This window comes from Diceros bicornis, chromosome 30, assembly GCF_020826845.1.
Source record: "Diceros bicornis minor isolate mBicDic1 chromosome 30, mDicBic1.mat.cur, whole genome shotgun sequence".
Classification (NCBI taxonomy): Eukaryota; Metazoa; Chordata; class Mammalia; order Perissodactyla; family Rhinocerotidae; genus Diceros; species Diceros bicornis.
In genome coordinates, this window is record NC_080769.1 from 11,580,196 (window position 1) to 11,652,284 (window position 72,089).

At 35.9% G+C, this 72,089-nt stretch overlaps 2 protein-coding genes and 1 pseudogene across 2 annotated transcripts; all 3 read right to left on the reverse strand.

The window, feature by feature from the left end:
• Positions 1-25,339: 25,339 nt before the first annotated feature.
• LOC131394220 (olfactory receptor 7G1-like) lies at positions 25,340-26,303 on the reverse strand (annotated as a pseudogene).
• Positions 26,304-32,097: 5,794 nt separating this feature from the next.
• LOC131394221 (olfactory receptor 7G2-like) lies at positions 32,098-36,604 on the reverse strand. Its single transcript, XM_058525440.1, has 5 exons — positions 36,560-36,604; positions 36,224-36,439; positions 35,748-35,811; positions 33,444-33,462; positions 32,098-33,043 (listed from the first exon to the last, which is right to left on the reverse strand). Exons 1-5 carry the CDS (start codon positions 36,602-36,604, stop codon positions 32,098-32,100), a joined length of 1,290 nt encoding a protein of 429 aa, XP_058381423.1.
• Positions 36,605-54,601: 17,997 nt separating this feature from the next.
• LOC131394463 (olfactory receptor 7G3-like) lies at positions 54,602-55,099 on the reverse strand. Its single transcript, XM_058525836.1, has one exon. It carries the CDS (start codon positions 55,097-55,099, stop codon positions 54,602-54,604), a length of 498 nt encoding a protein of 165 aa, XP_058381819.1.
• Between the last annotated feature and the right edge of the window lie 16,990 nt (positions 55,100-72,089).

The following is a 72,089-nucleotide window of genomic DNA, read 5'->3' on the forward strand; positions in this document are numbered from 1 at the left end:
TTTTGTATAACAAAAAGTCTACGGAAGGAGAAAATTTGAAGTATTTTTTGATCCTACATTGATATGTGTATTTTTATTATGAATTATTCAAGTGAAATAAAAGTACAGAGATAAGAATGAAGTGCTTGGTATCCATCAGTCAAATTTATCAAGTTCATACATTTCACTATTCTCATTGTAAGTGTCTTTGTTGCAATAAAATTTATAGCTATATGTGAAGTGCCCACGTCATGTATTTGCACAACCTTGATTCTTCTCCTTCCCCAGGAACATCGTATATGTTATTCTGCTACAACTCTCACTATAATTAGTATTATTGTTCCATAAACAAATGCATTAGTTTGCATTATGAACGCTTTCTATAAACCAAAACATACTGCACATGTCACTTACAATTGGCATCCTTATGTATTTTATTTTTTTATTAATGTTGATGTATTTAGTCTTACTTCATTGATCTTAATTAGCAGGAAGTATTCCACTACATTGTTAACGTCACGATTTAACTCTCCATTCCCAAACTGATAGGTGTTATGGTTAATGCCTTTCATCCTATAGATGTGTATGAATACACACATAATATAAAGCCATGCATGGGGGATACCGTCACGTTCTACATAATGCTGTCGCTAGGACAGGTAGAACAAGAAGTGAGGAGGACACAAAAAGATTCCTTCTGTATGCATATTAATTGGTTACTTTATAAAAAAGACCTGAAGCTGATATTGAAGAATGTCAGGGTTTGTTAATTCTGGAATGAGTTGAAGGATGGTCATATGGTTTTCATTTAGTATACTATCTCTGCTGTTCTTATATAAAATGTATGGTAATTGTATAAAGAGAAACAGGTGCACTAGGAAAGCAAGCAGCTATGTCTCTCTGTGTCTCCCCTTTCTCCACAGCATCCTCACAGCCCAGCTACAGGGAAAATACAAAATATATCTGTACAACAGTGTATCAAGAACCAGGAACAGAAATTAAAGGAATAGCTGACCAAATCCCTTCTCTATCACCACACAAGAATTCAAGTAAATGCCACAAACATTTATAACAATCATCCTGTTTGAGAAGCTGCATATTTCTGTTCAGGAGGAAAACAGGTTCTGTCATTTTTCACAGAAATTAGGAGACCAGCATATTGAGAGCTGGCTGAATATTAGAACATATGTACATGGGAACTTGGCAACAAGAAGACAGTTAGGCTGCAGTCCCATGGACTCTTGGTTCTGAACTTTCATGCCTGTGCTCTCGTCATTTCTTCCCAAAGATGAATTTGTAGTAACACAACTGCCTGTACTAGTAAAACGTTAACTAAGGGACTTTAAGTTACCTGACTGGCATCACTGTGGAATGATGCTTCACATGTCATCAGAATGTTGAAGACAGATTTGTTTTCAGAAAGTGCAGAAACACCAAGTGATGCAATGGGCTTCTGGACAAGAAAGATCATCCCTGGGTGAACCCTCAAGTGTACTTCTTCCTTAGCAACAAAGGCTGTTGAATGAGGTTGTCACAGGCTGACTCCTTACAGTCTCTATATCCCTGAGGATTTAATGTCCAAAGCCCCTCATTAAACAAGTATTTTTTGTGTCATTCTGATCCCTGGGCACTGCAAATCCTTAAAGACCCAAGACTGTAGAAGAGAGAAGTTCTGATGGCTAATCCCTGACCTTGTTAGGCCTGGTGTACATCATCCAATTCTCTCCATCTATTCAGGTTCACCTCAATTTCACATACCGTGTGAATATATACACACAGTCCTTTGCTAATAAGTTCCAGACTTCTCTTTTTGAAGTTACGAACAAAAGCATCTCTATGTAATTAATGATATCTTGGAGCCTGATTCCAATTTTTAGTGTGAAAATATAGTTCATGTAATGGATATAAAAATATATTACTGAATATAACTAAAATATAGTAAAGTTCAAACAATTAGAGAAATTTCATTTTTAGAGTCACTGAATGTTTCCTGTACCACAATTTCTGTTCTCTATATTTTACACAGACGATCCTGAAATATCTCTGTGATGAATTGTGCTTATGATCAGCATAGACAGACTGCATACTCCTCTTTTAGACTTTCATAACCACTTCTCCCTATTCACACAGTAGATGCAATGTGCATTTTTCTTCACATTGGCAGACTTTGGGTTGCATTATGATTCTTCACTTTGTGTTATGATAAAATACAAAGTCACTAAGGGGCATATTGTGCAATTTTGTCTATTATCCAGTAGATCACTTGAGATTTCGTCCATAATTGAATGTGGGTGATGATGTTCCATGTTAATATTCACTTAAACTCATTTTTCTTTAAGGTCTTCAGTTTTTTCATTTGTACATGAATTTATTTTACATTTTTAATTTTTCCATATGAACTTTCTTGATCTATATTTTCCAGGGATATAGTTTAAAAGAAATCTTATGACAGGATGCCATAGTAATGTCACTGTTCACAATTTTAAAATCATTAACTTCAAACACATGAGAAATAAGTAAAATACACAAAGTCATAGCTGAGATAAAAAAAGGATAACGTTTTTCACACACCATGAAAGACCTGAAACATGAAGTGGTAGGTGGACTGGAGCCAAGGGGCTCTATGGATTTATGTCCATAGGTGAGAAGATAGTGATTCTTTCAGTTAATGAGGATTGAATGTCCTATAAAAAGTTAGGTGCTTGAAGCCAAGGGCAAAGGTGGAACTTCTTTAGTTGAGAAAAGTTGGTTAATGTTGAGTTATGGACATGATGGGGTCCATGGCTGTGGACATAGAATACTCAAAATTAAAAATCACCAAAGGGCCGGCCCCGTGGCTTGGTGGTTAAGTGCGTACGCTCCGCTGCTGGTGGCCCGGGTTCGGATCCCGGGCGCGCACGGACGCACTGCTTCTCCGGCCATGCTCGGGCCGTGTCCCACATACAGCGACTAGAAGGTTGTGCAACTATGACATACAACTATCTACTGGGGCTTTGGGGGAAAAATAAATAAATATAAAAAAAAAATAATAAACTAACCGCATGCAAAAAAAAAAAAAAATCACCAAAGAAGAACTGAACTAATCCGTCAGTTGACTTTATAACTGGTTTTGTGATATTCTCTATGTCACTGAGAAGAATGAGTCAGTAAACTGAATTCAGGTCTAGAGAACTGGTGATTGGTGAGCATAGTTATGAAATTGGTTCACAAGGAAGAGTGAGCACATTAGTAGAGAGAGATGGAAAAACTTTCTCATTCAAATAAAATCTGCAAAACAAAATATAACAGGTAACACTAAAATAATCCTGAAAAAGAAAAATAACTAAATGAATTATCAGAGCATAAGGAGAACCACAGCACTGAAACAGATAAGAGATGGGAAAAATATTAAAGATGATCTCAAAGAGGTTATGTCAGACAGATTATATCAACATCCTCCTAACTACAAGGACAGACATAGGGTAGCCCTAGGAAAGTGACTTTTGAATAATACTAAATTTCCAGTGGCTTTAATCAGGTGGTAAATATAGGAATGATAAGATTTGGATGGATTATAGATATATTTTGATGGCGCAGACAACAAGGTGTTCTGGAAGACTAGACACAGGTTATAGGAGAAAGAAGGTAATCATGGTAGAACTTAGTGAGAGAAAACTGCTCAGCACTGGAAAAATTAGACTTGCCATCAATGATAGGAAAAGTTGTGTGCTTATCTTATTTGTGGATTAATATCAGGATTTTGTTTTTCAAAATGTTGAGTTTCAGTTGCACATTAGGCATTTACAAGGGAATGTCATGTAGGTGGTTGAACATACACTTTTAAAATTCAAGGGAGAGTATCTCTACGGAAACATAAATTTGGGAGTACTGAGGGTGTTGATGGTCTGTCAATCATGAGTCTGGATACTATTACAAAGGAGTGATGGTAGATAGAGACGAGGACTGAGTAGGGATCCAAGAGGCCTTCCAGTGTTGCAAGTTGGGGAGATGTGGAAGATAATCATAGGAGAGACAGAAATAGTTGTTAGTGAGGTGGGAGTAAATCTACAATAAATATGATGCTGAAAGTTGATAAAATAAAGTATTTCAGTAAGTAATGAATGGATTAATGATGCTGATAAGTCAATTAATGGAAGGATGGAGAATTAAACAATGTATTTAAGGTACAGAACCTTGATGAGTTTTTAAGAATAGATAATGTGAGCATCTAGGAGCAAGGGTTTCACTGAATTGACCTCAAAAAACAATGGTAGGGAAATTGCGTAGAGTACAGAAAGCTCTTTTGGGTACAGAAAGCTCTTTTGAGAAGTTTTCCTGTAAAGGGAGCAGAAAATTGAAGATGTAGCAAGACCAGGGGTCCAGAGAGATTTTGTTCTTGTTGTTGTTGTTTAAAGAAACGCAAACATACTGGAAACGATTAGACATGAAATAATCAAAGTGGAGTATTGATGATGCAGGAGATTGACAGGAATTGTCAGAGCTATGTCCTAGGGTAGGCAAGAAATTTTTAGTTCTGTGCAGAAGTTGAAATGTTGGTCTGGATTAGGTAAAGATAAATTAAACTTTAGACCAATTAGACCTAACACACATATACAGAATGCTCCGACCATCAACAACAGAAAATACATTCTTCCCGTGAGAACAGACCACATGTTAAGCAACAAAACAAGCCTTAACAAATTCAAGAATATGGAAATCAGATGAGGTATCTTTTCCAATCACATTGGAATGAAACTAAAAATCAATAGCAGATGGAAAACTGGAAAATTCACAGATATGTGGACATTAAAAATACACTCTTTGATAACAGATGAGTCAAAGAATAAACTCACAATTGAAGTCAGAAAATACTCTGAGAGCAATGAAAACAAAAACATAACATACCAAAACTTATGGTGGACAGTGAAAGCAGTGCTAAGAAGGAAGTGTATAGCACCCGTTGAGTACATTAAAAAAGAAGAAAAATCTTAAAAGAAGAATCCAACTTTATGCCTCAAAAAACTCTAAAGGAAAGAACAAACTAAATCCAAAATTATCATAAAGAAAGAAATAACAAAGATTAAAGATGAGATAAACAAAATAGAGATTAGGAAAATATAGATTAAATCAAGAAAACCAAGAGTTGGTTTATTGAAAACATTAACGAAATTGAGTAACGCCTAGCAAGATTAACTAAGAAAAAAGGAGAGAAGGCTTAAATAACTAATATCAGAATTGAAATAAATAGGAGACATTACAACTGATGCCACAGAAATAAAACGGATTATAACAAAATCCTATGATCAACTATACACCCCCCCAAAAAAATTAGACAAGGTAGAAGAAATGGATAAACTCCTAGAAATATACAAAATACCAAGACTGAATCATGAAGAAATAGAAAATCCCAAAAGACTAATAACTAGGAAAGAGATTGAATCAGTAATTTAAAACATCCCAATAAGGAAAATCTCAGATGGCTTCACTGCAGAATTCTACCATAATTTAAAGGAGAACTAACAACAAACCCCAAGAAACTCTTCCAAAAAATTAAAAATTTGTACATGCCTAGCACACTTCCTGAGCAGAGAGTGACCCAGATCATCAATACTCTGCAGAAAGGGCTGGGTGCGAGTTCAAGTCAGTGAGTCAATTAAGCCTCTTCATTGCCAATGAGTTTGTAAGACCTGTTCTTTAAATTCCTGTTTTCATTTCAATGTCCCATCATTTGTGTTCCTATCGCAAAATTCTTCCTCTGAATTTTCTAAGTAATAGTAGTAGTAGTAGTAGGAATGATATCACTACAATAATCATTATAATAAACTTCTGCCACCACCACTAATGGATCTCTGTCCCTAGGCATGTATCTCAGCATTATATTTATATTGCCTTATTTCATTCTCTCAACAGATGTATGAGTTGAGTACTTTTATCGTTCCCCAAAATAAGTGATGTAGCTTAGATAACTAAGTTTAAGTTATGGATACATGGAATCATGAAACTCCTATGAAGTGGTGAAGGGATTGAAATCTGGTTGCCAGACTTTGGAGTTGACCTCACACCACCATGTGATATGATCTCTGAGTAGTAAAGGATTAGGTGTCCTGAAGGGTCAATCAGATTCCATCATTTGCCTTTTGAAAACTTACAACTGAAGAAAGTCTCAAATGGTTTCTCTGATTTTTGAGATCTCATCTATGACCACATAGATATTGAGATATTTAGCTGATAGCATCCAACAGGATTCACACTCAAGACTTGAGGTCAAGCTTAGAATATGTTGCCTGAACCTCCAAGCTGTTATGACTACGGTCATTAACATATGAAGACTATATATATGACTAAGCTGATGAGACTCTTTTCCCAAAAGAAACTTGAAGATAAAAATATTTTTTCCCAGAGGGTGATAAGTAGCACAGCTTTTTTCTCTCCAAAACACTGCAATTGGAGAGGGGTTACATGAATGGAGTTTTGGAAAATAAACATGAACAAAAACAGCAACAATTTATTAGTGTGCTCTAAGCAGAATCTTAAAATGAGAAAAACTCAATCTGCAAACCTAAATGCCCAGGCTACTTGAAAAGAAAATTGTTTCAGTACTAGGAGAAGAAAGAAGATTGTCAAGTCAGTCTTAGGAAGAAAAAAAGAAATTAAGAAAGTATACCTGGACACTTTAAATGCTATCTTGGTTGTGGAGTTTTTTTAAATTTAACCCATACTCATTGTTTAGCAGGAACCCTAGCACCTAGTTAATGTGAATTATTTGTTATTTTAGATGATTCTGACAACAGATGAGAAAGTAAGACCTTATTTTAGAATTTTTTTGCCTTCTCTATAACATACACAGCAGTGTATGAAATAGACACATGCACACTCTCTTTTGTTTAACTGCCAGGCAGGTTTTTACATGGAAGCGAATAGGAAAAGACATCATACTATTTTAAATTTTAAAGTAATTGGAGTCATAATTAATCTGCAATAGTAGGTTTTACTTCTAGATCTATTTTTCCTTTTCTTTATTTCCTTCCTAGGTAGCCCACTGGGACCCACCCCATTCTTTATTTCTAAGTTTGTATGGCATATTATAGAAATAATTAATCCCCTGAGACTCAATAGCTTGATCCATTCCTTATTACGTCTATGTTTTGACACATCTGTCTCGGTAGTATTATTAGTAGATAATGACAGAAAAATAAATATTTCCAACATGATGTTCAGGTCCTCTTCCATCTTTTTCTGTGGCATCCTGTCAAATGCTGGGTGCCTTGGGAACTGGCTCCTACAGGAATCCCTCGTTGATAAGCCAGGATCAACTCAATGACACTTCTACTTCCTGTGTTACTATAAGATACCTGAGAATATGGTCACGATTGCCCAAAACGGTCAAGAGTTGACTGGCTGAGTTCTGGGTGCATCAATTCATTTGCCCATTATTCTGGGGAACCAATGGTTTAGAAAGACTCCAGAGGTGTGAACAGCTCAGTAGTATGCTAATGTTCAGATCCGAATGGCCCTTCAGCAGTGATAAATTCTGTGCCCTGATGTTGGAGTCATCACAACAATATCAATCATTTGAGGTAAGATTTAGACTCAGACACATCTGAGTTGAATCCAGGCTCCAGCACTTGTTTTATGAACAAGTAGATTGTAATGACTATGCAAGAAGCCTTATACTACACTGATTTGTGTAATAGGAACTATCTTAAATCCTTATGGGAATGCTGCAAGGATGAGAAATTAATAAACAAAATTACCAAGCACAGTGCCTGACATCTGAGACACTCTCAATGCTTCCTGCAGTTATTTTTTTCCATGGACAGGACAGGACCACCTGGCATGATTCACCCTAGGAAAGAAAGCGTTGGGTGCCCCAAGGTGAAGCAAGAGAAGAGAGAGGGAGAAATCTTTCCTATAACAACTGTAAATTTAAAGGAAGATGGATGTGCTGACATGCCTGCTGGGAGTCTTGCTTTTGTAGAGAAGCTGAGTAAAGGAACCACACAAATAAATATCAATGATATGAACAGTCATTTGGTATGAAAATATGATAAAATACTAGTAATTAAAATACATAACCTAAATGCATCAACACAGATAATGAAAGCTCAGAAAAGTAATTTGGCCAACAAGGTGTCTATAGTATGATCAATTTAATTAAGCTTTTTAATTACAGAGATAAGATAAACTTTCTTTTTTTATTTGAAACATTAAAATATATCAGAAATTGCACTAAAAACAATAAAGTCCTGAGTATCTACCACTCAGTGCCATCTAGTTAAAGTATATTGTCATCTTACCTTGTTTTTAAGAAGACATAAAATAATACATGTATACTTGAAGTTCTTCCTTCCTCCTTACTTTACTTTCTACTTTATTGATCATTTTTCATTCACCAGATCAAACCACTGCACTAAACTTGATATATATTATTTCCCTGTGTTTTCAATACATTTAGTGTGATACTGATGGGGTTCAAGACACACTACCCCTAAATATGCTACCACAGTACATTGAACGTTTTATGCTGAGGGAGTTAGAGAAAACAGCAGAAGAAAGAAAATCTCTTGGGCTCCCTCCCCCATTTTTCCACTGAAACAGATCATAAAAAGTTCCTGGGAGCTCTCCTCACACACAGAGGAAAGGGGCATCCTTATCTCTCAAAACAAAAGGACACTAAGAAGAATGCTAACAAATAAGCGTTGCTCAGTTTCCTCCAGTGTATACTACATTTACCTCATACTCTCTGACCTATCATATTTTTCCACAATACTGCCTACTCTTCAGATAACCTAGCATAAAAATACTCACATCTAACTGTTTCTTCAGGTTTTCATTTTTTTATGAAGTCTCTGTGTCCCATAAAACTAATTTATATAAATGAGTATGCTTTTCACCTCTGTCCTAGTCAGTTTAATTTTCTCACCAAGCCAGGGAACCAAAGAAGGTCAAGGAAAATTTTTCCATCTCTAAAGTACTATTCATGAACAATGTTATTTTTCTGCATTTTAATTCATTATATACTATAAACATCTTTTTGAAACTAGTGATTAAAAACAATATAGTTCATGATTTGCAACTCCTGGGTGATTTCACCCTGGTTCATTAATTATGTTAGATATTACACTGTCTTATGAAATAACAACTAATTTTATCTTCTCAATTTTATGGGCATTTTGATTGTGGTATATGTAAGTACGTATGTGCATATGGATATTCATATAATATATACATATATACACACATAAGTGTGGAAACAGTTTAAAACAATACATAGAAACTGACCATATTCAAGATTCCTTGCTGGGAATCAAAGGAGAGAAATGAGATCAAATATTTGTGTACATCATCTTTATGTATGCTATTTTTACTTTAACTAGATAATTCTAATGGTAATAAGTCCACATTTCTGATTTCTGGAATCTGTCCTATTATTCTATACTATTTTGCCTTTTAAAATATTTCATACACAAGTAGAGACACCAGTAGACTCCAGATGTAGCCTGTAGAATTGACTTGGTTCTTCTCATTCTCCTTGCCTCCTCATTCTCTGGTAACAGGTAAAGAACAGAGATATCCCCTACCTAGTTATAGCAGGAAAAAATGGAAAAATACAGAAAAAAATGACAAGTCTAACTTTCACTGGTAGACAAAGACCTCTCTGTATTGGAAAAAGTAAACAAGGGGACTTCAGATACCTGAATGCCAACACTGAGGACTAACATTCATTTTTCCTCTGGATATTGAGGAATAAAAATCAAACTTTGTACTCAGGGACACAGAAAGATAGAAAGAACCATTAGTTCTGTGTGCAAAAGTAATTCTTCCTGGGATGTGGCTCAGTTGTGCTGCCTACTGACCACACATAAATTAACAGTTTGTTTATTGCAGAAGCAAGATTACAGTGACTGAATGGACTATTTACAAAAAGGTGAAGGATCATAAAAATAATTTTGATTCCTGCCTCTCATCAAAGGAAAATCTAAATTCCAGGTGGGGTCATACTTCTAATATAAAAACCAAAACTACAAGTTCTTCAGATCCAATTAACTGAACGTTTCATAAACAAGACCCGTTGAGCACAAGGCTTTATGGAAACTATTGATTAATTCAACTATGTTAAAACCAAGCACTTGCGCTCATTCATGAAACACTGCAAAGAACACACAAAAGCAAGCCACACACAGAAAGAACAAATAAGCTATCACTGTCACTGACAAGGATTAATATACTGGTTATATAAAGAACTCATAGGAATTATAAACTAAAAATAAACAGCTCAATAGAAAAATCATAAACAGTTATTTAACAGAGAGTAAAATTAAATGGCACATAAAAATGTGAAATGACACTCAATTTCATTAATCATCAGGAAAATGCCAAATAATAACTTTTATGTTCACTAGCTTGATGGTATGAATGAAAATGTGATAATATGGATCACCAGGAAATTCTAGTGTGTGCAAAGTGGTTCAACGCTTAGGAAAAGTCTTTGGAAAACAACAAAGAACAAGTACTCCTGTATACCCCATAATTTTATCCCAAAAGTATTCTTCTTCACACCAGGAAACATGTCTGACAATATTTAAACAGACTTATTTGTTCATAAATGCACAAAAGGACCAACCAAAATATCTTCCAACTTGACAAGGATACATATCTTATAATGCCACCATACATAATATAAGAATAGAGAGCATTGAAAATTAATAAATTACTGTTAAAATCAAAATAATTTTTTTGTGTGAGGAAATTTAGCCCCAAGCTAACAGCCTATGCTAATTCTCCTCTTTTTGCTGTGGAAGGTTAGTCCTGGGCTAACTTCCATGCCCATCTTCCTTTACTTTATATGGAATGCCACCACAGCATGGCGTGACAAGCAGTGCATCAGTGCACATCCAGGATCTGAACCCGTGAACCCTGGGCTGCCAAAGCTGAGCACACGCACTTAACCACTACACCACTGGGCCGGCACCAAAATCAACAATGCTTTTGAACCTCAAAGTCACAAAGTTGGAAAAACAAGCAAGACACGAAATATGTAATTAGAATTTAACTTGTTCATAAAAGACAATTTACAAATTGGAGTGAGATACATTTGGGGTGAGGAAACAATAAAATTGAATCTTATTGCCCATTTTGGAAGGCAAATAGGATCAAATATTGGAAATTTAATAGGAAGCAACACTATAAAAGAACATCAAAAAAATTATAAATTCAGAATTCACTATAGCATTTGCCATTGGGGAGAGAGAAGATGATACGACTGGAACACACTTTGAGTGGATTCTCTGGTAATGCCATTGCTTTATTTCTTCCTCCAGGTAATAGGTATAAATGCTTAATTATGTTACTGGTCTTTAAGATCTATAGATACATTTTATACACTGTTTTGTATATAATTTAACAAGAAAATTTAGGATAAGTCCTTCATGTTACGAATTCTAAACGTATTTTCCCTTATGCCTCTAATAGTTAAGTTATGCATTTCAAACTTCAAAGTACAGCAGAATCTCCTAAAGTGTTTATTGAAAGTGTGAATCCCTTGATGTCTCTGCAGAGATTCACAGTCTGTACTTCTTGTGTGAGGTCCAGGAACCTTCCCAGTGTACAAAAGCCTCAGTTGACTCAGTTTGCAAGTGTTCTGTGGAAGTCAATGCAGGAGTCTCTGCACTATAAGACACGGTGACACCAGTCAAGGAGTTGTCCTCAAATGTGGTGTTGAAAATAATGCTTATTTCTCCCTTCCATTAGGAACACTACAGAAAGCTCTCTGGGCACTTTCTTGATTCTCCTGGAGACTACCACTGTTTTCACCCACCAACCCACAGAAATAATCTTGACTAATGACTCTGCACTTTCTGTTTTTTGGGAAGCAGTGGAATTAGGTGAACAGACCCCTACCCCTCCCTGGAGGAGGTGATCCAGGTCTTAGATCCTCACCCTTAGCCTGCATGAATGTGAGTGGAGCTACGTGCAGCCTGGAGCACATAGGAATGTCTTCAGAGTGGCAGTCCATACTGTGGGAGTACCCACCTACAAACACAGTCCCTTCTATGGAAATCCTGCCCCCTTGAATGACAGCAGCTAAGCTCACACAAAGTCGCCCCACTTCACAACCAAGGGCAACATCTAGGCCAACCAGCTGGTGAGTGCAGCGCTAGCCCCTATGAAATTGTCCTTCATGTCTAGTGAATCAGCTCAGCTGGACTCACCCGTCCAGAGCGGTGGCCCCACCCACCATGCACAGAGGCCCCTCCCATGTGAGTGCAACCACCAAGCAGCTTCATGTGGACTTGAAGAACATGACACAGAGATGCCCGACTGGAACAAATCCAAGCAGAGAGAATGGGAACAGAAAACACAACACTCTCTCCCCCAGCAGTGGTAAGTGAAATCTGCATCCTGATACTACCATAAATGTGCTGGCAGGAGATCAATGCCTCAAACATCATGAAGAACTTCAGTACCACTGCAGAACAAAAGGAAAATGACAAATCTCCAGAAACCAATCCTAAAGTCACAGAAGATTACACTCTAAATGACAGGGAATTCAAAATAGTTGTCATAAAGAAACTCAACGAGTTACAGGAAAACAAGGAAAGACAGTTCAGTTAGTTCAGGAATAAAATTAATGACCAGAAGGAATAATTCACCAAAAAGATAGAAGTCCCCCCCCCAAAAAAAAAACTACACTTAAATTCTGAACATGAAGAACACAATTAATGAGATAAAAACTAATGCAGAAACCATAAAAAATAGAGCAGACGTTATGGAGGACTGAATTGGTGAATTAGAAGATAGAAATATGGAAATGTTTCAGGTAAAGGAGAGAGAAGTCATATTTTAAAAAAATGAAGAAAATCTTTGAGAAATATCTGATTCAACTAGGAAAAGTAACATAAGATTATAGGTATCCCAGAGGGAGAAGGGAGGGAGAAAGGAGCAGATAGATTGTTCAAAGAAATAGTAGATTAGAACTTCCCCAAACTGGGGAAGTAACTGGACTTACAAATACATGAAGCCAATAGAACTCCTAATTACAGCAGCAACAACAACAACAAAAAAGAATTTCTCCAAGGCATATAATATTAAAACTGTCAGAAATCAATGACAAAGAAAAAATATTAAGGGCAGTAAGCCAGAAGAAAATAACCTACAAAAGAAGCCCATCAGACTTTCTATGAATTTCTATAGGCTAGGAGAGAATGGAATGATCCATTCAAAATTTCAAAGATAAAAACTTTCAGGCAAGAATACTCTACCCAGCAAATTAGTCCTTCACATATGATGGACAAATAAAAGTTTTCCCAGATAAATAAATATGAGGAGGGTCATTGACACTACAACTGCCTTACGAGAAATAATGAAGGAAGCCTTCCTACTTGATTCTGAAAGGCAAAGGTTTACAAAGCTTTGAGCATGGAGATAAATAGACAGACAACATCAGAAAATTGAAGATGTCGATCAGAACAGGTTAGAAAACACTTAACTATAACATTAAAGATAAAGGGACAGAAAGCATCAAATATAACCTTAAACACTTCAATTCAGTCACAAAATCACAACAAAAAAAGAATAATTTGTGACAGCAATAACTCAGAAGGGAAAAAGGAAAAGAATGAAACTTGCTTAGGCTAATGGAGATAGAGGCTCTTAGAAAAAGGAGTATCTCATCTATGAGATTTTGTATGTAAATCTCAAGGTAACCCCTAAACAAAAAATCACAGAAGAGTCCCAAGTCATAAATAAAGAGAAAACTGAGAAAATCATCACAGAAAACCACCAAACTGAAATGGCAGTCAAAAGACAAGGGAAAAGAAACAATGGAAATATGGAGTAACTGAATAGCAAAAGATAAAATGGCAATATTGAGCACTTATATATGGATAATCACTCTAAATATAAATGGATTGAGTTCACCAATCAAAAGACACAGAATGGCTGGGTGCATTAAAAAGCTAGACCCATCAATATGCTGCCTCCAGGAAACACATCACCACTAAAGACAAACATAGGCTCAAAGAGAAGGGATGGAAGATGAAGCTCCAAGAACATGGAAAGCAAAAAAAAAGCAGGTGTCATCATCGTTATATAAGACAAGGCAGACTTCAAGATAAAAAAAGACTATGAGAGACAAAGAGGTGCAGTATGTAATGATGAAAGGGACATTCCACCAAGAGGACACACACTTAAATATATATGTACCTAACACAGGAGCACCAAAGTATACACAGCAACTATTAACAGAAGTAAAGGAGAAATTGACAGCAATACAATAATATTAGGCTACCTCAACACCCCACATACATCTAGGGATAGATCATCCAGACATAATATCAGCAGGGAAACAATGACCTTAATTGAAACACTAGACCAATTGGACTTAATGAATATATCTAGAACATTCCATCCTAAACAGTAGAATACACATTCTTCTCAAGTGCACATGGAACATTCTCAAAGATAGACCATATGTTGGGAAATGAGGCAAGCCTCAATAAATTTAAGATTGAAAAGATATCAAGCATTTTTCTGACCACAAGTGTAGGAAATTGGAAATAAACTACAACAAAAAAGCTGGGAAAGTCACAAACATGTGGACACTATACAACATGCTACTGAACAACTATTGGATCTACGAGGATTCAAAGGAGAAATAAAAAAAAATATCTTGAGACAAATGAAAATAAAAACACAGCTTACCAACTCTTGTGGGATGCAGTCAAAGCAGTTCTAAAAGGGGAGGTTATAGAAATACAGACCTACTTCAAAAAACAAGAAAAATCTCAAATAAGTAATATTAAACTACATATATGAGCATTATAAAACGAAGAACAAATGAAGCTGAAAGTCACCACCAGGAGGGAAATAAAAACAATTAGAGCATAAATAAATGAAATAGAGACTTAAAAAACAATAGAAAGTATCAATGAAACTAAGAGCTGCTGCTTTGAGAAGATAAAGAAAACTGACAAACCCTTGGCCACACTAAGAACAAAGGAGAAAATGGTCAAATAAATAAAGCTAAAAATGAAGGAGTAGCAATTACAACAAATACCACAGAATTATAAAGGATTATAAGACCATACTATGAAAAACTATATGCCAAAAAATGAACAACCTAGAAGTAATGGATAAATTTTTAGAATCATACAACCTCCAAAAACTGAATCAACAAGAAATAGAAAATTGAATAAAACAATAACAAGTAAAGAAATTGAAACAGTAATCAAAAAACTCCCAAAAAACAAAACTCTGGGACCACATGGCTTATCTAGAGAATTCTACCAAACATTCAAAGAAGATTTAATACCTATCATTCTCAAACTATTCCAAAAAATAGAAGAGGATGGTGTGCTTCCTAACTCATTCTATGAGGCCAACATTACCCTCATATCGAAACTAGAGAAAGACAATACAAAAAAGGAAAATTACATACCAATATTGCTGATGAATATACAGGCCAATATCCTCAAGAAAACATTGGCAAATCGAATACAGCGATACATTAAAAGAATTGTACACCATGATCAAGTGGGGTTTATACCAGGGATGTAGGGATGTTTTGACATCTGTAAATCAATCAATGTGATACACCACATTAACAAAATGAGGAATAAAATTCTCATGATGATCTCGATACATTCAGATAAAGAATTTGACAACATCCAACATTGATTTATGATGAAAACTCTCAATAAAATGGATATAGAAGGAAAGTACCTCAACATAATAAAGACTATATATGACAAACCCACAACTAAGATCATATTTACTGGTGAAAAACTGAAAGGCATTTCTTGGAGAACAGGAACAAGACAAGGATGCCCACTCTCACCCTCTAATTCAACATACTACTGGAGGTTTTGGCCAGAGCAATTAGGCAAGAAAAAGAAATGAAAGCTATCCAACTTGGAAAGGAAGAAGTGAAACTCTCACTGTTTGTGGATGACATAATCCTATATATAGAAACCCCTAAAGAATCCATCAGAAAGTTATTAGATATACTTAACAACTACAGCAAAGTTGCAGGGTACAAAATCACCTTACAAAAATCAGTTGCATTTCTATACACTAACAACAGACTAGTCAGAAAGTGAAGTCAAGAATCCAATCTCATTGACAATCACTACAAAAAGAATAAAATGTCTAGGAATAGATTTAACCAAGGAAGTGGAAGAACTATACACTGAAATCTGTAAGACATTATTGAACGAAATTGAAGAAAACAAACAAATGGAAAGATATCCCATGCTCATGGATTGGAAGAATAAATATAGTTAAAATGTCCATATACCTAAATCAATCTACAGATTCAATGCAATCCCAATCAGAATCCCGATGAGATTCTTCATGGAAATACCATAAGAATGCTAAAATTTATATGGCACAAAAAAAGACCCCAAATAGACAAAACAATCTTGTGAAAAAAGAACAAAGTTGGAGGTATCACAATCTCTGACTTCAAAATATATGACAAGGCTATAGTAATGAAAACAACATAATACTGGCACAAAAACATACACACAGATCACATGGAACAGAATTGAAAGCCCCGAAATAAAACCACACATCTATGGACAGCTAATGCTTGGCAAATGAGCCAAGAACATACAATGGAGAAAGGAAAGTCTCTTCAATAAATAGTGATGGTATTTGGCCTTCTCCCTCTGACTTATTTCACTTTGCATTATACCCTCAATGTCCATCCCTGTTGTCACAAATGGCTGGATTTCATCGTTTCTTATGGCTGAGTAGTATTCCATTGTGTATATATACCACAGCTTCTTTATCCATTCGTCCCTTGATGGGCACTTACATTGCTTCCAAGTCAAGTATTTGGGTGGTGAACATGATGTAATCTATGCAGAAATAGAAGTATAATGATGTACACCTGAAATTTATACAATGTTATAAACCAATGTTACTGCAATAAACAAAAAATTTAAATAAATAAATAAATAAATAAATAAATAGTGATGGGAAAACTGGACTGCCACATGCAAAAGAATGAAAGTAGACCATTATCTTGCACCATACACAAAAATTAACTCGAAATGGATTAAAGACTTGAATAGAAGACCTGAAACCTTAAAAATTCCAGAACGAAAGATAGGCAGTACTCTCATTGACGTCGGCCTCAGCAGCATCTTTTTGAATACCATGTCTTTTCAAGCAAGGGACACGAAAAAAGAAACATATTGGCCTACTTCAGACTAAAAAGCTTCTGCAAGGCCAACTAAACTGTGAACAAAACGAAAAGACAACCCACCAACTGGGAGAAAACATTTTCAAATCAAGTTTTTGACCAGGGGCTAATTTCCAAAGTATATAAAACTCATACAACTCAACAACAAAACAAACAATCTGATCAACAAATGGGCAGAGGGTGTGAACAGATATTATCCAAAGAAGATATACAGATGGACAACAGGCACATGAAAAGATGTTCAACATCACTAATTATTAGGAAAATGTAAATCAAAATTACAATGAGATATCACCCTACACACGTCAGAATGCCTATAATTACCAAGATAAAAAATAACAAATGTTGGAGAGGATATGGAGAAAAGAGAACCCTCATACACTGCTAGTGGGAATGCAAGCTTGTGCAGCCACTATGGATAACAGTATGGAGATTTCTCTAAAAAATTAAAAATAGAAATACCATATGATACAGCTATCCCTCTACTGAGTATTTATCCAAAGAATTTGAAATCAATAATACATAGAGATTTATGCATCTCTATGTTCATTTCAGCATTGTTCACAATAACCAGTATGTGGAAGCAACACAGGTGCCCATCTATGAATGGATAAAGAAGATGTGGTATATATATATATATATATACAGTGCATATATATATATATATATATACAGTGCAATAATTCTCAGTCATAAAAAAAGACAAAATAATCCCACTTGCAACAACATGGATGGACCTTGAGGATATTATGCTGAGCCAAAAAATCCAGACAGAGAATGACAAACACCATATGATTTCACTCAAATGTGGAAGATAAACAAACACATAGACAAGAAGAACAGATTAGTGGTTACTCAAGGGGAAGGGGGTGTGGGAAATGTGTAAAGGGACACATACATATGGTGATAGATAAAAACTAGACTACTGGGGGTAAGCACGATGCAGTCTATACAGAAACTTATAAACAATTATGTACACCTGCAATTATGTTATAAATCAATATGACCTCAAGAAAATAATTTAAATACATGTAAAATAAATAAATAAATAAAAGACATGTGAAGAGGATGACAGACAAGAAGGAGGACTGTGGGTGGCTTAGTTCTTCTCATCTCATGTATGTATTCTCATCACAGCTTCCCCTGGATGAAGCTGTAGTAAAAACCTGCTCTCATTTCCAAACATTAGTTAAGGGATATTAAGTTTTCTAGTTAGCATCACAGCGGAATGATGCTCAACATCTCTCAGTGTACCGTCTGGGACATTTATCGTCAGGAAATGCAAAGAGATTGTGTGAGCCACTGGCTGCCTGAGTAAGAGAGATCATCTATGGATCATCTAAGAAGCTCAAGTATGCTACTTCTTTTTTGTGGAAGGGCTGTTGAAAGAAATGGTTACAGGCAGATTGCAATCTCTGTATTTGTAGAGGCTCAATTTCTGAAGCTCCTCATTAGCCAAGCAATTTTATTCTGACTGTGACCAAGGGCAGTGAAAATCCTTAAAGACCAAGAATTCAGGATGGCTGCTTCCTGACTCTGAGGCCGTGTGTACACCATTCACAATGTAATTTATAAAGAAAGAGTAAAAACAATCCTAAATGCATATGGGACCATAAATGACCCCAGGGACTCAAAGCTATGTTGAGCAAGATGAAGAAAGCTGGAGACATCACCCTTCCTGATATCAAATTGTATTACAAAGCTATTGTAAACAAGACAGTATGGTACTGCCATAAAAACAGACACATAGACCAATGGAACAAAATAGAGAGCCCAGAAACAAACCCATGCATATATGATCAACAAATCTTTGGGAGGGTCTCCAAGAACAAACAATGAGGAAAGGATAGTTTCTTCAGTAAATGGGGTTAGAAAACTGGATAATCCACATGTAAAAGAATGAAATTGGATGCATGTCTTACCCCGTACAAAAAAAAAAAAAATACTTGAATAAATTAAAGATTTAAACAAAAGTCTTGAAATCATAAAACTTCTGGAAGAAAACATAAGGTTAAAGCTCCTTGACATTGGCTTTGGCAATTAATTTTTGAATATGACAGCAAAAGCACAGTCAACAAGTGAAAAAATAAACAAGTAGGACTACATCATACTTAAACGCTTCAGCTGAGCAAAAGGAAAGAAGCAACAAAATGAAAAGACAATCTACAAAATGGGAAAAATATTTGCAATCCATACATCTGATAAGGAGTAATATCCAAAATACAAAAGGAACTTATACAACTCAATTAAAAAAAAAAAGGGAAACACAGCAACCGAATTAGAAAATGGGCATATGGCCTGGATAGACGTTTCTCCAAAGAAGGCATACAAATGGCCAACAGGTATATGAAAAAGTGTCAACATAACTCACTATCAGAGAAATGCAAATCAAAACCACAATATGAAATCATGTCAAACTTGTTAGGTTGCATATTATTTGAAAAAAACATAAACAAAATATAACAAGTTTTTGTAAGAATGTGGAGAAAAGGCAAGCCTAACACACTCTTGGTGGGAATGTAAATTGGTATAACCACTATGGAGAACAGTATGTAGGTCCCTCAACAAACTGAAAATAGAACTACCAGCAAGCCCACTTCAGGGTATATATTCAAGTAAATTGAAATCTGGATCTCAAAGAAGTACTTGTACTCCCATGTCTTTTGCAGCATTCTTCACAATAGCCAAGATATGGAACCAATCTAAGTGTCCATGCATGGATGAATGGATGAAGAAAAGGTGGTATATACATACAATGGGATATTATTCAGTCTCAGAAAAAGAAGTAAATCCTGCCAGTTGTGACAACATGGATGAACTTGAGGACCTTATACTAAGTATAATAAATGAGATACACAAGGATAATTATTGTATGATCTCACTCATGTGGAATATAACATAGTCAAACTCATAGAAGCATAGAGTAAAAATGGTGTTTGCCAGAGGCTGGGAAAAGGGGTAAATAGAGAGGTGATGGTCAAAGGTACAGAGTTTCAGTTATGCAAGATGAATAAATTCTGGAAATCTACTAGACAACATAGTGCATACAGCTAACAATACTGTATTGCACACTCAAAATTTATTAAGAAGGTAGATCTTATGTTAAGTATTCTGATCACAAATAATTAAAATTAATAATAATACTGATAGACGGAATGAGAGGAAACTTTGGGACGTGATGGATATATCTGTGGTCTTGATGCCTTTAATTATACACAGGTATATACTTATCCCCAAACTCATGGAGTTGTATACATTAATATGCACAGATTTTTTTACATGTCAATTATACCTAAATGAAGTGGTTTTTGAAACAAGTTTTTTAATTAAATAACAATCAATGAATTCATTAAAATCATGAATGGACTGAAAAAAATGAGTCACAGAATTTCAGATCCTCTTGTTTTCTTTTTTTGGTTGGACCCCAATAAAGCATGGGTCAGGCAGCCTTGCTCACTGCCTCCTGAGGATACTCAGAATATATGTACCAGCGTCAACTCTAGGACACCCCTGTTTCCTGAGTTAAGATGAAATCCTGGTTAAGATTGGAGCCTTCCAAACAAGGAAGACATTCTTGGCTCAGTCCTGGGTGTATCAATGTATGCCCTTTTATTCTTATAAATCAATGACTTGGAAAATTTCTCTAATGATGTTTTAAACTTGAATAGCTCGTTAGATTCTAATAGTTAAAGTTTAATGGCAATATAAAAACTCTGCTTCCATGATGAGAATTTCGGAGCCAGGAATGGAGTCATGAAAACGAATATCAGAATTGATCATTTGGTGTAAGTTTAGCATCAGAAACACCTGAGTTTATTCCTGGTTCTAGCAGGTGCTTCAGGAACAAGGAGATATTCACAACTGTGACAGAAGTCTCTGTCCATACATCTGTATGATGAGAACCTTCATGAAATCTTATAGGGTATATGACAAGGATGAGAAATAAATAGAAAATAACACCAAACACAGTGGTTGACTTATGGAAGCTTCTTAATATCACCTACAGTGATTTGTTTATGGCATGACATGACTGGAAACCAGCAGGGCTCATTATAGGGAGGAAAGTAAGGGTGGGACAAGAGGAAAGAAGAGGATATAAAGAAAGAATAGTCCTGGTCTGGTAACTGCAAGTTTCAGGAAAGAATTCATGAGCTGAAGCTCCCGCTGTAAATTTTGCCCATGTATAGAAGAGAAGGAGGGAGCAAGCATTGGTATATTCCATTATTCATCATCAATATCACTCTTTTGCTATATTACCACGTCTTAAACATTGTAATTTATTTCTTCTTGAAGGAATGGGTATTGTCATTGTGATACACATACACAAACATGCAAACATTTACACACACATATGTGTGTGTAAAAACAGATTAAAACAATGCCAAGGAAGTCAACAAATTTAAGACTATGGTTGCCTCTGGGAATGGAAGACAGAAATGGAGGAAAATAAAAATGGATGTTGTCTCTATACAAACTATTTTGTTATTTTAAGAGGATAAATAATATAGCAAATGTCAAAATTAATTAATTCTGGAGCAGATACATGAGTATCTGTCCTGATATTCTGTGTTATACTGCCTTTTAAAAGATTTCTTGGATTTCTATAGAGATTTTGATTGTATGTATGTAGTGTATTGTGTTTGCCTAGTTCTCCATCTCATCTGTCAGAGTCCTCATAGCCAGGCATGAGGGTCAAGACAAATGGTTATCCCTACAAAGGGATATAAAGAACCAGACATGGAAGGATGAATAAAAGATGAACATCCAGCTTCACCATCTGCCCAGAAATTAAGGAATACTTAAGAGAATTATAGAACACTCCACAAAATTGTACAAGGAAAGGTTTCTCTGACAATGGAAAAAGACCCTAGAAGTTTAGCATCAGAGTAGAAAATGAGCAGATTGATTAGTGTCATTGCAAAGGTACAAGTAAACACATCAGATAATGGACAATTAGGCAGACACTTGATAGATGAATAATACCAAGTAATCTTTATCGTATTCCCACTCAACCTCCGAAGAACTGGTAGACAAACATCTCTTCATATTTGAAAAGTAGGTTAGGGAACTTGAGATGACATGGGTCCCAACCATAGGGAATGACATTTAGTTCTTCCTTTGACATTGAAGAGGATAAATGGAAGCTCAGGAAGAATAGAAACACAGAGTGAAGGGCTGGGCTATTGTGTAAAAGTGCTGGTCCCTGGGAAGAGGCTCAGGTTTGCTGCCTAGTGAACTGAGCCAGGCTCTTGAGCAAGCAACCAAATGAATGCTGAATCAAGATAAAAGCAACATCAAATGGGTAGAAATGTTTTGTGGCATTTTTACTAGCCTTTGCCCCACTCCCTCCCTGGCATGGCAGTAGTTTTAGTCCTAAAATGATCACAGAGTGCATTCTCAGTATGAGATCCTGATGCATGGAAAGAGAGGAAACAGAGTAGATCTTTTCTCAAATAATTATGAGTGTGTTCTAACCTTTCTGGGAGCTACCTGAATGACTGACACAGGCACACATCTACATTTTATCTAACTCAGAGCTCAGGCTGAAAAAGCAGTGGGCATTTTTTGAAAACACCACAAACTGCACGAATAGCCAACATGTGCCTATGGTAAAAGGTAAAAGTCAAAACATAAAATAGCCCAGCTAACACCCAGAGCAAAAACAGGAGATATTTTCTTCAGGAAATTAAAACATTTAAAAGCAGCCAAATGTATGGGAAAATTTAGAAAGCACACGCATATGCATGGCAAGATGTTTACTCAGAAAAGACCAGAGAAGAATGAAACTTACATTTTGATCTCTAGGCTCAGTGCAAACCTGGCTAAGTGCCGAAAGAGTATTGCAGCGAAGATCCAATCTATAAAGACTGAGAGAGGTGTGCTCTTTGTTTGTTTGTATCACTCTTCCCACTCAAGGAAATCTATCAAAGCACTAGCTGAATAAAGCTAATGAACATTGATTTCAATGACCACATACAACAAGAATTACAGTCTTTCTGAATATATTTTGGGAAAATCACTAAACGAATAGACCACTACCACCTTCAACAACTTTTCTTTAAAAAGAAAAAAATCTATGGGAGATTCTGATATACAAGGTTACCACATTATAATATTGAATCTAAAGTGCAGGAAAAAAAAATAATGATGAAAAGTAAGCAGATGTAAGGAACCTATAGGACACCAACTAGTGAAAAAAATCTGCATTATGGGAATCCCAGAAGGAGAAGAGAAAGATAAAGAGATGGAAAGAGTATTTGAAGGAATAATGTCAAAAATTTCCCAAACAGGGGGAGAGCCATGAACGTACAAAATTAAGAAGCTCAATGAACTCCAAGGAGGACCACTCAAAGACACTAACACTAGCACACATTATCATCAAACTGACAAAGCCAAAGGGAAAAAAGAGAATCTAGACAGGTGTTCATCGCATACTGAAATTTAGGATAAAATCCACTCATCACATACAAGAGATCCTCAATAAGATTAACAACCAACTTCTCATCAGAACCACAAAGGTCAGAGAATAGTGAGATGACATATTTAAAGTGCTTCAAGAAAAAAAAAAAATTGGCAACCAGGCATTTTATATCTGAGAAAAATTCCCTTCTAAAGATGAGAGAGATATAAAATATGCCCAGATTAACAAAGCTTAAGGAGTTCATTAAAAGCCTGCTCTATGAAAATATCTAAAAGATTCCTTCAGGTTGAGTTGAAAAGATGCTATATAGTAATTCAATTCTGCATGAAAATATAAAGATTTCTGGTAAAGAGAAACATGTAGGCAAATAAAAAAGCCAGTATTTTTTTTTTCGATTTACAATTCTGCTTTTTATTTTCTACTGGATTTAAAAAAAAGCAAATGTAATTTTTTAAATCTATGCTATTGGCACAATGTATAAAGATTTAATTTGAGACTAACAATATAAAGAAGAAAGGACACACCCACATAAAAGCAGAGGTTGTGCATGCTACTGAAGTAAAAGTCGTATGAATTCAAACTAGATTGTTAAATTAAGTGCCTATGGCAACCGCAAAGAAAATTATCCAGATATATTCAAAAAAGACAACGAGAAAAAAATCCAAAATAGTCACAACAATCAACTAGAGAAAATATAATTCAGGAATGGAGGAAATGAAGAACAAAAAAAGATGTTAGACATACAGAAAATAAATATTTGAATGGAATACTTAAGTATCTCCTTATCATTAAGTACTTTAAAGGTAAGTGGATTAAACTCTCCAATCAAAAGACAGAGATTGGAAGAGAGATAGAAGAAACATGGTGTGAATGTATGATGTTTACAAGAGACTCACAATAGATCCATAAACACAAGCAGATTATAAGTGAAATGAGGGGGCCGGCCCAGTGGTGTAGCGGTTAAGTGCATGCGCTCTGCTTTGGCAGCTCGGGGTTTGCAGGTTCTGATCCAACGTGTGCACTGATGCACCACTTGTCAAGCCGTGCTGTGGCAGCATCCCATATAAAGTAGAAGAGGATAGGCACAGATGTTAGCACAGGGCCAATCTTCCTCGGCAAAAAAAACGATTGGATGTTAGCTCAGGGTTGATCTTCCTCACACACGCAAACACACACAAAGATATTAGTGAAATGATAGAAAATATACTCCAGTCAAATAGTTACCAAAAAAGAGCTAACATTATGAAAAATATTTGTCTAAATTGTTAAAATAGACAGATAAGGATAGATATGATAGATAGGTAGATAGATAGATATAGATATAAAAGGGTCAGTAGATAAGATGATATTATAATTATAAACATGTATACTCCAAAAAACAGAACCTCAAAATGCATGAAGCAAACATGACGGAAGTAAAGTCAGAAATAGATATTTATACAATACTACTTAGAGGCTTAAATACAAAATTTTCAACAATAGATAGTACTTCTGTATTGATCAAAAAGACACATTGTACTTGAAAAATGGTATAAACAAATAAAATCTAACAGACATGTAAACACTCCATTTATCGACAGCAAGATGCATTCTTTTCCAGTGCACATGGGACATTCTCCAGATTAGACCATATATTAGGCCACAAAGCAAGTCCCAAAAAATTTAAAAAGATTGAAATCATACAAAGTATCTTTTCTGACCATAATATTAGGAAACTAAGAATAAATAAGTGAAGGATAACTGGAAAATACTCAAATATGTGGAAATTGGACAATATACTCCCGAAAAACCAATGGTATCCTACTGATGAGTTTTCTCAAGGCTACTTTCACATCCCTGTTCCTCAGGCTATAGAAGGGGTTCAGCGTTAGAGGAACAACAGTGTACGTCACTGAAGCCATTGCAGTAGTTTTGGAATTGATAGAAAGAGCAAAACTAATGTACACCCCAAAAGCTGTCCCATAGAATAAGTACACAACTAAGGTGAGACTCGCAGGTGGAAAAAGCTTTATACTTTCCGCCCACTTATGAGATTCTCAGAACAGAGGAGATTATTTGAGTATAAGAGAAAATGATTCAATGCACAGGAACACCACCAAATATACTAGTTGAAAAATACATCAGGATGTTATTTATGAGGGTATCAGAACATGCACGTTTGATGACCTTAACAACTTTAAAGAAGAAGAGAGGTATTTCCAGGTCTGTGCAGAAGGTCAACTGCAACACCAACAGACTGTGGAGGAGGGCATCCACAATGCTAATGAACAGGTAGAGAAGGATCAGCAGTCCACAGAAGCAAGAGTTCATGATGACCATGTACCACAGGGGATGACAAATTGCTACGCAGTGATCATAGACCATTACTGCAAGAAGAACCAGTTCCAAACTGGCAAAAACCAAGACAAAGTAAATCTGTGTAAGGCAGCCTGTATAAGTGATGCTCTGATTCTGTGCTCGGATGTTCACCAGCATCTTTGGGATTGAGGTTGTGCTTAAACAGATGTCAGTAAAGGACAGATTGTAGAGAAAGAAGTATGTGAGGGTGTGCAGGTGAGAGTCAGAGATGATTGTTAAGACAATTAGTAGGTTTCCCAGGACTGTGACCAGGTATATGGACAGGAACAGAATGATGGTGAGATGCTGCAGTTCTCGATCCTCTGTCACATCCATAAGAAGGAATTCTGAGACATATGTTTTGTTTCTGAGTTCCATGTTGTTGATGAATGTGACGGAAAAGATGGGCTGACAACATAATTAAATGACTGTTTTCTAGTCCAGCACGAGAAAAATCACCAGAGGAAAACACTATCTTAGGACAAATGAAGACTAGTAGAGAGGAATAAGAAATAGATGCCTTCTCTGTGCATATTATTCTGTTACTTAAAAAAAATATCCTGAAACTGATAGAGCAGAGAGTAATCCATTGTTAATGTCTGCAAGGGTTAAGGAGTGGTCCTGTTTTTATATTACACTATCTATACTGTTTTGATTATTTAGAACATTTAGTAATTTTATAAAGAGAAACAGACTAGAGAGGAACTGAATATTCCATATGGATCCCCTGAGGTCTCAGTGGCAGGCAACTGAGATAATACATATGTATGTCAAGAAAAAGGAATGGGAAGATAAAGTGAAGTTTACCAAATATCCTACCTTTCACCACAACAAGATTGCCAGTAAGTGTCAGAGAAATTTATAACAGTCATCCTGTTCTAGAAAAAGTAGATTTCCACTCAGGAGGAAAATGGTCTTGGTCATAGTAGAATGCATATGAAATTAGTAAATGAGAGGTGCCTGAGTGTCGGTGCAAAGTACAAGGAAACATGTAAAGAAGATGACAGACAGCTAGAGAGGAGGATCATGGGTGACTTATTTCTAATTGTCTGATGTATGTACTCTTCAGATCTCAGAGAGGTGCACACCCTTAACAACAAGACTCTCGAGGGGAGAGATTCAGGATGCCTGCTTCCCTGACCCTGTGAGACCAAGTGTATATCATCTGCATTTCTCTGTCTGTGTCTTCTCCTCTCCATTCCAAATTGTTGGCAAATGTGGACACACTGTGCCTTTCTAATTGGATTCTAGTCTTCTTTTCTTAGTTATGAACAAAGACATTGTTATCTAATCAGTGATATCAGGAATTCTGATACTCTCTTGAGGTGTGAAAATATAGTCTGTGTGTGTGTGTGTAAGTTTGTGTGTGTGTGTGATTTATATAATCAATATCACATATGTGTATATATATACACACACTATTTATATGCTATGAATTATATAAATAATATATTTAAAAATATAGCTGTTATTGTAAAAATGCAAACACTCTCAAGTCATTAAATCTTTCCTGAACCTTAATCTTCACTGTGTGTATTTTATACAATACATTCTAATCTATTCTATGTGACAATTCTGTGTCTGACCCATTCAGACAGATCTATTACTTCTTTTTTTAGGTTTTCACAATCATCTTGTGTACTTTCATCACAACAGTTTCAATGTTCAGTGTCCTTCACTTTAGGGGACTATGGATTCAAATATTTACATAAACATCAAATTTACCATCTTAACCATTTTAAATATATAGTTCATTAATGTTAAGCAGTTCTCTTTGCTGTAAAACCAATCTCCAGAAATTTTTTCGCCTGGCAAAAGTAACTTTTTTTTTTTTGATTTATTGTGGTAACATTAGTTTATAACAACATATAAATGAAATAGAGACCAAAAAACAATAGAAAATATCAACAACACTAAGTGCTGTTTTTTTGAAAAGATAAACAAAATTAACTAATCTTTAGCTAGACTAAGAGAAAAAAGAGATAAAACTCAAATAAAATCAGAAATGAAAGAGGAGATATTACAAATGATACAACAGAAACATGAGGGATCATAAGAGACTACTATGAACAATTACATGCCAACGAATTGCATAACCTAGAAGAAACAGATAAATTCCTACAAACATACAAGAAACCAACACTGAATTTTGAGGAAACAGAAAATCTGAACAGACCAATGATGAGCAAGGAGATTTAACCAGTAATCAAAAACATCCCAACACAGGGAAACCAATGATGACGTGGTTTCACTGGTGAATTCTACAAAACATTTAAAGAAGAATTAACACCAATATTTGTCAAATTCTTCCAAAAATTTCAAGAGGTGGCAATACTTCCTAAACTATCACATGAAGCCAGCATTACTCTGACAACAAAACCATGCAAAGACATCACAAGAAAAGAAAATTACAAAGCAATATCCCTGATAAATATGAATGCAAAGTCCTCAACAAAATATTCAAAAATTGAATGTGGTATATGTATATAGAGAACGGAATATTTTTAGCCATACAAGGGAATGAAGTTCTGAAACATGTTAAAACATGGATGAACTTTGAAAACATTATTCTAAATGAAATAAGCCAGATATAAAAGAACATAAATTTTATGATTCCACCTATATAAAATATTTAGAGTATGATAAATCATAGAGAGGGAAAGTAGACTAAACCTTGCCATAGACTGGATGTGTGGCATTAGAAGGAGGAGTTATTTCTGAATAGCTTCAGATTTCTGTTTGCTTCACGAAAAAGTTGTGAAAACATATAGAGGCTATGGTTACCCAACACTGTGAATGTAACTTTGCCCAGAAGTAAATCACAAAAATTGCAAATTGTATGTTATATGTATTTTACCACACACAACAAAGTATGAGACTAACCATGTAGCTAGCATTTTAATGCCTTTATAGAATATCACTATCAACTTTTCCCAATCTTAAAGTCCTGGATTTGATCTTTTTTCCCCACATTATGGACAATTTGTTGAAATTATGGTGATTGTTTATCCATTTTGTTACAGTAAAGTGAGGTATCAGTGAAGCAGTCAAAGTATATTATAATAGAACTTGTGATTGTTATTGACAGATATTGGGCTTCCTTAATATAACAATAAACCTATTTTTAGCTGACTGGTGTGCTACAATAATCAAGCTCTCTTATATTGATACAGAGGTAAATACAAGGCCTATTGATAAGAAGATAGAGACCAGAAAGAGACCAACACATAAATGGGCAGTTTATGCAGGGACATAAAAATGAATCCCGATTCTGGCCTCACCTCAAAGGCAAAACTAAATACCAGGAATGGTATTATTTCACATGCAAAAGCCCAAACAGTAAACCCTTCAGATTTAAGTAACTGTCGGTTTTATTAACAAGACCTACAACAACATTAAAACTAAGCACTAGTGTTCGTCAAAAAAAAAAAAAAAATATATATATATATATAAATAAGAGACATCCAAAAACAAGACACACACTTTAAAATTTTCAGTGCTTATCACTGACTAAGAATAATACTCTGATAGTATAAAGGAGTCATATGAATCAATAAAAAAAGATAAAGAGCTCAATAGAAGTATCAGAAACAGATATTTAGCAGAGCAAAAAATAACTGAAAATACTATCAACCCTATAATAATAAGAGACATATCAATTAATGAAATCAATTTACATCCATTAGATTACTAATATACTTCAAAATATCTTGCTCATGATATGGATGGCCAGGAATTTCTAATGTATATGTAAATTTGATGACTTAGGAAAACTCTTTGGAACTACACATAGAGAAAAGATACTCTCTTATACCAAACATGTCCAAATATTTTCATCCCAATTATAAAACACTCTCTTATTTCCACCACAGGACATATAAGGGAGTATGTAAACAGGTTTATTCATAACCCAGAAACCTCTTTATAAGAAAAAAATTTACTATCAGTATCAGCACGGACATCTATTTTGAAAAGAAACCATAAACAATGTAAAAAGTCCAGAGTATTGGAAATGAATTAGTTACTGCTTCCACCAACAATGTGATTGAATCCCAAATTGCAATATAGAGGAAAACAATCAGGACAAAAATTCATACACTAAGATTTAACAAGTTAGAAAACAGACAAATTTATAAATCAGACAGGAATATACTCAGGGGTGATAAGCCAAGGATGTTTAAACCTACTGCCTGTTTCATAGGACAAATATGATCAAATACTAGAAATCTCTCAGAATTAGACATAAAGGAAGATCTTCAAGGAAAATGGTAAGTACGGAACACAGGATAGTGTTTCCCACTTGAGGTGACAGAGTGATGTGAGTGGCAGAGGCTTCAGGTGGATTCTATAATGATGGCATTGCTTTATTTTTACCCCCAGACATATATATACGTTTTTATCATGTTACTATTCTTTCAGAAATACAGGTAGATTTTATGCACTACTTACTATACGTTATATTAAAAATTAAAATTGAGGAAAAGCTTCTCATATTCGTAATTCTTAATACATTCTCTCATATTCTTTTAATATTGAAGTCATGGATCTCAGTCTTCACAGGTCATCAGAATCCGCAGAGTGCATATTGTAAATGCTCATTCCTCATGTTTCCACAGAGATTCAAAGTCAGCAGTTTTTGAGTGATGTTTGGAAACAAATTGTATGTACAAAGGCCCCAGGTGATTCAACTCTACAGATGTTCTGTTAAAATCAACGCAGGAAGCTCTGAACTAGGAGGTACCATGGTTCCCAGGCAGGAACTGTATCCCACATGTAGAGCTGAAAATAAAACAACCCCCTCAACCTCCAATGACAACCAGAACAGAAGGCTCCCCAGCAACTTTTTCGTCCTCCTTTGAGAGCTGCACTGTTTCCACCTCACATCCATAGAGACCATTCTTTCAATTTTTGTGATTATGAGAAATATTCTCTACCTAATTTTGCTAACTTTCCTTTCTCTTCTCTTGTTTTGTACTCAACATCTCCTTCTCACAGTAAAGTAGTTCTCCACAGAATAACTTTCCTCATAAAGACACCTTAAAAATTTTTACATTGTAACCTTGAGTGCAGCCAATGCTCTGAGATCAATGATACAATTAATTTTATTCAATTATGATCTCCGTGTGGATTCCACCAGAGATGAGTAAGAAACACAAGATCAGATGACTAAAGAGAAATGCAAAAACTCAGTTATATTCATACAAATAGGCCAATAAGAAGATTTCTAACCAAATAAGATGCCAGCAGATTACCAATGATCCTATTCATGGTGATGTGATTGAAAGATATATATTTTGGATGACTCCATTCAATGTTAAGTATCAATAGACCTAGGGAAGAAGAGCCGAATTTCTTTCTCTGGTCATTATGTCTAGCTAAGATGCCTGCATATGCTGTAGCCATCTGGGTCTACGAGGGGAACTGACCCCAGGAAACAGACACCACATTGAGGAGGAAATGAATTTTACTCTACATTCCCTATCTCTGAAGTCCTTGTAATGACAGATAACTATCTTCGTTGATTTGACATATTAGAGTCAGGCTTACTTTCTCTTAGCAGAAACAATGGCTTTCTCACTTATCAAGATCAAAGGTCTCATAATCATCTCCAAGAACTGATGATCAGATTACAGAAAGTTTAGAAAGGATAAAATTGAGTATAGTGGACGCTGATGTTGCCTGGCACAGATACAGTTGACCAGTGACAGGTCCCAGGATTTACTGAATTGGAGTATTAAAGAACAGCTTCTCCCATGTCTCACAATAGGTTCGTCTCTGGAGTGCAATTCACATGGTGCTAACACAGAGAACAGACACAATCAAGTCTCTGCTATGACCACAGACTTATTGGATCCTACCCCGGACCTATCCATCTTCTCTCACATTCCTTCTTCTGATGTCCCAAAAACATCAGTATAACACTTGCCTCAAGTTAGCTTCTAAGGAGCCCACCAAAGACACTGAGCTTAGTAAATTAACTCATTTTTGAAACACCACAGAGGTATAAAAATAGCAAGTTAGTTTTCAACCCCAAGTTAAAATTCATTTACAGGTTATATTATTTAGTAATTTTAAAAAAGTTGATGATGCAAGAATAAAACATTCTGGCTCACCCAGTATTTCTGATACTTTGACCCATTTTAGAAACCGCAGTCTGAAGCAGATGACAGAATCACAGAAGAGAAAGTGACCTACTGATGAGTTTTCTGAAGGCTCCCTTCATGTCCCTGTTTCTCAGGCTATAGATGAATGGGTTCAGAACTTGAGGGATGACTGTATACATCATTGAAGCCACTGCAGTGTTTCTGGAAGAGTTAGTAAGAGCAGAACTAATGTACACACCCAAACCTGTCCCATAGAATAAAGACACAACTGAGAGGTGAGACCCACAGGGGGAAAAAGCTTTATACTTGCCACTCACTGATGGCATTCTCCAAATGGAATAGACTATCTTAGTATAAGAGAAAATAATTCCACACATAGGAATACCAAATAAGCTAGTTGTAAAATATATCAGGATGTTATTGATGAGGGTATCAGAACAGGCAAACTTGAGGACCTGTGCAAGTTCACAGAAGAAGTGAGGGATTTCCAGAACCTTGCAGAAGGAGAGTTGTAACACCATCAAGCCATGGAGCAAGGCAACCACAATGCTAAGAGACAGAGAGAGAAGAATCTGCAGGACACAGATTCGGGGATTCATGATGACCATATAAATGAGTGGGTGACAAATGGCCACATAGCGGTCGTAGGCCATTGCTGCAAGGAGAAAATTCTCAAATACAGCAAAAACCAGGGCAAAGACAATCTGGGTGAGGCAGCCTGTATAAGTGATGCCTTGATTCTGTGCTTGTATGTTCAGCAGCATCTTTGGGATCGTGGTTGTGCTTATACAGATGTCAGTAAAGGACAGATTGGAGAGAAAGAAATACATGGGGGTGTGGAGGTGGGAGTCAGAGATGACAGCCATGATGACGAGCAGATTTCCCAGGATGGTGACCAGGTACATGGACAGGAAAAGATAGAAAATGAGGGGCTGCAGTTCTGGATCATCTGTCAATCCCAAGAGAAGGAATTCTGGAGCATGTGTGTGATTTCTGGACGCCACATTGAGGAATCTGATGGAAAAGATGGGGTGAAAAGACCATGAAATGAATTGGCCTGGATAAGCAACAGAACCTGGGAACTTATTAGAAATGAATAACTGTGGTACCACTCCAGACTTACCGTTGATAAACACGAGGTAGGGACCAGCAATCTAAGTATTAACAAAACCTCCAGGTGAATTTGGTATATGATAAAGTTTGAGAGACAGTGCTCAAAATAAAGAATAACCAGATTGTGAACCCAAGAGAATATTCAAATCATTCCCTTTGTTAATTTCTTCCCCATCATCATCTTTTACTTTTCCTTTCACCCTACTTTCTTTATTGGCCATTATTTTTGTTGATCACCAGCTCTCCTTTTTACTTTGTGCCACATGCTAAGACTGAAACAAAGAATAAGATATGATGTTACCTTTGAAAGTATTCCTTGCCTTCAAGCAAACAGAAAGACAAGAATGAAGTTATAAATCTCCATTGTAGAGTTTCGTCCCTAATTTAGCATGCCTCAGAGTCATCTGAGAAGCTTGTGAAATTACAGATGAGTTAGGTCATATGATCACTCCATTTATCCATGGGGAAATTTACGTAAGGTGAGATTAGGTCATGGACATGATGTACAAGGTGAGTTCTTGGCAAGGACTACGTCTGAGATCAAATCATCTGACTGCTGAATTGACTCACTTGACTAATATCTGTTACTGCCTCTAGATAGTACAGAATTAGAATTCCTAAACCATCACTCAGACTTCAAAATTCCCCTTGAAAATTGTAATATTTCATCCTGAAAAATGCCTAAAATCTTTCTACTTCCCTACAAGGTATGTCCACCACTACCTGTGAAGTATTGTGTGGAAGGTGCATGGCATCCATTCAAGTATACGCTCTACACCTCAGCAAAATTAGAGAAGCTTGCCTGTAAGCTTGAAGTTGATAAGACTGTCCCAAGGAAATGTGACTCAACTGTGTTAGCAATGGATTCAGAGATAAGCTGGAAAACTATGTCAATGATATTCTCTGCCTCATCCTAAGGAAGTCTCTTTCCCTAAGGTGAAAGATGGCATATCATTAAAAAAAAAACTAAATGAAGGAAAAAATAAAATGCATAGGCTCCTAAGAAAACAGATGAAAATAGCTTCAATGTTTGCTCCTTGAAAGACAGAGAGCTACAAGAGAAGGGAGTCTTACATGTTACTTGTAAGATAATCAAGTGTCCTAACAGGATTATCTCTGTAAATCAGTGGTCCTCCCTCTCAAGGGGGAAAAACAAGTGGCCATGACAGTCTTTATCATTTGGTGTATTACTGAGAATCAAACACTCTGAATTTAATCCAGACCAGGACTTGCTTTGTTAATGAGGACAATTGTTCAGTTGTTTTTGAACAATTGTTTTTCTAACTTAAAAATTCTGATGTCCTCATTTGTATAAGGGGAACTGTCATAAAAACTTATGCGGATGTTACAATGATGAGAAACGAATGGAGCAAAAGCATCGGACATAGCACTCAGCATGTCGCAGCACCCTTGTACTGACGTTTACTGTTGTGTTTTCTTTTTTCTGCCATGAACAACAGTTCCTGGCAAGTTTCACTCCTCAGAAGAAAGTAACAGGTTGGGGCAAGTTGAGGAAAGAAAATAGAAAAAGAAAACATCTCTAGATAATAACTGGAAATTTCAGGGAAGAGTTTCTGAACAAAAACTCCAGCTGGGAATATTTACCCTGTAGAAAAGGAATGAAAGAAACATCAATGATATCAATATTCATTTGAAATGGACCTATTATGAAACATATAGTAATTAAACTAATTAAATAACAAAAAGAGTCAGACATATGAATCAACACAAATAATGAAAGCCTAATGAAAAAGATTTTGTATAACAAAAAGTTCACAGAAGGAGAAAATTTAAAATATTTTTTGGTCCTACATAGAGTTGTCTATTTTTATTATGAATTTTTCAAGTGAAATAAAAGTACAGAGATAAGAATGAAGAGCCTGGTACCCATCAGTCAAATTTATACATTTCATACATTTCATTGTTCTCATTGTAGTTGTCTTTACTTCAATGAAAAATACAGCTATACGTAAAGCACCCACATCACGTATTTGCACAGTCTTGATTATTCTCCTTCCCCAGGAACTTTGTATATGTTATTAGGCTGCAGCTTTCTCTGGAATTAGTATTATTGTTCCACAAACAAATGCATTCTTTTGCATTATGAATGCTTTATATAAACCAAAACTTACTTACGTCACTCACAATTGACAACCTTATGTAATTTATATTTTTATTAACGTTGATGTATTTAGTCTTAATTCATTGATTTTAATTAGCAGAGAGTATTCCACTATATTGTTACATCAGGATTTATTGCTCCATTTCCAAAATGATAGGTGTTATGGTTAATGCTTTTAATCCTATAGATGTTTATGAATACACACACAATATAAAGCCATGCATGGGGGATATCTTCAGGTTGTAGATAATGTTGTTTCTAGGATGGGTAGAACAAGAACTGAGGGGGACACAAAGAGGTGCCTTCTATATGCATATTAATTGGTTATTTTATAAAAAAGACTTGAAGGTGTTATTACAGAATATCAACATTTGTTAATTCTGGAATGAGTTGAGGGATGGTCATATGGTTTTAATTTATTATACTGTGTCTGCTGTTCTTATGTAAAATATATGGAACTTTCACAAAGAGAAACAGGTGTACTAGGAAGGCAACCAGCTAAGTCTCGCTGTGTCTCCACTTTCTCCACAGCATCCTCACAGCCCAGCTACAGGGAAAATACAAAATATATCTGTATAACAGTATATCAAGAACAAGGAACAGAAATTAAAGGAATAGTTGAACACACTCATCCCCTAGGATCACACAAAAAGCCAAGTAAATGTCAGAAACATTTATAACAGTCATTCTTTCTGATACAGGGCATATTTACATTCAGAAGCAAAACAGGTTCTGTCATTTTTAAGAGAAATTAGGAGACAAGCAGATTGAGAACTGGCTGAATTTAGTACATACATATATGGAAACTTGACAACAAGAAGACAGTTAGGCTGCAGTCCCGTGGACTCTTGGTTCTGATTGTTTCATGCATGTGCTCTCCTCATTTCGTCCCACAGATGAATTTGTAGTAAAACAACTGTCTGTATTAGTAAAGCATTAACTAAGGGACTTTAGGTTACCTGATTGGCATCTCTGTGGAATGATGCTTGATACGGCACCAGGATACTGAAGACAGAAGATATGTCCTTAAGAAGAGAAGAAACACCAAGTGAGGCAATGGGCTCCTCGCCAAGTAAGGTCATCTCTGGGTGGAACCTCAGATGTTCTTCTTCCTGACCAGGTAAGGGCTGTTGAATGAGGTTGTCACAGGATGACTCTTTACAGTCTCTATATCCCTGAGAGATTAATATCCAAAGCTCCTCATTAAACAAATATTTTTAGTGTCATTCTGATCCCCGGGAGCTGCAAATCCTTGAAGACCAAGACTATAGAAGAGAAGATGACTAATTCCTGACCTTGTTAAGACTGGTGTACGCCATCCAGTTCTCTCCACTCTTCATGTTCACCACAGTCACATACTTTGGGCATGTCTACAGACACACATTTGCTAATAACTTCCAGATTTCTTCTTTTAAAGTTACAAACGAAAGCATCTCTATCAACTTAATGATATCTTAGTGCCTGATACCAATATTAACCATGAAAACATAGTTCATATGTTGGGTATAAAAATATATTTGTAAATATAGCTAAGATATTATAAAATTCAAACAATTAGATGTATTTTACTTTTACAGTCACTGAATGTTTCCCTTACAATAATTTCTGTTCTCTATAATTTACAGAGAACATTCTGAAATACCTCTGTGATAAGTTGTGATTGTGATCAATATACACAGACTTTATTCTCGCCTTTTAGACTTTCATAACACTTCTCCTTATTCACACAGTAGATGCAATGTACATTTTTCTTCACATTGGCAGACTTCGGGTTGCATTAATATTCTTCATTTTTAATTGCATTGTGATAAAATACAAAGACACTAAATGGCAGTGGTGTGCAATTTTGCCCATTATCTAGTAGATCTCTTGAGATTTCATCCACAATTTAATAGTTGTGGATGATGTTCCATGTTAGTATTCACTTAAAAACATTTTTCTTTAAGAACTTCAGTATTTTCATGTGTTCGTCAATTTATTTTACATTTTAACTCTTCCTATCTGAATTTTCTTAATCTATATTTTCCAGATATATTATTTGAGAATGAACTTATGACAAGATGGCATAGTAACGTCATTCTTCACCATCTTAACTCCATTCACTTCAAACCCATGAAAAATAAGTAAAATGCATGAAGACATAGCTGAGCTCAAAAAAGGATAAAGTTTTTCATACACCACAAAGGAACTGAAACATGAAGTGTTAGGTGGGCTGGAGCCAAGGAGCTCTATTGATTTAAGCCCATAGGTGAAAAGACACTTACTCTTTCAGTTAATAAAGATTGAATTTCCTAGAAGAAGATTAAGTGCTTGAAGCCAAGGGCAAAAGTGGAACTTCTTTGTTTGAGAAAGTGGGTGAATGTAGGGTTATGGACAAGACTGGGCTCACGACTAGTTATAGAATATGCAGAATTAAAAAAAAAACTCTCCAAAGAAGAACTGAACCAATCTCACTGTTGACTTTATGACTATTTTTTTGATGTTCTCAATGTCACTCAGCAGAATGAGTCAGTAATCTGAATTCAAAACTAGAGAACTGGTGATAGTTGTGAAATTGGTACAGAAGGAAGAGTGAGCACATCAGTAGAGAGAGAGAGATGGAAGACTTTTTCCTTCAAATAAAATCTGCAAATCAAAATCCTAACAGGTAACAATAAAACAATTCTGAAACAGAAAAACAACTGAATGAATAATCAGATCATAAAAAGACCAACATGGTCAAAACAGATAAGAGATGGGACAAATATTAAAGATAATATCAAAGAGGTGATGTCAGACAGGTTATATCGACATCCTACTAACTACAAGAACAGACCAGAGGGTAGCCCTGATAAGGTGGCTTTTGAATAACTCTAAATTTTTAGTGGGTTCAATAAAGATGGCAAAGGTGAGGATGATAAGATTTGGCTGGGTTATGGATATATTTTGATGGTGCAGACAACAGGGTTTTCTGGAAGACTGGACAGAAGTTATAAGAGAAAGAAGGGAATCAAGGGTGGAACTTAGTGACAGAAAACTGCTCAGCACCAGAAAAATAGGACTTAACCATCAAGGATGGGACAAATTGTGTGCATGTCATACCTGTGGATTAATATCAGGATTTTGCTCTTCAAAATGCTTTTTTGGTTGCCTGTTAGGCATCTACCTCAGGATGTCATGTGGGCAGTTGAATATACACTTTGAAATTCAAGGGAGAGTATCTCTATGGAGAGATAAATTTGGGAGAACTGAGGGTGTTGATAGTTTATCAACCATGAGTCTGGCTGCTATTGCAAATCAGTGATAGTAGCTGGAGTGGCAGACTGAGTGCTGATCCGAGAAGCCCTCTGGTGTTAGAGGTCGGGGAGATGATGAAGATGACCATAGGAGAGAGAGAAATAGTTGTCTGTGAGGTGGGAGTAATTCCAAAATAAATATGCTGCTGAAAGATGATAAAAGAAAGCATTTCAGTAAGTAATGAATGGGTTAATGTTGCTGATAAGTCAGTTAATGGAAAGATGGAGAATTAAACAATGAACTTAAGGTAGAGAACCTTGATGAGTCTTTAAGAATAGATAATGTGAGGGTCTAGGAGTAAGGGTTTGACTAGATTGATCTTAAAGAAACAAGAGCAGGAGAATTGGGTAGAGTGAGTACAGAAAGCTCTTTTGAGAAGTTTTCCTATAAGGGGAGGAGGAAATTGAAGGTGTAGCAAGAGAAGGGCTGCAGAGAGGTTTTGTTTTTTTGTTTTCTTAAGAAACTCAATTATACTGGAAACAATTGGACATGAACTAATCAAAGGGGAATATTGATGATGCAGGAGACTGACAGAGGAATTGTCAGAGCAATGTCCTAAAGTAACAAGAGATTTTTAGTTCTATGCACAAGAGAAAATGTTGGTCTTTGTCAAGTACAGATAAAAGTAAACCGTAGACTAATTATACCCAGCTCACATATACAGAATGCTATAAGCAACAATGACAGGAAATACTTTCTTCCCATGTGAATGGACCACATGGTAAGCAACAAAACAAGCCTTAACAAATTCAAATTTATTGAAATCATATGAAGTATCTTTTTCAATCACAGTAGAATGAAACTAAAAATCAATAGCAGAAGGAAAACTGCAAAATTCCCAAATAGGTGTACATTAAAAACACACTTTAGAGGCTGGCCCAGTGGCATAGTGGTTAAAGTGCATGTGCTCCTTTGTGGTGGCCTAGAGTTTGGATCCTGGGTGCCCACCGATGCACCATTTGTCAAGCCATGCTGTGGCAGCATCCCATATAAAATGGAGGTAGATGGGCAGAGATGTTAACCCAGATCTAGTCTGCCTCAGAAAAAAAGAGGACGATTTGTGACAGACTTTAGCTCAGAGCTTATCTTCAACACACACACACACACACACACACACACACACAGAAAACACACTTTAAACAACAAGTGAGTTGAAGAAAAAACTCATAAGGGAAATTAGAAAATACCTTGAGACAAGCGAAAACAAAAACACAGCATACTAAAACTTATGGGATGCAGTGAAAGCAGTGCTAAGAGAGAAGTGTATAGCACTCGTTGAGTACATTAGAAAAGAAGAAAAATCTCAAAACAAGACTCCAAATTTACACCTCAAGGAACTCTAAAACCGAAGACCAAACTAAATTCAAAATTATCTGAAAAAAGAAAATAACAAAGATTAAAGGCGTGATAAAGAAAATAGAGAATAGGAAAAAAATAGATTAAATCAAGGAAACCAAGAGTTGGTTTATTGAAAAAATTAACAAAATTGGCTAACCCTTAGTAAGATTAACTAAGAAAAACCAAGAGAAGGCTCAAAAAACTAATATCAAAAATAAAGAAATAGAAGACTTTACAACTGACCCCACAGATTTAAAAAGGATTATAAGGAAATCATATGAGCAATTATATCCCCCCCAAAAATTAGATAAAATAGAAGAAATGGATAAATTCCTAGAAACACACAAAATACCAAGACTCAACCATGAAGAAATAGAAAATCTCAACAGACCAATAAATAAGAAAGAGTGAATCAGTAATTTAAAACCTTCCAACAAAGAAAAATCTCAGATGGCTTCACTGCAGAATTCTACCATAATTTAAAGGAGAACTAACAACAAACCCTCAGAAACTCTTCCAAAAAATTGAAAATTTGTACAGGCCCAGCACACTTCCTGAGCAGAGAGTGACCCAGATCATCACTACTCTGCAGAAAGTGCTGGGTGGCAGTTCTTGCCCATTTGTCAATTAAGCCTCTTCATTGCCAATGGGTATGTAAGACCTGTTATTTAAATTCCTGTTTTCATTTCAATGTCCCATCATTTGGGTTCTTATCACAAAATTTTTTCTCTAAACTTTCTAAGTAACAGTAGTAGTAGTAGAAATTATATCACTAAAATAATCATTATTATAAACTCCTGCCACCACTGCTAATGGATATCTATCACTAGGTATGAATCTCAGCACTTTATATATGTTACCTTACTTCATTCTCTCAACAGATCTGTGAGTTGGGTACTTTTCTCATTCCACAAAATAAGTGATATCACTTAGATAACTAAGTTTAAGTTATGGATACATGGAACCATGAAACTCTTATGAAGTGGTGAAGGGATTTGAAATCAGGTTGCCAGATTTTGGAATTGACCTCATACCACCATGTAATATGATTTCTCAGTAGGAAAGGATTAGGTGTCCTCAAGGGTCAATCAGATTCCATTTCTTGTCTTTTGAGATGTCATCTCTGACCACATAGATATTGAGATATTGAGCTGATAACATCCAACAGAATTCACACTGAAGACTTGAGGTCAAGATTAGAACACGTTACCTGAACCTCCAATCTGTTATGGCTACTGTCATTAACATTTGCAAACTATATATATGACTATGCTTATGAGACTCTCTTTTCCCCAAAAAAGTTGATGATAAAAACATGTTTCTCAGAAGGTGATAAGTAGCACAGTTTTTTTCTCTCCAAAACACAACCATTGGAGAAGGAGTGTTATGAATGGAGTTTTGAAAAAAAAATTGAAGGAAAAGAAGGAACAATTTGTTAGTGTGCCCTAGGCAGTATCGTAAAATGAGAAAAACTCTATCTGCAAATCTAAATGCCCAGGCTACTTGAAAAGAGAGTGGTTTCAGTAGTAGGAGAAGAAAGAAGATTGTCAAGTCAGTCTTAAGAAGAAAAAAGGAAACTTACCCAAGCATACCTGGATATATCAAATGTTTTTGGGGTTGTGGCATCTTTAAAATTTTAATCTATACTCATTGCTTAGCAGGAACCCTAGTAGCTAGTGAGTGTGATGTACTTGTTATTTCAGATGATTCTGACAAGAGATGAGAAAGTGAGACCTTATTTTAGAATTTTCTTTCTTTCTCTATGACACACACAGCAGTGTAGGAAATAAACACATGAGCACTCCCTTTTGTTTAGCTGCTGGACACATTATTACATGAAAGCTAATAGGACAAAACATCATACTATTTTAAATTTTAAACTAACTGGAGTCATAATTAATCTCCAATAGTAGGTTTTACTTCTGGATATATTTTTCATTTTCTATATTTCCTTCCTATGTAGTCCTCTGGGACGAATCCCAACCTTTATTTCCAAGTTTGTATGGCATATTATAGATATAATTAATCCCCTGATACTCAATAGCTTGATCCATTTCCTATAACTTCTATGTTTTGACATATCTGTACTACTAGTAGATAATATCAGAAAAGTACATGTTACAATCATGATGTTCAGATCCCCTTCCATCTTTTTCTGTTGCATCCTGTCAAATGATGGGTGCCTTGGTAATGGGCTCCTACAAGAACCTCTAGTTGATAAGCCAGGATCAACTCAATGACACTTCTACTTCCTGTGTTACTATAAGATACCTGAAAATATGGTCATTGTTTGTCTAGAAGAGGCAAGAGTTGATTGGCTAAGTTCTGGGTGCATAAATACATTTGCCCATTGTTCTGATGAACCAATAGTTTAGGAAAAGGTTTCAAAGGTGTGAACAGCTCGTTAGTATGCTAATAGTTACAGATGAATGGCCTTTCATCAATGATATACTATGTTCCCTGATGTTGGAGCCATCACAACAATATCAATCGTTTGGGGTAAGATTTTCTTTTTTTTTTTTAGTGAGGAAGATTGTCGCTGAGCTAACATCTGTACCAATCTTCCTCTATTTTGTATGTGGGACGCCGCCACAGCATAGCTTGATGAAAAGTGTGCAGGTCTGCATCTGAGATGCAAACCTGAGAACCTTGGGGCTGCTGAAGCAGATCGTGCAAACTTAAACTCTACACAACCAGGGTGGCCCCTGGGGTAAGATTTTGACTCAGACACATCTGAGACAAATCCAGGCTCTAGCACTTGCTTTGTGAACACGTAAATTGTAATGACTGTGCAAGAAGCCTTACGCTATACACAATTGTGTAATAGGAACCATCATAAATCCTTATGGGAACGTTGCAAGGATGACAAATTAATAAACAAAATCACCAAGTATAGTGCCTGGCATCTGAGATCCTCTCAATGCTTCCTACAGTTATTTTTTCCCTGGACAGGACATGACCACCTGGCATGATTCACTATAGGAATAAAGTTTTAAGTACAGCAAGGTGAAGCAAGAGAGAAGAAAGAAAGAACATCTTATCCACGACAATTGTAAATTTAAAGGAAGAATTGACGTGCTAACACTCTCACTGGGGGTCTTGCTTTTGTAGAGAAGCTGAGTAAAGGAACTACAAAAATAATTATCAGTGACATAAAAAGTCATTTGGTATGCACATATGATAAGATAGTAGTAATTTAAATAAATAACCTAAATGTATCATCACAAATAATGAAAACTCAAAAGAGAAAAATAATTTGGCTAACAAGATATCTATAGTATGATCAATTTCATTAAGCTTTTCAATTACACAGATAATATAAACTTTCATTTTTGATTTAAATCATTAAAATATCAGAATATCAAAATACCATTAAAATATCAGAAATTGCACTGAAAACAATAAAGTCCTGAGTATCCGCCACTCAGTGCCATCAAATTAAAATATATTGTCATCTTACACTGTTTTTATGAAGACATAAAATGATACATGTATACTTGAAGTTCTTCCTCCTCACTTTATTTTCTACTTTATTGATCATTTTTCACTCACCAGATCAAACTACTGCACTAAACTCGATATATGTTATTTCTCTGTGTTTTCAATACATTTAGTGTGATACTGATGGGGTCCAAGACACACTACCCCAACATATGCTACCATGGTACACTGCATATTTTATGCTGAGGGAGTTTGAGAAAACAGCAGAAGAAAGAAGATCTCTTGGGCTACCCCTGCTCTTTTCTCCTGAAATAGGTCATAAAAACTTCCTGGGAGCCCTCCTCATACCCAGAGGAAAGGGGCATCCTTATGTCTCAAAACAAATGGACACTGAGAAGAATTCTAACAAACAAGACTTGCTCAGTTTCCTCCAGTTTATACTACATTTACCTCATACTATCTGATCTATTGTATTTTTCCACAATATTACCTACTCTTCAGGTAACCCAGCATAAAAATACTCACATCTAACTGTTTCTTCAGGTTTTCATTTTTTTATGAAGTCTCTGTGTCACATAAAACTAATATTATATAAATGAGTATGCTTTTCACCTCTGTCTAGTCAGTTTAATTTTCTCACCAAACCAGGGAACCAAAGAGCATCAAGGAAAATTTATCCATCTCTAAAGTACTATTCATGAACAATGTTATTCTTCTGCATTTTAATTCCTTATATACTATAAATGTCTGTTTGAATCTAGTGTTTTAAAACAATATATTACATGATTTACAACTCCTGAGTGATTTCACCCTGGTTCATTAATTATGTTACATATATTTTACTGTCTTATGAAATAACAACTAATTTTGTCTTCTCAATTTTATTGGCATTTTTATTGTGGCATATGTAAGTACGTATGTGCATGTGGATATGCATATAATATACACATATATACACACACACGTGTGAAAACAGTTTAAAACAATACATAGAAACTGACCATATTCAAGATTCCTTGCTGGGAAACAAAGGAGAGAAATGAGATAGAATATTTTGTGTATGTCATCTTTATGTGTGCCTTTTTTACTTAAGAAGATAATTCTAATGGTAATATGTCCACATTTCTGATGTCTGGAATCTGTCCTATTATTCTGTACTATTTTGCCTTTTAAAATATTTCATACACAAATAGAGACACCAGTAGACTGCAGACGTAACCTGTAGAATTGACTTGGTTCTTCTCATTCTCCTTGCCTCCTCATTCCCAGGTAACAGGTAGAGAACAGAGGTATCATCTACCTAGTTATATCAGGAAAAAAATGGAAAAATACAGAAAAAATGACCAGTCTAACTTTCACTGGTAGACAAGGACCTCTCCCTATTGGAAAACATAAACATGGGGACTTCAGATATCTGAATGCCAAGACTAAGGAGTAACATTCATTTCTCCTCTGGATATTGAGGAATAAAAATGAAACTTTGTACTCAGGGACACAGAAATACAGAAAGAACCATTAGTTCCCTGTGCCAAACTAATTCTTCCTGGGATGTGGCTCAGTTGTGTTGCCTATTGACCACACATAAATTAATAGTTTATTTATTACAGAAGCAAGATCACAGTGACTGAATGGACTATTTATAAAAAGGTGCAGAATCATAAAAATAAATTTGATTCCTGCCTCTCATCAAAGGCAAAGCTAAATTCCAGGTGGGCATTTAGCTAAAATTACTGCTAGAATTATCAACACTTTTGAACCTCAAAGTACAAAGATGGAAAATCAATCAAGACCCAAATGTATACATTAAAATTTAACTTGTTCAAAAAAGACAATTTACAAATTAGAGAGAGATACATATGGGATGATAAAACAATAACATTGAATGCTATTGCCCATTTTGGAGGGAAAATAGGATCAAATACCTTAAAGTTAATAGGATTCAACCTCATAAAAGAACATCAAAAAAATTACAAATTCAGAATTCAATATAGCATTTGCCTCTGGGGAGAGAGAGGGTGATATGACTGGAACACACTTCAAGTGGATGCTCTGATGATGGCATTGCTTTATTTCTTCCTACAGGTGACGGGTATATGTGTTTCGTTATGTTATGTTACTGTTCTTTAAGAATTATAGATAAATTTTATGTACTATTTTGTATATAAACTAACAAGAAAATTTAGGAAAGACAATGTTCCAAATTCTAAACGTATTCTCTCTTATGCTTGTAATATTCAAGTTATGCATTTCAAACTTCAAAGTACAGCAGAATCTCATAAAGTGTTTATTAAAAGTGTGAATTCTTTGATGTCTCTGCAGACATTCAAAGTCTGTAGTTCTTGTGTGAGGTCCAGGAACCTTCCTGATGTGCAAAACCCTCAGATGACTCAGTTTGCAAGTATTCTGTGGAAGTCAATGCAGGAATCTCTGCACCACGAGACATGGTGACACCGTCTGGGAGCTGTCCTCAAGTTGTGGTGCTGAACATAGTGCCTGTCTCATCCTTCCATGATGAAAACAACAGACAGCTATCTGGGCAATTTCTTGATTCTCCTGGAGACTTCCACTCTTTTCACCCACCAATCCACAGAAATAATTTTGACTAATGACTCTTCGCCTTTGCTTTTGTGAAAAATGATCTCCCTAATCCTACCAGCTTTCATTTTTTGCTGTGCTGTCTCACATTCAACATGTCCTTCTCAAAGTCCATCTCCATAGAAAAACTGATTTCTTCATAGACACATTAAAAATTTTCTAAGGAGACCCAAAGATTGCAGCCAATCCTCTAAGAATTAAATGATTCAATTATTTTTACCCAACCATGTTTATTTGGAGTCAAGGTACAAGAAAATATGTGAGATTACAGAGACTGAAGTCAGCATCAAGGTGGAGTGAGTTGTTGCCTTTGTCTCTCCCCTCTAGGTTATAACTAAATGGACATTCATTAACCCACAGAGGATCCATAAATAAGATAACAGAGTGCTTGAGGATCCTCACAACACGCAGCTATATATCTGAAGGTAGGTGGCCTGGATCCCTGGAAAGCAATGGAATTAGGTGAATGGACCACTAGCCCATCCTGGAGGCAGTGATACAGGTCTCAGATCCTCACATAGCAGCCTGCATGACTGTGATTAGAGATGGAGGCAGCCTGTAACAGATGGCAATGCGTTTGGAGTGGCAGCCAGCCCACAGGAGCACCCAATTACCAAGGCGGCCCCAAGAATGGGAACAATCCTCACTGAATGGCAGCAGCTAAGACCACACGATGTCACCCCACTTCACAACCAAGTGCAACGACTATATAAAACCACCAGTGAGTGCAGGGCCACCCCCTGTGAAACTCTCCCTGTCTCCTAAGACAGCAGCTCAGCTGGACTCACCTGTCCTGGTCAGCATCTCCACCCACCAAGCACACAGGCCCCTCAACATGGGTGAAAGCAGCTTCATGTGGGATTGAGGCACACTAATTCAGAGCAGCCTGACTGGAACAACTAAAAGCAGAAAGAGTGGGAACAGAAAACACAACCCCGGCCCTGCTAGCAGTGGCTAGTGGAATCTGCATCCTGATACTGACACAAATACACCAGCAGAGGATTAATTTCTCGAACACCATGAAGATCTTCAGTAACACTGCATAGCACAAGGAAAATGACAAGTCTCCAGAAACCAATCTGGAAGTCACAGAAGATTACAATCTAAATGACAGAGAATTCAAAATAGTTGTCATAAAGAAACTCAATAAGTTGCAAGAAAACACAGAAAGAGAGTTCAGTGAGCTCAGGAATAAAATTAATGACCAGAAGGAATACTTCACCAAAGAGGTAGAAGCCCTTAAAAAAAAAAAAAACTACACAGAAATTCTGGACCTGAAGAACATAGATAATGCAACGAAAAATAGTTTAGAAACCATAAAAAATAGAGCAGACAGTATGGAGGACAGAATTAATGAACTAGAAGATAGAAATATAGAAATGTTTCAGGTGGTGGAGGAAAGAGAACTAAGATTTTCAATAAATGAAGAAATTATTTGAGAAACATCTGACTTAGCTAGGAAAAGAAACACAAGGATTATAGATGATCCAGAGGAAGAAGGGAGGGAGAAAGGAGCAGGGAGCTTTTTCAAAGAAATAATAGCTGAGAACATCCCAAAACTGGAGAAGTAACTTGACTTACAAATACATGAAACCAATAGAACACCTAATTACATCAATGCAACAAGACCTTCTCCAAGGCATAGAATATTAAAACTGTCAAAAATCAAAGACAAAGAAAAAATATTAAGGGCAGAAAGCCAGAAGAAAATAACCTAAAAAGGAACCCCATCAGACATTCTGCAGATTTCTCCACAGAAACCTTACTGGTTAGGAGACAATGGATACATGTCTAATTCTTAAAAAAATACAACTTGAATAAATTAAAGACTTAAACAAAAGACTTGAAATCATAAAACTCCTGGAAGAAAACATAAGGTTAAAACTCCTTGATATTGGCTTTGGCAATGAATTTTTGAATATGACAGCAAAAGCTCAGTCAACAAGAAAAAATAAACAAGTGTGACTACATCAAGCTTAAAAGCTTCAGCAGAGAAAAAGGAAAGAAGCAACAAAATGAAAAGACAATCTACAAAATGGGAAAAATATTTGCAATCCATAGATCTGCTAAGGAGTTAATATCCAAAATATATAAAGAACTTATACAACTCAACAGAAAAAAATCAGTAACTGAATTAGAAAATGGTCATAAGGCCTGAATAGACATTTCTCCAAAGAAGGCATGCATAAGGCCAACAGGTATATGAAAAAGTGTCAATATAACTCACCATCAGAAAAATGCAAATCAAAACCACAACATGAAATCATGTCATACTTGTTAGGATGCGTATTATTTAAAAAGAGACATAAACAAAATATAACAAGTTTTGGTAAGGATGTGGAGAACAGGCAAGCCTGGCACACAGCTGGTGGGAATGTAAAGTGCTATAACCACTATGGAGAACACTATGGAAGTGCCTCAAAAAATTGAAAATAGAACTACCAGCAATCCCACTTCCGGGTACATATTCAAGTAATTTGAAATCAGGATCTCAACGAAATACCTGTACTCCCATGTCTTTTGCAGCATTCTTCACAATAGCCAAGATATGGAACCAATCTAAGTTTCCATGAGTGGATGAATGGATGAAGAAAATGTGGTATATATATATAAAATGGAATATTATTCAGCCTTAGAATAAACAGTAAATTCTGCCATTTGTAACAACATGGATGAACCTGGAGGACCTTATACTAAGTATAATAAACGAGATACACAAGGATAAATATTGTATGATCTCACTCAGGTGGAATCTAAGATAATCAAACTCATAGAAGCATAGAGTCAAAATGCTTTTTCCAGCGGCTGGGAAAAGTGGTAAATAGAGAGGTGATGGTCAAAGGTATGGAGTTTCAGTTTTGCAAGATAAATAAATTCTGGAAATCTACTAGACAGCATAGTGCCTTCAGCTAACAATACTGTATTGTACACTCAAAATTTATTAAGAAGGTAGATCTTATGTTAAGTATTCTGATCACAAATAATTAAAAATAATAATAATAAAAATAGAGGGGATGTGAGGAAACTTGGGGGGTGATGGATATGTATATGGTCTTGATGGCTTTAACTGTTTGACAGGTGTTTACTTATCCCCAAACTCATGGAGTTGTATACGTTAGTATGCACAGATTTTTTACATGTCAATTCTACCTAAATAAAGTGGTTTTTAAAACAAATTTTTTAATAAAATAATAATCAATTAATCAGTTAAAATCATGAATGGACTGAAAAGAAAATGAGCCATGGAATTTCACAACCTCTTGTTTTCTTTGTCTGGTTGGGCCCCAATAAAACGTGGGTCAGGCAGCCTTGCTCACTGCCTCCTGAGGATATTCAGAAAATATCCACCAGCATCAATTCCAGGACACTCATGTTTCCTGGGTTAAGATGAAATCCTTGAGAAACTGGATCCTTTCAAACGAGGAAGACATTCTTGGCTCAATCCTGGTTGAATCACTGTATTTCCTTTTATTCTTATAAATCAGTGAGTTGGAAAATTTCTCGAAAGATGTTTTAAATGTGAATAGCTCATTGGGTTCTAATATTTAAAGATGAATGGCAAGATAAAGTCTCTGCTTGAATGATGAGAATGTCTGAGCCAGGAATGGAGGCATGAAAACAAATAACTATACCAGAATTGATCATTCAATATGAGCTTGGAATCAGAAACACCTGAGTTTATTCCAGGTTCCAGCAGGTGCTTCTGGAACAAGGAGATGTTCACAACTATGACAGAAGTTTCTGTCCCTACGTTTGTCTGATGAGAACCATCATGAAATCTTATAGGGGACATTTCAAGCATGAGAAATAAATAGACAATATCACTCAGCACAGTGCTTGACATATGGGACCATCTTAATATCAGCTATGGTGATTTGTTTATGGCATGAAAATGACTGGAGAAACCAGCAGGGTTCATTATAGGGAGGAAGGTGAGGGGTGGGCCAACAGAAAAAAAGAGGATATAAAGAAAGAATAATTCTGGTGTGGTAACTGTAAGTTGCAGGAAAGAATTCATGTGCTGAAACTCCCACTGTAAATCTTGCCCATATACAGAAAAGAGGGAGGGAGCAAGCCTTGGTACATTCCATTCTGTTCATTAACTTCCACTCCTTTGAGATATTTCCATGTCTTACACCATCACAATTTATTTCTTCTTGAAGGAGTGGATATTGTCATTGTGATACACATACACACACATGCAAAGAAATACACACACATATATGTGTGTAAAAACAGTTTAAAACAATGCCAAGGAACTCAACAAATTCGCGACTATGGTTGCTCTGGGAATGGAAGACAGAAATGGAGGAAAATAAAAATGGATGTTGTCTCTATACAAAGTATTTTGTTATTTTAAGAAGATAAATAATATGGAAATGTCAAAATTTATTAATTCTGGAGCAGATACATGAGTATTTGTCCTGATAGTCTGTGTTATTCTGCTTTTTAAAAGATTTCATTGGTTACTATAGCGATTTTAGTTATATGGATGTAGTGTATTGTGTTTGCCCAGTTTTCCACCTCATCTGCCAGAGTCTTCATAGACAGGCACCAGGGTCAAGACCAATAGTTATCCCTACAAAGGGATATAAAGAACCAGACATGGAAGGATGAATAAAAGATGAACATCCACCTTAATCATCTGCTCATAAATTAAGGAATACTTAAGAGAATTATAGAACACTCCACAAAATTGTATAAGGGAAGGTTTCTCCTGACAAGGGAAAAAGACCCTAGAAGTTTAGCGTCACAGTAGAAAATGAGCAGATTGATTAGTGTCATTGCAATGGCACAAGTAAACACATCAGATAATAGACAATTAGGCAGACATTTTATAGATGAATAATATCAAGTCATCTTCAGTGTGTTCCCATCAACCCCAGAAAGACTGGTAGACAAATACCTCTCCATATTTGAAATACAGATTAGGGAACTTGAAATGACATGCCTGCCAACCCTAAGGAACGATATTTAGTTCTCCCCTTGATATTGAAGAAGACAAATGGAAACTCAGGAAGCATCGGCACACGGAGTGAAGGGCTGGACTATTGTGCAAAAGTGATGGTCCTTGGGAAGACGCTCAGGTGTGCTGCCTAGTGATGTGAGCCAGGTTCTTGAGTAAGGTGGACACAGGCAGATTATTTGCAGTCTCTGTGGCCTTTGGGGTTCAATATCCATAGTTTCTCATTAGTCAAACTCTTTTGCTATCATTATGGTCCCAGGGTGGAGAAAACCCTTAAAATTTCAAGGAAAGAAGAGGTTAAGTTCCATCATTCTTGTAGGCCAGAAGTATGCAATTCTCTTCCTTCCAACTATTTCTGTTTACATCCAGTTCAAGTGCCTTTCACATATGGACAAAATTTCCTTCTTTAATTGGATTCTATTCTTTTCTCCTAAGGTACATCCAAATGTATCCTTTATAACAGTCTAAGGAAGACTGAAAGGATATTCAGACTCAAAAATGTAGTTTATAATATGGGTAAATATATCTTACTTATAAAATGCAAGTGATAATATAGCAAATATACCCAAAATAGCACATTCAAATGACTGACTCCATATCTGTCTCATTGCAGTCTGTTTCTGCTTGGTATATTCAGCGGTTTCTAATACATTGCCTATAATCAAAATAGACTGTGCATGGAAGACTCCATGGCATTCTGCCAGCAAAAAGGCAAATTCGGCAGCCTTAAACCTTGTCCTCTCAAAGAAGCATTGAAAATCAAGCAGAAACTGTCAGAACTAACTTCGTCAGAACTCCTGAAAACAGTCAAAATTTACAGCAACCAAGTGAGTGCTGAATCAAGAAACAAACAACTTCAAACTGGTGGAAATGTTTTGTGGCATTTTTACTAGCCTTTGCCCCACTCCCTCCCTGGCATGGCAGTAGTTTTAGTCCTAAAATGATCACAGAGTGCATTCTCAGTATTAGACTCTGATCCATGGAAAGAGAGGAAGCAGAGTAGATCTTTTCTCAAATCATTATGAGTGTGTTTTAGTCTTTCTGGGAGCTACCTGAAGGACTGACACAGGCACGCATCTGCATTTTGTCTAACTCAGAATTCAGGTTGAAAAAGCAGTGGGCATTTTAGAGATCACCACAAACCTAACTAATAGCCAGCATGTGCCTGTGGTAAAAGATAAAAGTCAAATCATAAAGTAGACAAGCTAAGACCCAGAGCAAAAACAGGGGATATTTTCTTCAGGAAATTAAGACATTTAAGCAGCCAAATGTTTGGGAAAATTTAGAAAGGCACATGCATGCCCATGGCAAGATATTTACTCAGAAAGGACCAGAGAAGAGTTAAACTTTAATTTTGATCTCTAGGCTCAGTGCAAACCTCGGTAAGTGCTGAAAGAGTACTGCAGCACAGACCCAATCTATAAACACTGAGAGAAGTGTGTTCTTTGTTTGTATCACTCTACTCACTCAAGGAAGTCTATCAAAGCACTAGCTGAATAAAGTTAGTGAACATTGATTTCAATGATCACATACAACAAGAATTACAGTCTTTCTGAATATATTTTGGAAAAGTCACTAAATGAATAGACCACTACTACCTTCAACAACCTTTTTTTAAAAAGAAAAAATCTATGGGAGATTCTGATATACAAGTTTAACACATTATACTATTGAATCTAAAGAGGAGGAATAAAAAAAAGAACGATGACAAGTAAGCAGACATAAGGAACATATAGGACACCAACAAGTGAAAAAACACATGCATTATGGGAATCTCAGAAGGAGAAGAGAAAGATAAAGAGATGGAAATAGTATTTGAAGGAATAAGATCAAAAACTTGTCAAATATTGTGAAAGCCATGAACTTACATTATTAAGAAGCTCAATGAACTCCAAGGAGGACCACTCAAAGATACTAACGCTAACACACATTATCATCAAACTGACAAAGCCAAAGAGAAAAAGAGAATCTAGAAAAGAGTTCATCACATACTAGAATTTAAGATAAAATCAACTCATCATGTACAAGAGATCTTCAATATGATTAACAACCAATTTCTCATCAGAATCGCAAAAGTCAGAGGATAGTGAGATGACGTATTTAAAGTGCTGAAAGAAAAAAAATTGTCAACCAGGAATTTTATATCTGACAAAATTCTCTTATAAAGATGAGAGTGAAATAAAATATTATTTCAGATTAACAAAGCTGAAGGAGTTCATTAAAAGCCTGCTCTATGAATGTATCTACAGGATTCCTTCAGGTTGAAATGAAAAGGTGCTATATAGTGATTCAATGCTGCATGAAAATATAAAGATTTCTGGTAAAGAGAAATGCGTAGGCAAATAAAAGAGACTGTATTTTATTTTTGGTTTACAATTCTGGATTTTATTTCCTATTGGATTTTAGAAAAACAAATGTAAAAATTTTTAAATCTATGCTATTGGCAACCATGTATAAGGATTTAATTTGAGAGAGTAACAATATAATTAAGAAAGGACACAGCTGCATAAAAGCAAGAGTTGTGCATGCTATTGAAGTAAAAGTGGTATGAACTCTAACGAGATTGTTAAATTTAATGCCAATGGCAACCGCAAAGAAAATTATCCAGATATATACAAAAAAGACAATGAGAAAAAATCCAGAGTATTCACAACAAACAATCAACTACACAAAATATAAGGCAGTAACAGAGGAAATGAAGAACAACAAAAAGGTATTAGACATACAGAAAATAAATATTTGAATGAAATAATTAAGTATCTCCTTATCAGTAAGTACTTTAAATGTAAATGGATCAAGTTCTCCAATCAAAAGACAGAGATTACGAGGCAGACAGAAGAAACATGATGTGAACATATGATATTTACAAAAGACTCACAATAGATCCATAAATACAAACAGATTAAGTGTAATGACAGAAAATATACTACAGTCAAATAGTTACCAAAAAAGAGCTAACATCCGAAGAAATATTTTGCCTAAATTGTTAAAATAGACAGAAAAGGATAGATATCAGATGATAGATGATAGATAGATAGATAGATAGATAGATAGAGATATAAAAGAGTTAATAGATAAGATGATATAATAATTATAAACATGAATACCTCAAACAGCAGAATCTCAAAATGCATGAAGGAAAGATGATGGAAGTGAAGTCAGAAATACATATTCCTACAATACTACTTAGAGGATTCAATACAAAAGTTTCAAGGATAGATAGTACTTCTGGATTGATCAAAAAGACACATAGTACTTGAAAAATTGTATAAACAAGTAAAACTTAACAGACATATATAAACACTACATTAATCAATAGCAAGACACATTCTTTTCCAGTGCACATGAGGCATTCTGCAGGGTAGATCATATATTAGGCCAGAAAGCAGGTATCAAAGAATTTAGAAAGATTGAAATCGTACAAAGTGACTTTTCTGACCATCATATCAGGAAACTAAGAATAAATAAGGGAAGTACAACCAGAAAATATTCAAATATGTGGAAATTGGACAATACACTCCTAAAAAACCAATGATACCTTACTCATGAATTTTCTCAATGCTACTGTCATGTCCTTTTTCCTCAGGCTATAGAGGAAGGGGTTCAGCATTTGAGGGACAACAATGTACATTACTGAAGCCACTGCAGTATTTCTGGAAGAATTAATAAGAGCAGAACTAATGTACACACCCAAACCTGTCCCATAGAATAAGGACACAACTCAGAGGTGAGACCCACAGGTGGAAAAAGCTTTATACTTTCCTCCCACTGATGGTATTCTCAAAATGGAGGAGACTATCTTAGTATAAGAGAAAATGATTCCACACAAAGGAATCCCAGCAAATACACTAGTTCCAAAATATACCATGATGTTATTGATGAGTGTATCAGAACAGGCAAGCTTGAGGAGCTGAGCAAGTTCACAGAAGAAGTGAGGGATTTCCAGGTCCTTACAGAAGGACAGCTGTAACACCTTCAGACTGTGGAGCAAAGCGTCCACAATGCTAAGAGACAGAGAGAGAAGAATCAGCAGGATGCAGAGTCGGGGGTTCATGATGACCATGTACATGAGTGGGTGACAAATGGCCACATAGCGGTCGTAGGCCATTGCTGCAAGGAGAAAATTCTCAAATACACAAAAAACCAGGGCAAAGACAATCTGGGTGAGGCAGCCTATATAAGTGATTCTCTGATTCTGTGCTTGTATGTTTAGCAGCATCTTTGGGATTGTGGTTGTGCTTATACAGATGTCAGTAAAGGACAGATTCGAGAGAAAGAAATACATTGGGGTGTGGAAGTGTGAGTCAGAGCTGACAGCCAGAATGATGAGGAGATTTCTGAGGATGGTGACGAGGTACATGGACAGGAACAGGCCGAAGATGAGGGGCTGCAGTTCTGGATCATCTGTCAGTCCCAGGAGAAGGAATTCTGTAGCATCTGTGTGATTTCTGGATTCAATGTTGTTGATTAATCTTACAGAAAAGCTGGGGTGAAAAGAGAATAAAGTGAATGGTCCTGGATAATCAGCAGATGCATCAACTTTGAACTGGTAAGAAATGGTAGCACCACTACAGACTTACTGCTGATAAACCCTGTGTGAGGACCAGCAATCTAAGTTTTAACAAGCCCTCCATATGAATTTGGTATATGCTAAAATTTGAAATCCAGTGCTCAAAATAAAGGAAAACACACTATATTGTGAACACAAGAGAGTATTCAAATGTATCCCTCTGCTAATTTCTCTCTCCATCATCATCTCTCACTCTTCCTCTTCCCTCCACTCCCTTTATGGGACCTTGTTTTTATTGATCGTCGACTCTGTTTCCCACCTTGTGCCAAGTGCTGAGACTGAAACAAAGAAAAAGACATGACATTTCCTTCAGAAAAATTCCTTGCCTTCAAACAAGAAGAAAGACCAGAATTAAGGAGTAAATATTTCTTGTAGAGTATGGTCCCACATTTGGCACGCTTCAGAATCATCTGAAGAGCTTGTGAGATTACAGATGAGTTGTATCAAACCATGACTCTATTTATTCACAGGGAAAGTTTTGTAAATTGAGATTATGCCATGGACACAAAGTACAAGTTGAGTTCATGGCAAAGACTGGATCTGACATCAGATCATCTGACTGCTGAATTGACTTTCTTGACTAATCTCTTTTATTTTTTTTTTTATTATTTTTTTTTTTTTGTGAGGAGATCAGCCCTGAGCTAACATCCGCCAATCCTCCTTTTTTTTTTTTTTGCTGAGGAAGACGGCCCTGGGCTAACATCGGTGCCTATCTTCCTCCACTTTATATGGGACGCCGCCACAGCATGGCTTACCAAGCAGTGCGTCGGTGCGCGCCCGGGATCCGAACCAGCGAACCCCGGGCCGCCGCAGCGGAGCGCGCGCACTTAACCGCTTGCGCCACCGGGCCGGCCCCTTGACTAATCTCTTTTAATGCCTCTGGATAGTATAGGATTAGCGTTCCTAAACCATCACTCAGATTTCATAACTTGCCTTTAAAATTGTAATATTTCAACCCCACAATGCCTCCAATCTTTTCACTTCCCTACAAGAGATGTCCACCTAGACCCATGAAGTATTGTGTGGCAGGTGCTTGGCGTCCATCCAAGTATACACTCTTCACCTGAGCAAAATTAGAAAATGTTGCTTATCACCTTAAAGCTCATGAGACTATCCCACGGAAATGTGACTCAACTATATTAGCAATTGTTCTAAGATAAGCTGGAAAACTATGTTAATGAAATTCTCTTTCTCATCCTAAGAGAATATTTTCCCCTAAGGTTATAGGTGGCATATCACTTTAAAAAAATAGCTAAATGAGACAAAGAATAAAATGTATAGACTCCTAAGAAAACAGATGAAAATAGCTTCAATTTTTGATCCTTGAAAGACATAAACTTACAAGATAAGGTAGTCTTATATGATACTTATAAAATAATCAAGTGTCATATTAGGATTGTCTCTGTAAATTTGTGGTCCTCCCTCTCAAAGAGGAAAAAGTAGTGGCCACAAAAGCCATTATCATTTAGATGATAAATGTATTATGATGTATTATTTAAACTTGAACATTCTGAATTTAATCCAGATCAGGAATTGCTTTGTGAAGGAGGAAAATTATTCTATTTCTTTTGAACAATTATTGTTCATAACTTTAAAGAACCTGATGTCCTTATTTGTATGATGAGAACTGTCATAAAAACATATGGGGATGTTGCAGTGATGAAAAACGAATGGAGCAAAAGCATCCAACACAGCATTCAGCATCTGGGACCCTCATACTGACATTTCTTATTGTGGTTTTTTTTCTGCCATGAACAACAGCTCCTGGCAGGTTCACTCTTCAGAAGAAAATAATTGTGTGGGGGGCAATTTGGGGAAAGAAAATTGAAAAACAGAACATCCCTAGACAATAACTGCAAATTTCAGGAAAGAGTTTCTCAGCGAAAACTCCAGCTGGATACGTTTACCCTGTATAAAAGGAATGAAGAAAACATTAATGATATCAATTTTCATTTGTCATGGACATATGATGAAATATATAGCAATTAAATTAATTAAATAATAAAAAGAATCTGATATATGAATCAACACAAATAATGAAAACCTACAGGAGAAAAAAAAACTTGCATAAGAAAAAGCTTACAGCAAGACAAAATTTAAAATATTTTTTAATCCTACATAGATAAGTGTATATTTATTTTATTAAGTATTAGTTTTACTATCCTACATAGATTTCAAGTGAAATCAAGTCAAGGAAAAGTACCGAAATAATGAAGAGCTTGGTACCCATCAGTCAAATTTATCAAATTCATACATTTCACTATCCTCATTGTATGTAACTTCACTGCAATAAAAAATACAGCTATAAGTGAAGTTCCCACATCATGTATTTACACAATCTTGATTCTTTTCCTCCCCTAGAGCAACCACTACATGAACTTCATACACGTTATTCTCCTGTAACTTTCACTGTAATCAGTATTATTGTTACATAAACAATTGCATCGTTTTGCATTGTGAAAGATTTATATAAACCAAAACATACAGTACATGTTATTTACAGTTGACATCTTTATGTTATTTATTTTTTATCAATATTGCTGTATTTTAATTAGCAGAGAGTATTCCACTATATTGTTACATCACAATTTATTTCTCCATTCCCAAATTGATAGGTGTTATGGTTAGTGCCTTTCAACCTATAGATGTTAACGAATACACATGCATGGGGAATATGATCATACTCTAGATGATGTTGTCTCAAGGGTGGGGAGAACAAAAACTGAGGGCGATACAAAGAGGTGTCTTCTGTCTGCATATTATTTTGTTACTTTGTTAAAATGACCTGAAGCTGATATTGCAGAATGTCAACATTGGTTAATTCTGGAATGAGTTGAAGCATCCTCGTATTTTTTTTTATTATACTACTCTTATTGTTTTTCTATAAAATACACGGTAATTTTATAAAAAGAAATAAGTGGCATGCAGCTGGCTGAGTCTCTCTCTGTCTCCAGTTTCTCCCCAGCATCCTCACAGCCCAGTTATAGGGATAATACAAACAATTCCGTAGAATAGTATAATAAGAACAACGAGGGCTGACCCCGTGGCTTAGCGGTTAGGTGCGCGTGCTCCGCTGCTGGTGGCCCGGGTTCGGATCCCGGGCGCGCACCGATGCACCACTTCTCCGGCCATGCTGAGGCCGCGTCCCACATACAGCAACTAGAAGGATGTGCAGCTATGACATACAACTATCTACTGGGGCTTTGGGGGGAAAATAAATAAATAAAATCTTTAAAAAAAAAAAAAAGAACAACGAATGGAAATGAAAGGAAAGTCTGACAAAACCCCTTCCCCATGACCTCACAATAATTCAAGTAAATGTCAGAAACATTCATAACAGTCATCGTGTTTGAGAAGGGGTGGATTTCTGCTCATATTTTGTTATTTTTTAGAGAAATTAGAGACCAGCAGATAGAACACTGGCTGAGTATTGGTACAAACATGTGTGAAAGTGTCAAAAAGAAGACAGGCTGAAGTCCCATGGGACACCTGGTTCTGACCATTTCATTCATGTACACTCTTCATTTCTTCACACAGATGAATTTTTGGTAAAACACCTGCCCTCATTGCCAAAGCATTAACTAAGGGACATTAAGTTACCTGACTGGTATCACTGTGGAATGATAATTCACCTGTCACCAGAATATTGAAGACAGAAGATCTGTCTTCAGGAAGGGCAGAAACACCAACTGAGGCAATGGGCTCCTGGACAAGAAAGATCATCCCTGGATGGAGCCTCAGGTCTGTTTCTTCCTGACTGGGCAAGGACTGTTTAATGAGATTGTCACAGGTTTACTCTTTGCAGTCTCTATATCCCTGGGGGATCAATATCCAAAGCTCCTCATTAAACAAACATTTTTAGTCTCATTCTTATCCCTGAACACCACAAATCCTATTCTATAGTCCAAATCCATAGTTCAGAGTCTATAATCCAATTCTGTTCCAGAGCAAGACTATAGAAGAGAGGCATTCATGGTGACTAATCCTTGAACCTGTTAGGCCAGGTAAACACCATTCAGTTCTCTCCACCAGTTCATATTCACCTCCATTTCACATACCTTGTGCACATTTACACATTCTCCTTTGCTAATAAATTCCAAACTTCTCGTTTTTTTTTCTTTTGGTGAGGAAGATTAGCCCTGAGCTAACACGTGTTGCCAATCCTCCTCTTTTTGCTGAAGAAGATTGGCCCTGGGCTAACATCTGTGCCCATCTTCCTCTACTTCATATGTGGGACTTCCACTACAGGACAGCTTGAGAAGCAGTGCGTAGGTCCACAGCCAGGATCTGAACCTGCAAACTCGGGGCTGCTGAAGCGGAATGCACGAACTTAACGATTATGCCACCATGCCAGCCCACCAACCTTCTCTTTTTAAAGTTACAAACAAAAGCATCTCTATCTAATTAATGATATCTTGGAGACTGATTCCAATTTTAAGTGTGAAAACATAGTTCATGTATTGGGTGTAAATAATATAGTTATTAATACAGCTAAAATATTATACATTTCCAACACTTAGAGGTATTTCGTTTTTAGAATCACTGAATGTTTCCTGTACCTTAATTTCTGTTCTCTGTATTTTACATAGAAGATTCTGAAATATCTCGGTAATCAATTTTGATTATGATCAATATATACAGACTTCATACTCCCCTTTTAGACTCTCATAACCACTTTTCCTTCTTTTCAGATTATATATTGAATGTACATTTTTCTTCACATTAGGAGACTTTGGGTTGCATCATGGTTTTTCATTTTTTAATCGTGTTGTGATATAAAACAATGTCACTGTAAGGCAGTAGTGTGTAATTTTCCCCATTATCTAGTATATCTCATGAGATTTAATCCATAATTTAATAGATGTGGATGATGCTCCATGTTAATATTGAATTCAAAACATTTTTTCTTTAGGGACTTCAGCCTTTTCACGTGTTCATCAATTTATTTTACGTTTTAACCCTTTTGATATGAACCTCCTTAATCTATATTTTTCCAGACATATTATTTGAGAATTAACTTACAACAAGTTGACATAATAATGTCACTCTTCACCATCTTAACTTCATTCACTTCAAACACATGAGATATAAGTAAAATATATGAACAGAGAGCTGAAATCAAAAAAGGGTAAAGTTTTCCATGTACCACCAAAGAACTGAAACATGAAGTGGTAGGTGGATTAGAGCCAATGGGTTCTGTGGATTTAAGCCCATAGGTGAGAAGATACTCTTTCAGGTAAAAAGGATTGAATGACTTAAAAGATTAAGAGCTTTAAGCCAAGAGCAGAAATGGAAATATTTTATTTGAGAAAAGTTGGTTAATGTAGAGTTCTGGACAAGACTGGGCCCATGACTGTAGACATAGAATACCCCAAATTTAAAAAAATCTCCAAAAAAGAACTGAACTAATCTAATTGTTGACTTTATGACTGGTTTTGTGATAGTCTCAATGTTGCTGAGCAGAACGATTCAGTAGAGTGAATTCAGGACTAGAGAACTGGTGATTGGTGAACATAGTTGTGAACTTGGTCAACAAGACAGAGTGATCACAATGATAGAAGGAAAGAGAGGGAAAAATATTCTCATTCAAATAAAATCTGCAAATCAAAATCCCGATATATAACAATAAAAATAATCCTGAAACAGAAAACCAATAAAAGAGAATAATCAGAAAATATGGAGACCAGCAGAGCTGGAACAGATAACAGATGGGAAAAATATTAAAGACAATATCAAAGAGGTAATGTCAGACACATTGTATCAACATCCTACTGACTACAAGTACAGACACAGTGTAGCCCTGGTAAGGTAGCTTTTGAATAATTCTAAATTTCTAGTGGCTTTAATCAAGGTTGTAATGTTGGAGATTATAAGATTGACTGGATTCTGGATATATTTTGATGGTTCTAACAACAAGATTTTCTCAAAGATTCAACATAGGTTATATGAGAAAGAAGGGAATCAAGGGTGGAACTTAGAGAAAACTGCTCAGTACCAGAAAAATTGGACTTTCCATCAATAATAGGAAAAATTGTGTGCATATCTTATTTGTGGATTAATATCAGGATTTTGGTTTTCAAATTGTTGAGATTCAGCTGCATGTCAGGCACCCATATGGAGATGTCATGTGGGCAGTTGAATAAACACTTTTGAAATTCGAAGGAGAGTATCTCTCTGGAGATATAAATTTGGGATTACTGAGTGTTGATGGCCTATCAACCATTAGTCTGCATGCTATTGCAGAGTAGTGATGATAGCTAGAGAGGAGGACTAAGTGCTGATCCAAGGGGCCCTCCAGTGTTGGGAGTTGGTGAGATGAAGAAGATGCTCATAAGAGAGAGAGAAATAGCTGCCAGTGAGTTGGGAGTAAATCCAAAATAAATATGATGCTGAAAGGCAATAAAAGAAAGCATTTCAATAAATAATGAATGGGTTAATGTTGGTGATAAGTCAGTTAACGGAAGGATGGAGAATTAAACAATGAACTTGAGGTAGAGAACCTTGATAAGTCTTTAGGAACAGGTAATATGAGGGTCTAGGAGCAGTGACTTGACTGGATTGACCTCAAAAAACAATGAGAGGAGCATAATTGGGTAGAGTGAGTACAGGAAGCTCTTTTAAGAAATTTTCCTATAAAGGGAGCAGAAAATTGAAGGTATAGCTAGAGAAGGGGTCTGAAGAGGTTTTGTTGTTGTTGTTGTTGTTAAGAAATATACTGGATGCTATTGGAAATGAACTAATCAATGGGGAATATTGATGACACAGAAGAGTTATTTAGGAATTATCAAAGCTATGTCCTAAAGTAGGAAAGAGGTTTTTAGTTCTCTGTACAAGTGGAAATGTTGGTCTTGATTAGGTACAGATAAAAGTAAACTTTAGACCATTTAGACCTAACTCACATATACAGAACACTCCAACCAACAATGACAGAAAATACATTCTTCCCATGTGAACAGACCACATCACAAGCAGAAAACAACCCTTAAGAAATTCAAGAATATTGAAATCACACAAAGTATCTTTTCCAATCACAGTGGATTGAAACTAAAAATCAATAGCAGAAGGAAAACTGGAAAAATCACAAATATATGGATATTAAAACAACACTCTTGGGGCTGGCCCCATGGCATAGTGGTTAAGTCCGGCACGCTCTGCTTCAGCAGCCCAGTTTTGCACGTTTGGATCCCGGGCATGGATGTACACCACTTATCAAGTCATAGTGTGGCGATGACCCACATACAAAATAGAGGAAGACTGGCAGATGTTAGCTCAGGGCTAATCTTCCTCAAGCAAATAAAGAGGAAGTTTGGCAACAGCTGTTAGCTCTGAGTGAATTTTCCTCACCAAAAAAATGCCCCCAAAACAAACAAACAAAAAAACCCTACTCTCTTAAACAATAGATGAGTCAAAGAAAAAACTCACAAGGGAAATTAAAAAATACTTTGAGATGAATGAAAACAAAAAAACATAACATACCAAAACGTATAGGATTCAGTGAAAGGAGTGCCAAGAGAGAATTTTATAGTACTCATTGCGTACATTAAAAAAGGAAATTCTCAAAGAAAGACCTTAACTTTATCCCTCAAGGAACTAGGAAAAGAACAAACTGAATGCAAAATTATCAGAAAGAGGGAAATAATAAAGATTAGAGAAGAGATAAACTAAATAGAGAATAGTTTTAAAAAATAGAATAAAACAACAAAACAAAGAGTTGGTTTATTGAAAAGATTAACCTTAGCAAGATTAACAAAGAAAAATGAAGAGAAGGCTCAAATAACTAGTGTCAGAAATGAAAGAAATCGGAGACATTACACCTGATGTCACAGAAATAAAAAGGTTGATAAGAAAATCCTATGAGCAATTGTACACCCCAAAAAATTAGATAAGATACAAGAAATGGATAAATTCCTAGACACACACACCTACACACCTACTAAGACTGAATTATGAAGAAAGAGAAAATATGAACGGACCAATAGCTAGGAAAGAGATTGAACCAGTAATTTAAAACCTCCCAACAAAGAAAATCCCAGATGGCTTCAGAGTAGAATTCTATCACAATTTAAAGAAGAACTAATAGCAACCCTCCTGAAACTCTTCCAAAAACTTGACAATGTGTACATGCCCAGCACGCTTCCTGAGCAGATAGTGACCCAGATCATCAATACTCTGCAGAGAGAGCTGGGTGGGAGTTCAAGTCCATGAGTCAATTAAGCCTCTTCATTGCCCTTGGGTTCATAAGACTTGTTCTTTTAATTCCAGTTTTCATTTCAGTGTCCCATCATTTGGTTCTTGGCACAAAATCCTTACTCTAAATTTTCTAATTGTAGAATTAGTAGAAATTATAACACTAACATAATCATTATTATAAACTCCTGCCACTACCACTGATGGAGCTCTATTGCTAGGTGTGTATCTCAGCGCTTTAGTTATAATACTTAATTTATTCTCTTAAGAGATCTAAGAGTTGGGTATTTTCTCATTCCCCAAATTAAGTGATGTCACTTAGATAACTAAGTTTAAGTTATGGATACATGGATTCACGACACTTTAGTAAGAGATGGTGAAGGTATTTGAACTCAGGATGCCAGAATTTGGAGTTGACCTCACACCACCATGTGACATGATCTTCGGTAGTAAAGGATTAGGTGTCCTACTGGGTCAATCAGATTCCATGCCTGCCTTTTGAAAACTTCCAACTGAATAAAGCCTCAAATGGTTTCTCTGATTTTCAAGATCTCACCTCTGACCACATAGATACTGAGATATTGATCTGATAGCATCCAGCAGGATTTGCTCTCAGGGCTTGAGGTCAAGATTAGAATATGTTACCTGAAATCTTAAGCTGTTATGACTATGGTCATTAACATATGTGCAGGGGCCGGCCCCTGTGGCTTAGTGGTTAAGTGTGCGTGCTCCGCTACTGGTGGCCCGGGGTCGGATCCGGGCGAGCACCAACACGCTGCTTCTCTGGCCATGTTGAGGCCGCATCCCACATACAGCAACTAGAAGGATGTGGAACTATGATATACAACTATCTACTGGGGCTTCAGGGGAAAAAAAAAATAGGAGGAGGATTGGCAACAGATGTTAGCTCAGAGCCGGTCTTCCTCAGCAAAAAGAGGAAAATGAGCGCGGATGTTAGCTCAGGGCTGAACTTCCTCACAAAAAACAAAAACAAACAAACAAACAAAACATATGTGCAATATATAACATATATGACAATGTTGATGAGACTCCCTTTACCCCCTAATTACTTGAAGATTAATGTATTTTTCTCATAAGGTGATAAGTAGCACATTTTTCTCTCCAAAACACAATTGAAGAAGGGGTACATGCATGGAGTTTTGGAGAAGAAAAAACTGAATGAAAAAGCAACAATTTGTTAGTGTGTCCTAAGCAGAATCCAAAAACGAGAAACACTCAATCAGCCAACACAAATGTCCAGGCTACTTGACAGAAGTGTTGTTTCAGTAGTAGGAAAAGAGAGAGATTGTCAAGTCAGCCTTAAGGAGAAAAAAGGAAATTGGACAAAGTATACCTGGATACTTAAAATGCTTTTGTAGTTCTGGGATTTAAAAAATTTAATCTCTAATAGCTTTGCAGGGACCCTAGCAACTAGTAAGCATGAAGTAGTTTTTATTTAAGATAATGATAACAGATGAGAAAATGAGAGCTGACTTTTAGAATTTTCTTGCCTACTCCACCACACACACAGCAGTGTATGAAAAAATACAGGTACACTCTCTTCTGCTTAGCTACCAGTCACTTTTTTACTTGAAGGCTAATAGGAAAACACTATAGTATTTTAAATTTTAAATTAAGTGTAGTCATAATTAGTCTCCATTAATAGGTTATTACTTCTAGATCTATTTTTCCCTTTTTTTATTTCTTTCCTAGCTAGCCCAAAGGGACACACATCCTACCCTTTATTTCTGAGTTTCCATGGCACATTATAGAAATAATTAATCCCTCAATACTCAGTAGCTTGATCCAATCTCTATTCCTTCTATGTTTTGACACATTTGTCTCAGTTGTAGAATTAGCAGATCATGTCAGAAAAATAAATACTGAAAATCAATCATGACTTCAGAGCCTCTTTCTTTTTTTCTGTTGTGCCCTGTGAAAGGCTGAGTGGCTTGGGTACTGGCTCCTACAGGAATCCCTATCTTATGAGCCAGGATCAGATGAATGACTCTCCTGCTTCCCGTGTTAAGATAAGATATCTGAGAATACGGTTATTGATTACCCCAAAGAACAAGGACAAGAGTTGGTTGGCTAAGTTCTGGGTATATCAGTACATTAACCCATTATTCATATGAACTAATGGTTTAGAAAAAAAATCTACAAAGGTGTGAATAGCTCATTAATATCCTAATATTTCAAGCTGAATAGCCCTGGGCCAACTTTGCATCACCAATGAGAATTTCTGTGCCCTGAGCATGGAATCATCATAGCAACATCAAATATTAGGGGTAAGATTTTTGACTCCCACATGTCTGAGTTGAATCCAGGCTCCAGCACTTTGTGGACAAATAAATTGTAATGAGTGTGAAAGAAGCCTTCTACTATACTCATATGTATAATAGGAACTATCATAAATTCTTATGGGAATGCTGCAAGAATGATAAATGAGTAAACAAAATCACCAAGACCAGGGCCTGACACCTGAGACCCTCTCTTGCTTCCTGCAGTTATTTTTTGTTCCATGGACAGGACGAGACCACCTGGCTTGATTCACTATAGGGAGAAAAGTGATGGATGAGGCAAAGTGAAGGAAGAGAAGAGAAAGAAAGAACATTGTTTTCGTGACAACTGTAAATGTCAAAGAAGAATGTATGCGCTGACACTCTCACTGAGAGTCTTACTCGTGTAGAGAAGCTGAATGAGGGAACCACTCAAAAAGAATGTCAATTATATCAATGGTCATTTGGCATAGACATATGATGAAATATATAGCAATTAAAATAAATAACCTAAGGGTATCAGCAGAAATAATGAAAACTCAAAAGAGAAAAGTAATTTAACTAACAAAATATCTATTGTATGAGAAATTTAATTAAGGTTTTTAACTACAGATATAATATAAATTTTCATTTTTGATGATGAAACATTTAAATGTATGAGATATTGTATTAAAAACAGTAGTGTTGAGCATCCATCACTCAGCACCAACAAATTAAAATGTATTGTCATCGTACATTAAGTTTTTATAAAGAAATAAAATAATTCATGGATATTTGAGTCCCTCCTTCCTCTCCACTTTATTTTCCACATTCTTAATCATTTTTCACTCCCCAGAGGGAACCACTACACTGAACTTGATATACATTATTCCCCTGTCTTTCAATATATTTAGTGTGAAACTGATGCAGTTTAGGACATGCTACCCCAAAATACTGCAGCTTGGCATATTGAATATTTTATGCTGAAGGAATTTGAGAAAACAGCAGATGCAAGGAGATCACTTGGACTTTCTCCAGCCCTTTTCTCCTGAAACACGTCGTACAACCTTAATGTGAGCCCTCCTTATACCCAGAGGAAAGGAGCATCTGAAGACACTAGGACATTGACGAGAATTCTAACAAACAAGACTTTCTAAGTTTCCTTCAGTTTATACTACATTTACCTCATACTCTCTGATCTATCATATTTCTCCAGAACTGCCTACCCTTCATCAAACCTAGCATAAAAATACTCAGGTCTAGCAGTCTCTTCAGGTATGCACTTCCTTAAGAAGGCTCCCATGTCACATAATTATATTAAATAAATGTGCATAATTTTCTCCCATTAACCTATCTTGGTCAGTTTAATTTTCAGAGCCAACCAGGGACCTACTAGGGTCAAGGAAAACTGTTTCCTCTCCTACAATACTATCCATAAACAATGTTATTATTATGTATTTTAATTCTTTCTATACTGTAAATGTCATTTTGAAACTGATGTTTAAAACAATGCATTTCTTGATTTACAACTCTTGCACCATTTCACTCTGGTTCATTAAATTTAACTATGTTACATATTGCACTGTCTTATGACATAACAATTTTATCTTCTCAATTTGATGGGCATTTTGATTGTGGCATACATATATATATGCATGTATATGCATATAATATATACACACATATATATATGTGTAAAAACAGCACACAATAACCCCTGGAATCTGACCAAATTCAAGACTGCTTGTCTAGGAATCAAACGAGAGGAATGGAGTAGAATATCAAGTGCATAGCATCTTTATGCATGCTATTTTTACTTTTAGAAGATAATTCTGATGGCACAAGTCCACATTTGGAAATTCTGGAATCTGTCCTAGTCTCTGCACTATTTTGTCTTTTAAAATATTTCATTCATCAATAGAGCCACCAGTAGACTGCAGAGTTAGCTGGTAGACTTAACTTGGTTATTCACATTGTTCCACAGTCTCCTCTTGGCTGGGTAACAAGGTAAAGAATAGAGATATTGCCTACTTTGTCATATAAAAAAAAGAAGAAGAAATGGGAGTCTCTGGGGAGACTTCCATTATTTCATCCACCAACCCTCTGAAATGATTCTGACTAATGGCCCAGCTTTTTTCTGCTTTGGGGAAAAATGATCTCTCTAAGCCTACAGGCTTTCATTTTCTCCTATGCTGTTTTACACTCAACATTTCCTTCTAAAAGTAACATCTATCTCCATAGAAAAGCTGGTCTCTTCATAGAGACACTTTAAAACATTTTGCAGGAAAGCCCAAAGACCTGAGCCAATTTTCTAAGTATTCAATGATTCAATTAATTTTACCCAACTATATTTTTCTGGACTCCTGTAGAGATGAATGAGTAACACAGCAAGATGAGGTGACCAAGGAGAAAGTAAAAACTCAGATACATTTTTTTTCTTTTTTTCTTTTGTGAGGAAGACAAGTCCTGAGCTAACATCTGATGCCAATCCTCCTCTTTTTTGCTGAGGAAGACTGGCCCTGGGCTAACATCCATGCCCATCTTCCTCTGCTTTATATGGGATGCTGCCACAGCATGGCTTAACAAGCAGTGCCTTGGCGCATGCCCGGGATACTGACCGGCGAACCCCGGGCCGCCACAGCAGAGCCCGCACACTTAACCGCTTGTGCCACCTGGCTGGCCCCAAACTCAGATACATTTTTATAAATAAATCACTAAGAAGGAATCATAGCAAAGTGTGAGGAAAATATTACCAGCCTTTACTCTTCCTACATAATAATTATTCATGTGATGATGTTAAACAGATCACAAAAGGATGCTGATATATATGACAAAAATGGTAAATAAATTTTACTGTCAAAGACAATGTGGAAAAATAAGTGAGAGCAAAAAAATTAAAAGATTAATGAGTATCAGAAAATAGAACACATATAGTAAGGATACTAGTTAAATATCAGGAGTATTTTTTATCTGACAGGTGTTGTTTTGAATGTCTGTAGTATTTATGGGGTTGACTTCTTAGCAAGAATTACATTACAAAGGGTGAGTTACTCAAAGCCTCTCATAGTAATAATTTTCCCAACCAAGGAATTACATTCAGAAGGAGCTGATGATTCTACTCTTAGTGATGAGTGGAAGATATGGAATTGTTAGAAAGATCTATTAACCACAGATCCTCTATTAAAAATAGGCTTAGGTAAGGACAGTCAGTTTTCTGTTTCCAGAGATCACGTATAGATATGACACCTCCATCTGTTGCAACCATCTGGACCATGAGGAGAACCAGGCCTAGGATGAAGCCACCACACAGAGGAATAAAAGAAGTCTTACTGTCCAGCTCATGTATATTTCCTACCTCTGAAATTCTTACAACTAAAGACAACTCTACATTTTTGCAGATTTAATGTGATATAATAGACCAAATTGTGTAGATTTAAGGTGTTTAAGGTGATGATTTGATAGACAAATATATTGTGCATCGATTACCACAATAAAGATGGTTTAACACATCCATCACCTCATAACTCTGCTTAGGGTTTGAGACATCAGAGTCAGAGTTTTCTTTTTTTCCTTTATCACAACCAAAGTCCTGCTCAATGACAAAATCCACTTAACTCCTATCATGTGGAACCACTAAAATAATTCAATTATGCCATTTCATAAAAATGATATTAGGTGTAGTGGATGTTTGTGTTGCCCTGCCTGGATACAGTTTCCCAGTATAAATACAATTTCTATAGCAATGCATGCCAACTCAAGAAATGAGAAAAATCTCAAGGAAACAAGCTTACACTATAGGTAAAAGAACTAGAAAAAGGAGAACACAAAAAAGCCCAAAGTCAGTAGGAGGAAGGAAATAATAAAAATTAGAGAAGAAATAAGTGAAATGGAGACTAAAATAACAATAGAAAGGATTAATGAAACTAAGAGATGGTTTCTTAAAAAGATAAACAAAATTGACAAACTCTTACTCAGACTTCTAACAAAAAAAGGGAGAAGGCTAAAATAAATAAAATCAGAAATGAAAGAGGAGAAATTACAATGGACACCACAGAAATAAAAAGGATTATAAGAGAATACTATGAAAAGCTAAATGCCAAGAAATTGGATAACTTAGAAGAAATGAATAAATTCTTAGAATCATACAATATCCCAAAATTTAATGAAGAAGAAATAGAGAATCTGAATAGACCAATCAGAAGTAAAGAGATTGAAATAGTAATCAAAAATCTCCCAAAACACAAAGGTCCAAGACCAGGTGGTTTCCCTGGTGAAATCTACGAAATATTCAAAGAAGACTTAATACCTGTCCTTTTCAAACTCTTTCAAAAAATTGAAGAGGATGGGATGCTTCATAACCCAACATTACCCGATACCAAAACCAGACAAAGACAACAGAAAAAAGGGAAAATTATAGGCCAATATTGCTGATGAAGATAGAGGCAAAAATTCTCAACAACATATTAGCAAATCAAATACAATAATACAGTAAAAGGACCATACACCACAATCAAGTGGGATTTATTCCATGAATACGAGGATGGTTCAACATCCACAAATCAATCAATGTGGTACACCACACTAACAAAATGAAGAATAAAAATCACATGATCATCACAATAGATGCAGAGAAAGCATTTTACAAGATCCAATATCCATTTATGATAAAAACTCAATAAGTGGGAATAGAAGGAAAGTACCTCAACATAATAAAGGTCATATATGACAAACACACAGCCATTTTCATAATCAAGGGGGAAAAAACTGAAAGTCATCCCTCTGAGAAAACGAAAAAGACAAGGAGGCTCGCTCTCTCTGCTCTGAATCAACATAGTACTGGAATATTTAGCCAGAGCAATTACGCTAGTAAAGGAAATAAAAGGTACCTAAATTGGAAACAAAGAAGTGAAACTGTCACTATTTGTGGATGATATGATTCTATATATAGAAAACCCTAAAGAATTCTCCAAAATACTATCAGAAATAATTAACAAATACAACAAAGTTGCAGGGTACAAAAACAACAAACAAAAATCAGTTGCATTTCTATACACTAATAATGAACTAGCAGAAAGAGAAATCAAGGATATAATCCCATTCACAATGGCAACGAAAAGAATAAAATATCTAGGAATAAATTTATCCAAGGAGGTAAAAGACCTAAACACTGAAAATAATAAGAAATTATTGAAAGAAATTGAAGAATATGTAAGGAAATGGAAAGATATTTCATGCTTATGCATTAGAAGAATAAATATAGTTAAAATGTCCATATTACGTAAAGCAATCTACAGATTCAATGCAATCACAATCAGAATCCCAAAGACATTCTTCACAGAAACAGAACAAAGAATCCTAAAATTTATATGGAACAACAAAATACTCTGAATAAGAAAGTAATCTTGAGAAAAAAGAACAAAGTTGGAGGTATCACATTCCCTGAATTCAAACTATACTACCAAGCTATAGTAATCAAAACAACGTGGTACTGGCACAAAAACAGACACACAGATCAATGGAACAGATTTGAAAGCCCAGAATTAAAAGCACACATCGATGGGGAGCTAATCTTTGACAAAGCAGCCAAGAACATACAATGGAGAAAGGAATGTCTCTACAATAAACGGTGTTGGGAAAACTGGACAGCCACATGCAAAAGAATGAAAGTAGACTATTATCTTATGCCATAAACAAAAATTAACTCAAAATGGATTAAAGGCTTTAGTGTAAGACCTGAAACCACAAAACTCTGAGAAGAAAATATAGGCAGTTTACTCTTTGGTGTCGGTCTTAGCAGCATCTTTTCAAATGTCATGTCTACTCACAAAAGGGAAACAAAAGATAAAATAAACAAATGGATTAAAAAGCTTCTGCACATCAAAGGAAACCATCAAAAAACAAAAAGGCAACCCACTAACTGGGAGAAAATATTTGCAAATCATATATCCGACAAGGGTTAATTTCTTAAATATATAAAGAACACACAATTCAACAACAAAAAAATGAACAACCCAATCTAAAAATGGGCAGAGGAAATGAACAGACATTTTTTCAAAAGAAGATATACAGATGATCAACAGGCACATGATAAGATGTTCCACATAACTAATTATTAGAGATATGCATATCAAAACTACAGTAAGACATCACCTCACACCCATCAGAATGGCCATAGTTAATAAGACAAGAAATAA

Coding starts and splice junctions, on each gene's coding strand:
- LOC131394221 (XM_058525440.1), bottom strand. CDS start 36,604: ATGAAGAGTGGAGAGAACTGGATGGCGTACACCAGTCTTAACAAG. Junction 36,440..36,559: donor CGTACACCAGTCTTAACAAG/GTCAGGAATTAG, acceptor TTAATCTCTCAG/GGATATAGAGACTGTAAAGA. Junction 35,812..36,223: donor TCCACAGAGATGCCAATCAG/GTAACCTAAAGT, acceptor TTTTCCCTGTAG/CTGGGCTGTGAGGATGCTGT.
- LOC131394463 (XM_058525836.1), bottom strand. CDS start 55,099: ATGCTGCTAAACATACAAGCACAGAATCAGAGAATCACTTATATAGGC.